A 68,818-nucleotide genomic window follows, 5' to 3' on the forward strand; every position below is an offset into this window, starting at 1 on the left:
TTCATACAGAGACCAAGAAGAGAAGCCTTTGATGTAATAAATTATGCACGGTGAGTAAGGCTTGATAATATGTTGATTACAAAACAGTAGTGGGATGGGTAATGTTATGTAATCAAAAAGTGTTTGCCTTCATTGTTCATCTTAGCTTACCAAAGTAATATATGCGCAATGTAAAAAAGCCAAACATTGAGCATGTTTACAAAAAGTAGTTACTTGCTATTGCAAAAAATTCAGAATGAAGAAATGCATAAACCAACAGTAAACATATCTCCCCAAAACATGCTCCAGTGGTAACCATTTTTAGTGGCCTGATGTATACTTTCATATTCTATTCGTATGCAATCATTTCTATGTAGTGTGTGGTGTGGTGTGTGTGTGTGTGTGTGTGTGTGTGTGGGTGTGTGTATGTGTAAAGCTTTTTCAGTCAACATATTGTTGAAATTGTCAGGGCCCAGGGCAGGCTGACCTAAGTTATCCCAGAATGGCATATTGATTATTGTGGTGTACGTGACAATGCTCCAACCAACTGAGCCACCTGCCAAGGGCTGGCATATTGATTATTTTGAACCAAAATTACCTGAGAAGCAGCAAGAGCAGGAAGAACTCTATGTTACCCTCTGTCCCCCTGAAAAGCAGGAAATAAATATCCATGATACCTATGTTTCCCCAAACATAAGACATCCTTTGAAAATAAGACCTCGCGCATGGAAAGATAAGACATCCCCTGAAAATAAGACCTAGAGCAACTTTGGGAGAAAAAATTAATATAAGACACTGTCTTATTTTCGGGGAAACAGGGTAGGTGTCCTCCCCACTCCTGAAGGTCTGAGAGACAACTTTATCAGAGAAATCATAAAACCAGAGGCAAAAGCATGTGCAAGCAAGCCTCATGCTGCCTTTACTAATTTACAGCTCAAGCCCAAACTTTGTTTAGACTCCTCACTAAGGAATACCCATCTGCTTAGATTCCTTTCTAATGAGCACTTTCTTTGTCCTGTTTATTTCTCACAGGTTTATTGTTTCTTCATCTAAAAGGTATAAAAAGATGCCCTCATTTGAGCCTCATTTTTGATTTGAGAATTATTTCGAGATTCTTGTGAGCATGTATTAAATTGTTCTTCTCTCCTGTTAATCTAGACTTGTGTCTATTATATTATTTTATAACTAGAGGCCTGGTGCATGAAATCCATGCGGGGGGGGGGGGTGTCCTTCAGCCCAGTCTGCACCCTCTCCAATCTGTGACCCCTCAAGGAATGTCTGACTCTCCCAATCCCGCCACGCAGTCGACATTCCTGTAACAATCCAGGACTGCAGGCTCTCAATTGCTTGCCTGCCTGCCTGCCTGATTGCCCCTAACCACTCCTCTGCCAACCTGATTAATGCCTAAATGCTCCCCTGTGGGCCTGATTGCCTCTAACTGCCCTCCCCTACCTACCTGGTCACCCCTAACTGCCCTCTCCTACTGGTCTGGTCACCCCCAACTGCCCTCCCCTGGAGACCTGGTTCCCCCCAAACTGCCCTCCCATATAGGCCTGGTTACCCCAACTGCCCTCCCCTGCAGGCCTAGTCACCCCCAACTGCCCTCCTCTGCCAGCCCAGTCACCCCTAACTGCCCTCCCCTACCAGCCATCTTGTGTCCACATGGGGGCAGCTATCTTGTGTGTTGGAGTGATGGTTAATTTGCATATCACCCTTTTATTCGATAGGACTAGTCAGATAGAAGCACTAAAGAAGGGAAGATGGAGAATTCACTCCACTCCCCAACTGCATGGTTGTACATATAATAATTCACTTTTTCCTTTTTAGGATTTGGGTAGTGATTTACTGTATTCATATACCACACACTATTCAATCTATGTCCTATTGATGAAAATTTAGTTTGTTTACACATGTGTGTTTTTTTGTTTTTTTGTTTTTTTTTACAAACAATGCAAAAATAATCACCTTTATACATACATCCTCTATACTTCTGGAAATATTTCTGTTTGGTAAATCCTTCATATTATAATATCAACATCAAAGGGTATGCACATTGAAAATATTGAAGGACAATGGCCAGACTGCCCTCCAAAATATAGTAGCATGCAAATCCAACTAGTGTTTTAAAATGCACCAAGCATTAATAATCACTTCACAATTTTTAGCTTTGTGATAGAAGACAGACTGTTTTTACCCCCAACACATAGTATATATTTTAAAAAAGAAACAATTCCTTGCCCTAGCTGATTTGGCTCAGTGCATAGAGCGTCGGCCTGTGGACCAGAGGGTTCCGGGTTCGATTCCAGTCAAGGGTACATGCCTAGGTTTGTGGGCTTGATCCCCAGTGGGGGCGTGCAAGGGGCCAGCCAATCAATGATTCCCTCTCATCATTGATGTTTCTATCTCTCTCTTCCTCTCCCTCCCTCTCTGAAATCAATAAAAATATATTTAAAATAAAAATTAAAAAGAAAAAGGAAAAAGAAACAGTCCCAGAGAAATGGAGTTATTTGCCTGAGTTTATAAGGATAGTAAGTGGCAGAGCTGAATAGTAATCCCAGACTGTTTGGTTCCCAAATTCATGCTTTCCTCCTTCTCCAGTGATTCCCCAGCCAGGCCAAGCATCTGGAACACCCGTGGAAATCTGAGAAGATACAGAGGAGCTCCCCCATAGGTGGGTCTGTATGTGTTAATTCTCCAGCTGATTCAGATGGTCAGTTGTGGAGAGTACCGGTATTCTAAACCTGACATTCTAAGTGGAGCAGACTGACCCCTGGGAGCTTAACCTCCATTTGCTAGTCTTTTCTGTATGTGCCCATCTCTGAGCCTTATTCATGAAGGGGCTTGAGGAGGCAGCATCGTGCCTCATTAGCAAGGAATGAAAGAAAGATACTTCCTCCTTCTTGTGGGGGTGGAAGAGCTATTCTTTTCTATTTCTAGAGTCTAAACTTTTCCTAATGGGGCAGGAAGAATGAACTAAGCTATCTGTGAGAGCCCCCTAGCCGGCAGAGAGCTGACTATACATGGGGCTACAGGGCCAGCCAGCGTGTGGGAGAGCAGAGGCAATGGGAGGAATGATCCAGCTTTACAGGAGCCACCAGTCCGGACGCCACCCATGCCTCCCACCTCACCACCTGCTGGAGAAACAAGGCAGAAGCCCTCTGAGGTCTTGCAGGGCATGGGGCAAGGGAGTAATACCAGCCTTTTTTGCTGGCCTCGTGGTTGGCAACTGAGCCTGGTTCTAATTTGATTCAGGAAATGAAGAAAGGGGACATTACTTCACTGCTAGATCATAGAGCAGTTTACACTGGCTACCTATACAATAATAAGCTATTATTTTATGCCCTGGTTTATAGTAAGAATAAGTTTAACTTCTCTGCTTTAATCACGTTGAGCACCCCTCCTCTTCCTCCCTCCCCCCCCGCCTCACCCCAACACACATACACACTGTCCTTCATGGGAAGAGAAGGGCGTGGTAATTCTGTGACTTGGTAGGCTATTGAGATCTTTCAGTCTCTTTAACTGTGCAAACAAAAACATCAAAAGCACCACCTCCCCAGGCACTCTCCAGAGGAAGCTCTTGGAAGACATGGGATCGCAGACAATTTTCATCTTTGTGATCTTCCTGTGCCTAACCTTTCTGTTTTCAAGCAGCCCTGGCTAGATGGTAGCTGGACAGCCTCTCCTTCAGGACTCTATTGGGATGCCCAGGAACAAGTAGGCACTGCACAGGAGCCCACCCTGCACACCCGGGCAGAGCCTGCTTGCACAGCCAAGGCTGATGCTTGACAATGGGTCAATAATCCATGATGTTCAGGCCACGGGGGGCATGAGTGTGGGGGAAGGGGGGCAGAGGGGAGGCAAGGACTGCCACTGCAAAGAGTAGGCCCAAGTGCCAAGCAAGAGTTGGCACCCTGACTTTTGTAGGCTCAGATTCAAGGTTAGAGATGGGATATTTTGCATAAGGAATCAGTGGTGATCAACCTGGGTCTGGGCATCTATGTACTGGCCATAGACCTTCTTTTTCTGAAGTTTACCCTCACCAAGACAACTCAGTTAAAAACCACGTTTACATTGGAGGAAAAATGTCATATTTCCCACAGTGTCAAAAGCAGAAAAGAACATAGAGGTCCTCTTATCTTTTCTTTTTTAAAAAATATAGTTTATTGATTTTTTACAGAGAAAGAGAGAGGGATAGAGAGTTAGAAACATCGATGAGAGAGAATCATTGATCAGCTGCCTATTGCACACCCCCTACTGGGGATGTGCCCACAACCAAGGTATATGCCCTTGACCGGAATCGAACCTGGGACCCCTCAGTCCGCAGACCGATGCCCTATCCACTGAGCCAAACCGGTTTCGGCAAGGTCCTCTTATCTTGACTCTCTTTTTACAAATGAGAATACTGAAGCCAAAAAGGTGAACCAGGCTGCCCCATACAACATCCCTAGTCATAAGCAAACACTTACCTATTTTTAATAATAATTGAGTCCATTTTATTCAGTCTCAAAAATTATGGCTTCATTGCCATAGAATGAAGACCATCAAGAAGTACTTGTTAATCTTTAAAATACAGAGCAATCCCCCCCCCCCTACCCGACCCCACTCCTGCTCCCATCTGGTTACAATGCAGGTTCTGACTTAGAAGGTTGGGCTGGGCCTGAGATCTGCATTTCTAACTAGCTAACAGGTAGCACCCCAGATGCTGGCCTTTGCTTTTGAATACCAAGCACTTACAGACAACAACTTGGCCTGATGTGTGGGGACCTGAGGCTCCAGCAGAGAGGTATGCCAGACTTTCCAGAGGAATTCATTCTTTCCTGGTATGGTAAGGAGTTCCATTCAGAGAATTCTGTTGCTGTGCCTAAGGCAAAAGGAATTGGTTGTGGGCGCTTCTTTCAGAAAAAAAGGAAACCCGAGAGGATGGGTAATTTAAATGTCTTCTATTTGTGTAAGTGCACAACTTGTATTCCTGAGTGTCCTTGGCAGAGCAACTTTCTCATAATTAGGAAGGTTCACATCTGTGTCTCCCACTCAGTCTGAGAATGCTTTGCTTCCTCTTAAGTAATAATCAACATTGCAAAATTGCAGATAGGCAACTAGCAAAATGTTCCCAGGAAAAGTAACTGCTAGCTTTTGCTCATAACAAGTTCCCTTCCCAAACCCACATTGTTCTCTACGGCATGTACCAAATCATTCATGGTTTCTCAACCTCAGCACTGCTAATGTTTTTGGGCAAATCATTCTTTGTTGGCGGGGCGGGGGGGGGGGGGGGGGGGGGCGGGGGGGAGCTGTCCTATGCGGTGTAGGATGTTTGGCAGCATCTCTGTGCTCCAGTCTGTCTAGTTGGGGTGCTACAACAGATACCATAGACTGGGAGGCTCACACACTATGCATTTATTTTTCCCAGTCCTAGAAGATTCCAACCAGGGTGCTAGCATGGTTGAGTTTCTGGTCAAGACCCCTTTCCTGGCTTAGACATGTCTGTCTTCTCATGGTAGCCTCACATGGTAGCTCTTTTCATCAGGGCACTAATCTTTTCATAGGGTTTCATGACCACATTACCTCCAAAGGCCCCACCTCCAAATACATATGAAAGACATATGTGAACATGTGGATTTTGGGGAGACATGTTTAGTCCACAGTAACCCACTAGATGCCAGTAGCACCCCACCACCAGTTGTGACAACAGTGTCTCCGGATATTGCCAGATGTCCCCAGGAGGGAAAAATCACTCCCAGTTGGAAACCACTATTTTAAAAAACTAACACTATATTGAAAAAGACAAGTAGTTGAAAACATACAATTAAAGATCTAAAAGGAATCTTAGAGAGCTCAGCTGCATTTTGGGGTCACAGATTGAATTTAGGTTAGAAAGACCATTACTATTATTAGACACAATGGCTTCTGTACAAATAGTGAATTCCAGATATTATCAATGTTACATTTTCAATGGTACAAACTTGAGTTAAGCAAAACCTCAGGTTTATGTCTAGACTGAGTCTATTCTAACGTGGTGAGGAAAGGGGTTGGGAGACAATTAATGCTTTTCCCCATTGTCATCAGTACAAGCTTAGAGAGACTGAAACCACAGTTGCTTGGAGACTCCCACACATCCCTAATCAGGGACCAGGATTGTGAAATGTCTTCAGTCTTATGTAAAGTGCAAATGTACAAACATCTCTTCAAGATAAATTCCCCAACCCCTACTCACAGTGGCTTGGGCATCTAATTAGCCAGCTGAATTGGGAGCAGCTTGTGTTGACATTCAGTGACAGTAGATCAGCTTACCACATGGCTCTACCTGATTTGGGGAGAGGCTGACCGATGGCAGTGTTAGTGAGGAGCCTTTTCCTAGCACTCCTTTGACAATAGCAGAGAGTGGGGAGAGCAATTAATCAGCTATTTGCCTTTTGGCAAATGCTGAGCAACAATGATCTACTAGAACAACCATTTGTTCTTAGATTTATTGTCTCATAGTTCAGAGAACTTGGAGAACTCGAAGTACATATGCTGTACTTAAAAACGCATTGCATGTTCACAGATTCTCTGACATTAGTAAAACTTGATGGTCTAGAGCAGGGGTCGACAACCTTTAAGACATAAAGAGCCACTTGGACCTGTTTTCAAAGGAAAAAAAAAACCTGGGAGCCGCAAAACCATTGCGACATTTAAAACAAATATAACACTGCATATATTGTTTCTTACCTTTATGCTATATACCGGATCGTGCAGAAAAAGGATTTTTTCACTTAACAAAAAGAGCTGCATGCAGCTCCGGAGCCGCAGGTTGCCGACACCTGGTCTAGAGTATGTCAGTATTGACACAAACTATTTATGGTAGCTGATATTAATAGTTTGGGGTCCTGGCACCGGACCAGGTGAAGGACCCTATCCTTTACTAGGAAAAAAAAGGAAAAGCTGGTCTCTCTCAACTAAGGTAGGGGTGACATCCATTGGTTTCCAATAAACACAGCTCAATCACCACCGCTATTCACACTCAACTAATATTTCTTGTACTCCTACCATGTGCCAGACACAAATCCAGGCACTTCCACATGACTTAACTTTTACAACTCAATCTTGTTGGGCACTATTGAAATATAAGGCAAAGCATTCAGGCTAATAATACCAAGCCTATTTTAGGGTTCTCTGGGCTCAATTAAAATTACTTTCATTCTTATTTTTTATTCTATCTATCCCTTATCAATCACTTATCTCCTTGTTTGATTTCTTTATGCAATAGATATAATGTCAAAATTTGGAAGTAATCTGTAATTTTCTCAGTTGACTCGCTTTTGAAATGTCTTAGTGTGGCTCAATATTTAAGACTCATTAGCCTTCAATAAACAAAACATCTTTTGATAACATGACTAACCACCTTTCTATCTGACTTTTTTAATTTTTAATTTTACTTAGAAGTTGTTGTGTTTGTTTTTTAAAGACGGACATATATAACATTTTCTCAAGTCATCAATGAAATCTAAACCAACAACTTAGATACTTGGTGTAGCAATCAAGTATTAACAACATCAATGTAATTTTAACTTGTTCCATGGAAATAAAATGAAAGCTAAAAACTATCCAGAAAACCCAGACCTTCACTCTATTCATCAGAAATGTTGATAATTAAATACCACAGAACATTGGCTTTGAGGTGAACAATGGTTCTAAGAAAATTGTTTCTAGATGTTGACAGTGCCTACAAAAAGAAGACTGAACCAACTTCAGTTGTCTTGCCCGATCATCTGTGTGTGTGTGTGGGGGGGGGGGGGGTGACAGTTAGGGGTAATAGGGGTAGGAGTGGTGGTGGAAAGGAGAGAAAGATTATGTCACATCCTGTGATGACAGTAAGCCCAGAAGATGAGAAATAGGACATTAATTTTGCACAAGCATCATTTATCACCAAGAATAAAGAAGATAAAGAAGTCCTTGCCTCACCTCCAGGTTCTCAACCTAGGAGTATTTTTTTTTAAATGCTGATGCCAAGTTCCTTTCCAGACCAATGAATCAGAATCTCTGGGATGGGAGGAAGGGGAGGTGAAAAAAATTGTTTTAACTGCCCAGCTGCTTTGATTATAGCTACAAGCAAAAGCAGCTCAAAGAAACTGTCCAGGGATGAAGATCAGTGATATGAACTAAAAATGCTTGAGGAGGTAAATTTCAGCCTGGCGGAGAATATGGCATCATGGGGCTGGTCTTCAGCTGGCTAGTCCTACAACCTTCACCTCTGGGACAGAGATTCCTGTTATGATGGCATTAGTGATACCACCTACCCTCTGTGTTGCAGAGAGGAATACTTAGGTCATGCCCAGCAGCTGTGAGCTGTTCCTGGTAATAGGTAAGTGCTCAAAAAAGGAGGTGCTATTAGAATAAAGTTATCTTGGAAATTTACATTAAAATACTGCCAGGGGATAAAATCCTTTTATTTTTTTAAGCACTTTGTACATGTATTTTATGTCAGCTATATTTTAGTACCCAAACAACCATATCAGATAGCCCTGCTATTTATCAGATGATTTTTCTCAATAAGAGAAGCTGTGCTTTGCCTGAGCATCTAGTCTGCTTTCATGTTACTTTTATTTTAACTTGGATGCTAAGGATCTTGTGGTCAATTTCTCTCTTTGCAGGTCTTGTGGTCAATTTCTCTTTGCTTTGGCGTAAACCTCAGAACTAAATACAACTGACTTGATTATTCTTTCCCCTTCCTTCCCCCCATTTCTCTTAAAATCTTAGCTTTGACTTTATAGTTGTTTTTTTTTTATAAAATCTATGTACATTTTACATACATTTTACATATTCTTATAAAATGTGTTTTTGTAAGGTGACACATGAACTTTGTGGAAAGGGACCAGCATAAATTAATTACATTAGAAGCAATTTTTTTTGTGATAAAATCCAGACTATTAGGTAATTGGTTAATTGGGGAAAAATGCAGTTAAGTGTAGGGAGTCTTGAAAACATAATGCATACACCTTAAAATTGTTATTTTAACTTAAAACATACAAATGTGCATCTTTTCATTGATCTTTGATGTACAGCCAAGCCTTGCCTTTAGATATAGAGCTACCCATGGAGCTTGTCCCTGTCATTTTGTATCTGTCATATTTGTAATTAGCCACTAAAACCATTTTTTCATGGAATGAGAACTCAGAGACACGCAGAAGCTTATAGGTTGATATTTTCCTCCCTAAACTGTTCCAACTTGCTTGCACAAACTTAAAAGCTTTTTAAAATGACTTCTTTGCTCAAAACATCTTAAAACTTTTAACTGAATTTTCAAAGGCAGGGAAATTTTCTTCCTTGTGGTGCTTATTTCATTTGTAATTCCTATAATTACAAGTTTGGAGTACATAAAACTGAATTTCAGTCAAGAAACACTGTTGGAAACAAAAGTGCACATGGCCTATGAACTATGAACTGTCTGGTGTGTTCTAGGGCTTGTAAGTTTTAGAGTGGAGAGCTCTGTATAAGTTGTTGACATAGAAAAAATAGCTAAATGAATAGGTCCTATGAAATGTGTAGCTAGCCTGGCTGTTGTGGCTCAGTAGTTGAGCATTGACCTATGAACCAGGAGGTCATGGTTCAATTCCCAAACAGGTGACATGCCTGGGTGCGGACTCAATCCCCAGGAAGGGGTGTATAGGAGGCAGCTGATCTATGATTCTCATCATTGACATTTCTATCTTTCTCCCCCTCTCCCTTCCTCTCTATGAAATAAAAATCTATTTAAAAAAAAAAGAAGTATAGAGCTAAATTTAGCAATGAGAACAATCAGAGGTGTTCAGACACACACATATGTGGAGGAACCTGAGTGGATTATGAAGGGTTTGTGTGTGTGTGGCTGTCTGTGAACGTGTGGGTGTGCACATGTCTTCCCACTGGAGATCATTTCCCTTCTCTCCCTCTTGTGGGCTTGCTCTTGCAAGGACCTAGCAATACCTTTCATTTGGTTGCCACTTCCAGAATTGATCGTTAAGTTTTTATATTGGTGCCTAAGAGTTCAAAAGATGCTTCCTAAGGTGATAGTCACTGTTCATTAATATGTCTAGGAGAACTACAGATGATTTTTTCCCCCCCAAAAGTAAAATACATATACTTTACATGGCATGCTTAGTAGAGCACATACTTCCTCTTGGTGGCCTTTTTAAAACAAATTTCTAGATCATTGTGCCTCGAATTATAAAGTAAATAATTCTCCACTTAGGGGATTAAAGGCATAAAATAACAGATCCCCTTAAACTGGCAGGTAGATTTAACATTGACCGAGCAATGAAAACTACTAAATATGGAAGTTTTACCCCTTCTGAGGCCTATCTACTACCTTAACCCCATGTTGTCTGAGACTTCCTATGACTCTCAAGGAAAAGTAAATTTATGGGAGGGGTGGAGGAATGATTCTGATGGTGGGTATGGAACTCTCTGAGGTGCTGCAAAATGAAAATTGTCTAATTGGAAAGCGTTTAAGGCAATAAATATGTTATCTAATGGCCATTAAATGAATCAGGTGCATCTGAAGAAACATAATTTTTTGGTTTACTTAAAATATCATGGCATTTGGACCAGGAATAGGCCTCTATAGGACCTTGGAACACAGACTGTCAAAGCTGAAAATGTAATTTAAAAGGAAATTACCCAAGGTTAACAAATAGTGAAGCTTCTCTCTATCAAACATTAAGGCACATAAACTTTCTAGATCTCTACCTGCCTATCTTAATGGCCAGCCTGGCAGCCTGAAAGGGAAGTGTAGAAGTCTAATTTATTTAACCATATCAAGGGGAATCACAAAGTTCACCTGGATAAGTGTCAGTCTCTCAGCTCCAGCACTCACTACGTCCTATTGTGCATTATATTCGGTTCTGAAAGCTGGTGGGCAGCATGCCTAACAGGCTGTGTTTTACTATTCTAACAGCACAGCCCTTAGGTTGCAGGTTCGATGACAAATCCCAAGATTTATCCCAAAGCACTCTCTCCCAATGCAGCTAATCAAAGTGTTAATATTCTATGGGAAGTACAGTTTATTAATGATGTCTTCCTATTAATTATAAATTAACATATATGCCCCCGAATTCTATCAACTTAGGGAGAGTGTTTGTGGCAAATTACGTACAAAAACAGTCAGTCCAACATCTTGATTTTTTTTCTCCAGGGACCAAAGCAAAAATATATGTAAGCTAAATGGCTAGCATAATCATATTAAGGCAGAGTTGACCATTATTCACAGAAAGAATATTAGATGAATAATTAAGATTATTTGAATTGGAGCCCAATGAGTCAGTCATGGACTGAAGAGTTACAGTAACCTATCTTAGATCTTGGGGTTTTAACACACTAAAACACCTAAGAGCATTAGTCTCTAAAGTCCTATTCATGCCTCTCAGAAAATGCACTGAAGAATCCAGTGGGGTCAGGAAGTTATTACCAGAATTTAGATTAAACTTACTTTTTACATGAATAGAAACCAAGCTATAATACACTCTACTAATATGTGGTCCACAGCTTGACACCGATGCCATGGTTCTTAGAGCATTTCAAAAGACACAAGTCCGGACAGCATGTGACTGTCCTAGGTCTTGGCAGGGCTCGCCACAAACCCAGTTGTGTTCTTAGTCATTTACTGCCTATTAGAATTTAGAGATTATTGCAGTTTACCTAGAGAAAAATGTTGTTAAAATATTATTCCAGATGTCAGAATCACTTATGTTGATTTTACTAATACTTTATTGCTTTTGTTTATAGTCTAATAATTTTATGTACATTTTCTCTCAGCTCCTTAATAAATAAGTCCCTCTCTCCATTCCCCTCATTCTAAAAAGTAATGACAAAAATATGTAGTTTTGCATTTGTTTTACTGAAAGTTTTCAAAATACGTTTACAATTTGCAGTTTAGTTTAAAATCATACATTTGAGCTTTATCAACTTTTAAAGTAAATGGTATATCTTGAGTTTGAGATTTTCTTCTGTGTCTTTAAAAATATATTTAAAAGTTCTCATCAGGAAAAGAAAAATTGTAACTGTTGGAGAGCAACTAGACTTGGTATAGTGGTCATTTTGCATCCTATACATATATGAAATCATTATGTTGTACTCCTGAAACTAATATGTTCTACATTAATTATGTCACAAAAAAAGAAAAATATATTTTATTGTACCATCTACCAAGGCCTAAACACCTATTCAATGGGCAGAGCATCTTGTTATAGATTCTCTAAAGGAAAATCCAATTTGGCATCTGTGTTTAAAATACTCAGTTTTTAAGACCAACTTGAAAAGAATATATAGATATGTAACTGCTGTAAAAATATGTAACTGGTCTATAATGTCAAGTTATCCAGGAGTGGCTCTTCCTCTCCTGAAACTTACAGAATGAGCTGCTCATGGACATATTCTACTCATAAATGAATTTAAGAGAATACCATCTGCACCTTTCATTACAGCCAAACAATCAAGACTAATTATGACTGTCACCGGTTGTTCAATGGCAGGGTACAGCTGTCCAAAGCCTCTTTGATGAGTAAAGTCACAGATAGAAGGCTTTTAGCTGGGTGGGAAAGAAGTTAAAAATCACTCATAGGTTGTTTTAATAACTATGCAAAAGAATCATCAATTGACTGATGCTTGTTATATCCAGGGCAGAATCTGCACTCAAGGACCTGTATTTGATGTTTAATTAATCTATTCTAATTACTACTCTTTATTTTGTTCATACTTTCCAATTATTTTAATAAATTGTTATATATTTTTTGATAACTGACAACTGATTTTGAATCTTTTCCCCAGAAACCTTTGTAAAATTAGATCTGAGTCATCAATGTATTTAATGGTTTTTCTATTTCTATAAAATTTCCCTTATTGGAAGAACACCATAGTTGTATCATGCTCTCTGAAGGGCAAACCTTTTTCATTTATAAATGTAATAACTGAACTGACCCCTATTAGCACTTCAAAATAATACAAATGCTTTGTCTCTCCTAATATTCAAGATGTTAGTCAGGTGCACGTTTATTTGATTTACATGTAACCCATGCGAACAGTAGTCTTTGTTATCTGTCCTACCGGACTTTGGGAGGTCCTCTGGTGTACAGAAAGCACACAGACTTGCTGCTTCATAAACTGCTTTACATCACAGATTCAGAATCTTCAGAGCAGTTCAAAACTTTATTTTGTAACAATAGACGCATCCGAGAGAAAGTCGAGGAGGCTGAAATGTTTAATATAAATGTTCTTACAAACCCTCAGTTTTCAGTGAAGTTTCAGCCAAATGGGCCCCTGATGACTCTAAATCCACCCTGCTTTTCATTAAGAGGTAAGTTTTGATAGAACTGCAGAGATCAGATAAATCTTAAAAACCCCTTCGGCAAAGCCCAATGAAAGCAACATTTTACAGAAAGTGATTTTCCCCGCTGGTCTTCCTCCAAAGCATTCAACCATCCTCCTTCTATATACCCCGAAGGTATACTTAATCCAGATCCCACACATACTTAATTTCAATTTTGTGGTGCAACTGCTCATAAAAATTTAGCCCGGTGGAGTTCAAAGTCTCTCCCTTCTTTTGCCAAAGAAAGTTTGAATTGTTCACTTTTCATCATTTGCAAAGGACTATAGCTCCTTTTTCCATAGACCTTCTGCATCTTTAGTGAATTAACCAGCTGTGTGGTTCTAATCACATTTCTCTCTGCTGCCACAGCAAACAGCCAGTCTTTGGAGATTAAATCAAGTTGATTTGAATAAAAAGAAACTGAGAACAGCAACATAGCGTGATTTCAAATATATGTTTTCCCTTGGATCATTTATTAACCTCTTATCAGAAAATGGACCAGAGACCAAAGTTCTTATTTCACTGGGAAGAAATGTGATGATTCAGTGAGTTGCTCCCTGCAGAATCAATAGAAGGCAGATGGTTTCTTTTCCCTGCCTGGCAGTCAGTGCTGCCTGTAGATCCTGTTCTAGGATCATACAGCATGTATGCATCTAAATTTAGATTTGTGTAATTGGAAGTCATGTTCAGGATTGCCATACCACTCCCATTTGATTTTAACAGAAAATGGGCTGCATTTCATTTATCATAACTTTGAACCCAAATAAATCTGCCCCAACATGCACAGGGCCATCATGTTAGTCTAGACCCGTGGTTGGCAAACTGTGGCTTGTGAGCCACATGTGGCTCTTTGGACCCTTGAGTAAGGCTCTTCCACAAAATACCAAGGCCTGGGTGAGTCTATTTTGAAGAAGTGGCGTTAGGAAAAGTTTAAGTTTAAAAAATTTGGCTCTCAAAAGAAATTTCAATCATTGTACTGTTAATATTTGGCTCTGCTGACTCATGAGTTTGCCGACCACTGGTCCAGACTTAGTTTCTTTAGCAAATGTGCAACTTTAATTTCTTAAAATTAATCCCCTCCTCATGCTTCCATAGACTGTTCCACCCAGGTTAAATGAGTTACTTCCCAATCATAGAAAACACCATGGCGAGGTGGGAATGCTCTATAAAAGGGGCTGTTCCAAGCATACAGTTGGCAAAGCACACCCTACCTGCTTTCAGATTAAGGCTTTATCTTTGTTACTGTAAGCAATCATTTTGGGCAATTGCCATTTAAAGCTGTAGAATGTCGAACTCAATCAGAGAAGGGACCAAAATCTAAAATCCAGCCTAAATCGCGGGCCGAATGGTTTACTGAACTGTCATAAACTGACAATGTCATAAACTGACAGCGGAGTGCAGTGATGACAGCGCGGTGCGGGCCACATTGCAAGGCCTGGCGGGCTGGATTTGGCCCACGGGCCTTGTGTTTGACACATGTGCTGTAGATGAAAGTGTATTTTATTATTATATTACTTTCTCTTTTTCCTTTTTTTTTCTTTTGAATCTTCACCTGATGATATTTTCTTCATTGATTTACAGAGAATGGGAGGGAGGGAGGAGGGGAGAAGGAGAGAGAAACATCAATGTGAGAGAGATACATCAACTGATTGCCTCCCATACCTGCCCCCACCAGGGCTGGCAGACCTACAACCGAGGTACCTGCCCTTAACTAGGGAATCGAATCCACTACCCTTGGTCTACAGGTCAATGCTCTAACCATTGAGTTAATCAGCCAGGGCACTTTTTTTTTTTTCCTTAAAATTAATCCCTGTCAATTATAGAATAAGAATATTACGGGTAAGCAAACAAAGTAAAATAAAAACTGATCTGTAACCTCACCAATAGCATTCTGTTCCACTTATTTCCAGACATTATTAAAAGCTCACCTTTCTCCTAAGGTTTTTAATTATTGTCCCTTCAGCTTAGAATGCTCTTCCACAGTTCTGCACATGCCTGCCTCATTCAGGTCTCAATTCAAATGTCACCTCTGTAGAGAGGCCTTCCTAGACCACTCTAGACAAAGCAGTCCTCCCTAGCTTCCCAGTCCCTCTCTATCACATCCCACTCCTTTACTTTCTCTATTGTCCTCAGCAGTACCTGGAATCCATTGGTTAGTGGTTGTATTGTGTTTCTATGTCTGTGTCAACTGTCATCTCCAGAGCCTCTAGCCAGTGTCAGGCACAGTTTTGTTTTTCAGGAAGTAGTTGTTGGTCTGCTAACTGGAACTGACCATACCATGAACATTTTTTTCACGTCAGGAAAGATTTTCCCAGGATACCATGGGGATGGCTATAGCTAGTAGCTCTGCATGTCATAAATTATGTTTACCAATCCTTCTAAAACTGCAGGACATGCTGGTGTTTTCCAATTTTTCACTATGCTAATCATGCAGTGATAAGCGTCTCAATAGCTACATTTGTGTGCACATCCAGGATTATTTCCTTAGGAAAAATTCCTAGAAGGAGGATGGCTATATTAAACAGTGCACATTTTTAAGGCCTCTGACAATATGTATTAAATTATACTGCAGAAATATGGAACCAATCAACACTCTCTCTAGCCAAATTAGGAGAGTGCTCATTTACTGCATCCTTGCCAATCTCTGAGCACTGACAATTAAAAATCTTTCCCAGTACTATTTTTTAAATAAAAACTGAGTTGAAATTATAATATTTAATGTACATGCTGGTAGTCAAGGTAGCACTAAAGAAATGTGATGAGGCAGAAGTCTCAATGTTGCTCCTTGGGACATTCATCATGACATACCTTTAGTTGAGCATCTTTCTACTGAAAACTGGACCACTCCTTGGTTTTATTCATCCTTCTAAATTAGTTAAATTTAGCTTCAGATTTACAACCATCTCCAAATGAACTGCTTTAAATTGTAAATATTACCCAATGCATTTAAATCCAGTAATGTTCTAAATATAGATCTCGTTATTTTATTTACATCAAAAAATCACATAAGGAGAAATAAATCTTAGGCCAAATTTAAAAAAAAATGGTTTGGCTACAATACTTGGAGTTCATTGCTAAATCTTAAACTCTTCATAAGAATTGCAGGAACACTAATAACATCTGAAAATCACATGGGATAAATGAGAAAATTAAGTCTATTTTCTGAATGACCTGAGCAGAAATAGAATGGGATGGATTAACTGAGCTCCTCTTGTGGGTCCAGAGTGTTGCTCAGTCATTCATTGACTTGGTTAAAAAAAATAAGCCCTGCAAAATGTACTGATCACTGACTCCTGTAAAAGATGGTGTGTGGAACATAACAAGGAACATCACAATTGGATCCTAACCCCAAACATACTATTAACTGCTATGAATAATACCAGGTCCCCAAAACAAGTTTTAAGGCAAGAATACTGATAGAACTCAAGGAAATATACAAAACCTGAGTTTATGTGTCTAGGAATAAAGCAAGCACAGAGGGTATGACTGCGCTTGCAGAGGTGGAACCAGGACCTGAGCTGAATGGAGTTAGCATTTAGTCAAAAAGGTAAAGAGGCGGGAGAGGGCCAAGAGTTTCTTGGAAAAGTAGGAGGGAGTCTGTGTTCAGGAGATGGACAGATGGGCGGTAGACCTTCAGGTGTGGATAAATACAGATAAAGGTTTGGGGAAGTTTGGTGCAGGCAGACCCTCAAGGACCTTGTGAGCAAGTTTACTGATAATCAAAGGGTTAAGTAATAGTATTTGGTTTAATATCTTTAGGTAGAAGACAACCCTATATAATAAAAAGATAATATACAAATTGACCCTCACGCCCTCAAACAAGATGGCCACCCCCATGTGATCAAAGATGGCTGCCACAAGATGGTCAGCAGGGGAGGGCAGTTAGGGGCGACCAGGCCTGCAGGGGAGGGCAGTTGGGGTTGACCAAGCTGGCAGGGGAGGACAGTTAGGGGCAACTAGGTCAGCAGGGGAGGACAGTTGGAGGTTACTGGGCTAAAAGGGGAGGGCAGTTGGGGGCGATTGGGCTGGCAGGGGAGCAGTTATATGTTGATTAGGCTGGCAGGGGAGTAGTTAGGGGGTGATCAGGTTGGCAGACAGGCGAGTGGTTGGGAGCCAGCAGTCCCAGATTGTGAGAGGGATGCCGACTGCCGGTTTAGGCCCAATCCCTGTGGGACACCACCCCACCCAGTGTATGAATTTAGTGCACCAGGCTTCTAGTATTGCAATAAGAGTTAAACCTCATCTGTATTATAGAGAGGTGTTGGACAATAACTTGCCATTTAAGACCTTCCACTACGGATTCCTTTAAGTATCATATGACCCAATAGATCCAGTGATTGGGCATTTGTTCCTTTCATGGTCTTGCCTTTCCCTTCATTGTTTTCTCAGTCTGAAAAGTATATATTCTTCTATGTGCTTAAATCTCCTTCGGGCAGGCCTTAATCAAATACTTCTTTCCCTGTCAAGTATCTCTTCTGTCCTCTGGTGGATCAGTTCCTTACTTTCTCTGTGCTGGTACTTAACACATTCTGCCCTGTAAGATAGTTTTTCCTATTCTTGACTTTGGTCTGAATTCTTAGCTTCATGAGAGCAGCTATCATGACCTTCTTTCTTAAATTAATGTTTCAATAAAGTAACAATTATTATGAAATGTTAGAAACATAAACGTTGTTCTACCAATAAAAGACATCCTGTTTAAATTGGCAGATATTTATTTTTAGCATTTTATACAATGCATTTATATTACGATTTTCCCAAATATGTATAATAGTTTTATATTAATATAACAACAATAGCTAATATTTCTAAAATGCTTACTATAAGTCAAGTATTGATTTAGGTTATTTATATATTAATTAAATATCTTCACAAGAACTATATGCAATAGTTGGAATTTTTATCCTCCTTACCTGCCCTAGGGCACACATCTAATAAGTGGGGATATGAAAAATAGCAGGCTAGAGATAATACTGTTTTCTAAAAGACTCAAATATTTTAACTAGGAGCAAATTGTTCTCTCATGTTGATATACCACAATTCAGTTAACTTTTTTTCTTGATATTAACATGTAAGTTGTTTCTACTTTTGTCATTTAAAATTGCATTGCAACTATCATTTTAGTGCCCAAGACTTATTTTTTTAAGATAAAGTAATAATCCAAATGAAGTGTTAAATCAAAAGATAGATTCAGAGTCACAGAAGCATATACAGACTTCAGAATCTCAGAGGAAAGTCTGGGGGTGTGTAGGGGAGAGGATGGGTGGAAAGAGATCAACCAAAGAACTTGTATGCATGTATACATAACCCATGAACGTAAGACAATAGAGTTCTAAAACCCATAGTTCCTAGAGTAGTCACTGGAGTACTCTAGTGACCACATATCCTTAACACTGACTTACTAAAATAACTTTAATTGATTACATGGGTAAACGTATTATTATGTATATACTAGAGGCCTGATGCATGAAATTCGTGCAAGGATCTTGGCCCCCTCCAACATGGTGGCCGCCTCTGCCTCAGCTCCTGCCCCAGCCTCCACAGTTTTGTCCAGAAGGTTGTCTGGAAGGATGTTCCATCTAATTGGCATATTAGCCTTTTACTATTATATATTTGTATTTATCCCATTGCTAGTGAGGATAAATACTTTTATGCAGTTGCCTTTTTATATTTTCTCTTTTTTGAAGGCGATTCTAATTCTTTGCACCTTAATTTATTGAACATCTTAGTCTTCTTTTATCAGCTTGGATAAAGAACTATATAATAGAAGTATAATATAATAGCTGTTGGAATTACTACATATTCTGTTTGATAATTTGACTATTTCAGTTGTCTAGAAATTTGAAAGTTAAATTTTTATCTTTTGATTTTTGAATTATGATTTCTTCTATCCCTTTTAAATCTACAAAGCCCTTGCCTCTGCTAAAATTGAAAGTTCTCTTACATCATTGATGGGGATATAAAATGATAAAGACACTTTGGAGGCTATTTTGTCAGCTTCTTATATAAAGTTGAGTACTTATCATGTGAACCAGCAATTCCCCTTACTTATTAAACCAAGAGAACTGAAAGCATTATTTATACACAAAGACCTATATGTGAATGTTCAAAGCAGCTTTGTTTCATAATCATAAAAAAAATGTTTGTCAACCAGCAAATGGATAAAGAAGTACAAAGTACACCATACAATGACATACTACTCAGCATTAAAGAGAACGCACTGACATACTCAACAGCTTGGGCTGATATCCAAAGCATTATGCTGGAGAAAAAGCCCAAGCAAACAAACAAACTAATAAAAAGAAGTACTCTAAGATTTCATTTATATAACATTTAAGTAAAAACTGTAAGGGCAGAAATCATATCAGTGATTGACCAGGACTGGGAGAGAGAAGGCTGTAAAGGGGCAAGAGAAAACTTTTTGTTGTAGCAGAAGTGACATATAACTTGACAGTGGTGATTACAGAACAACATAAATTTGTTAAGACTCACTGAAATGTACATTTAAGTATAGAAATGTGTTGTTATGTACATTATAACTCAGTAACCCTGAAATGAAAGTTACCCTGAATGAAAATAAGTGTAATAAAATATTTTTAAAAGATTCTCAGCCTAATGAAGAAGAGAAATTATAAATTGGATGACAGCTTTAAGTTTTAATATTTCAATACCTGGCATTTAATATTTGGACAAGGAGACTACTTATCTATTACCTGCATAAGTTATCAGATCTACCTATGATTCCAACGGGAATAGGAGAATGAAGTCCATACCGGATATTCAAAGGGACAGAAGAAAAAAAAAAAAAAGAAAAAGAAAGAAAGAAAGAAAAAAGACATCTCCCTGTAGGTCTGAAAAGCATCTTGGTCATGTGTTCAAGCAGAAATGTTGGGGACACATTACATTTATACACCTTTTTCATCCTGGCTTTCACTATGACCATAACCTCTTTTCCAGCATTCTCTCTCTGAAATACTTTCATCTTTTTTTTTCAGCTCTACAATCACTAACCACACCTGCCTCTTTCTTCTGCACACCTGTATATGCACAATTTCCTCTTTCTAGAATGTTCCTCTTATTTCTGCCACTTGAAATCTTTTGTGATTTTCAAGGTTAACTTCAAAAGCTCTTACACAAAGCTTATAAAGAAGAAACAGCTGGGATGCCAAATCCTAAAATCCTTTATGAGTTGCCAGTGGTATATAATACCATCTCTGCTTGATTTTTGAAGGTTATTTGCATGAGTTTCAGTACAAAAAAAAAGATATCCTCCTGATTTCCAGGTAGGGATTAGTAACAAACCTTGAGCTGTCTCCTGCTCTAGCACAAAGAGCTGGGCCATTTGTACACCACCCACTGCCTGTATATTTCTTTATTACATAATCAAGAGGAAGAGGGGCCCCCATTTCCAAAAGGGCTCGTCATGGGTGCTGCTCCAGAACATTGGACATCCCATAATGACCACGTCAGCCATATGAGATGGAAGGGAATGACACCAACAGGAGATTGAAACTCTTCTGCTCTCTCGTGGAATGAATAAATGCTTCTCTAATGGTTGTCGTATCTTAAATAAGTGTATTTCAAGACGTCCTTTTCTCTGTCCTACTTTTCTCTGTCCTATAATCATTATTATCATATTACTCTCCCATTTATGGAGAAGGTGGTTGTATCAGGAGAACGGGAGTAGTTAGCTCTTTCCTAGAGGTTCGCGACTGACACCAACAAAGCTTTTTCTTAACCTGCTACCTGGAACATAACGTTTTACTTCTCTTATAAAACATATGTTGCCTATAGAATTGTTGTGGAGAAATGCCTACCTTGGAGACCACAGGAACATAAATTCTACAAAAGCAGGGTTTGTGTTTTCTTGCTAAGAGTTGTAACTTCTGTAGATGCCAGCTCATAGGAAGTATTCACTAGATGTTTATCAATACTAAAGTAATTAAAATATTGCTATATTGCAATTCCTCTTGAATATAACTTAAGATAAAGTGTGACTCTTTTGAATACATCCAAGAGGTTCATTTATGGATGTTTTGGGGATCCTCCTCTATGAAACAATCTCTCTTTAGATATGAACCCTTAAAAGGTTACAGTAGAATTAACGTAGTAAGTTGCTTATCATCGAATTATGTATGATACTTAGAAAGTCTGTTATCCATTGTGAAAGTTCTTGTGAAAATGCATGGGCCAATTTCATTCTACAACTCTTTTGCCAAGTTCAAAACCACAATCTCTTAGCAGCTTTTGTTTTTCTTCCAAACACCATAAGTTATTACACTATATGATGCATTACATACTTGCCAAAGCATTTCAGCCAGATTTTTTTATTGCATAAGCACAAAAGCATCCAACACTAATAAACTATTTTCTTTCCACTTTTATATAAATTCAAAGAACAAATGCATATATCTATGACCTTGAGTTAAAAAGAAAAAAGCAATTACTAACATTTGAAAAGTACTGTGCCAAGCCAAAATTTTGAGATATGCTCCTCAACTAACATAATTTTTTTCCTAAGTGTAATTTATCTGGTATTAGACAAGTTTTGTGACAATTTCTATTGGTACTATATCTGTAATGTGCTGCTTATGGATCCAACACAGTGACTATTGGTTGTTCTTTTGTTCGTTTTTCAAAATGCAGTTATGTTTAAGTCAGCACCTTGCTTTTTGCTTTATTAACCCAGCTACAAGGCTAATCCTATGTGTCTTTATTTACAAATTGAAATGTACACATAAACACTAGTTGAACAATAATTGGGGAATTTTCTCAACCATCTAAATAATATGTAAAATCTATCAACAAATGTAGCTTACTAAGCAGTGGTCAAAATCTTATCTAAAGATTCTGGGTACGTTTCTCTAAGGTTTGTATATTATCTGAATCAATTTATTCGACACATTTTTATAAGAAAATACTAGTTTATTTTTAAGGCTTACATACTGGTCTGAAAAGTAGGTTTAACTACAAGAAAATAATCAAAGACTACTGAACTAGTAACTGCAGGAGAGATAGCAATAGCAAAAGCTCTACGGGGAGGAAGTGTGAGAAGACAACGTGAAGGAAAGAGAAGCCATTTCTGAGGAATGGATCTGCGGTACATCAAGAGTTATTTCTTATTTTCCAAAAGCTCACTCAGAAAATGTTTGCAACACAGTGAGGAATGCTACTCTGTTTATGAATCAATAAGGCAATTGAAAATATGTAAAATAATCTAACATTTTTCATTGAAATGATGAAAACCTTCTCTAAGATTCTTCAGAGATGTAGTAAGTGACAGATGAGTAGCAGCCATCACCAATGTGAACATTTTGTAATATGATCACTTTGCAGAGTATCTAAAACTAAAGGCAGAGTCAATAATGACACCAAAATAGTGAAAAATGAAGAATTTGGCCAACTTGTCTCTTGATCTACACAACAAAAAAAACCACCAATTTAACTAGTTTTGTTACTTGCCTGTCACCAGACTAAGCTGGAGAGCCAATCTGGTTGACAGCTGTGCTTAAAGTGGACATTATGGTGAAATAAAACCTGAGTTTTTAAGATCTGGGCTGACCCTGTCCACAATAATATCTCAGATAATTTCAATGGTGAGACTGACCAACATTTAGGGTTGGAATTCTTTTGGGAAAATTACATGGATGGTTTATAGGTTAGTTAACTGTTTAACTACTACCTTGTTTCCCCCAAAATAAGACAGTATCTTATATTAATTTTTTCTCCCAAAGTTGCGCTAGGTCTTATTTTCGGAGCATGTCATATTTTCGGGGAAACACGGTAGTATCCTTAGTTAACTGCTGTTTTTCTGTCTTATAGTTAGACCAACAGATAAGCTGGGTGTCTCATATTGCCTCACTGCATCGCCAATTTCACTATGACTTCAGAGTTTCTTGTGAGCTATCTGGAGGCAATGTGAAGTGGAGACAGAGGAAAATTAGAAGCCAGAACATTTTTATTTGAAAGGAGCTTAAATAAGATTATCGCACACACACATAAGCACCGGTATCAAATGAAGTGCTAGGTTCTGAGCATATGATGGAAAATAAAGCAGATACTGATCCTGCCTTTTTTAAACTGATATTCTAGCAGAAGAGACTGACCTTAAACAAGTAGATGCAAAAACACATACTTAAACAAGAGTCATACAGAAAGAGGACAGGGTACTATTATTATAGTGAGAGACTCACTTTAATTTGAATGAATATGGCTGGCCTTTCTGAGAAAGTAACAAGGAAAAATGAGGGGAAGCCAGTCATTTTAAGAAAAATGACATTTTAGGCTAACCAAAGGCCCAGAGACAAACAAGTTTGGCAATGAAACCACAATGGTTGAAGCTAATGAGCCGAGGGTTGGGTAGAACAACATTCGCTGAAGATGTAAATGGAGCCCAGTCACACCAGACCTTAAAGACCACAGTGAAGGATTAGACTTGACCCTGAGCAAAGCTGGAAGCCAAGGAGGGCATGGGGTAGGCAAGATGCAATTTATATTTTTGAAGAAATTACTCTGGCTGTTGAGTGATATATAGTAGAGGCAGGAGACAGAGTCAAAGCTGGAAGATGTGTGTGTATACATGAATGTAACATGTATTTTCTGCGGTCAGGATATTAAAACACTTCCCAAGTCCTTAAAAAAGTCATTTTTGTCTTTGAACATAAATGGCAAATCAACCATGTCAAAAAGTACTTAGAAGAGAGGAAAGCAAGACATAAGAATTTCAGAGGTTAGGGTCGGCTGACTTTTACACCTTATGTATATTGTGTGTTATAATCTTAGATATCTAATTTTAGCTGCAATTATTTATTTCCTCTCAGTATTATTTCCATAAAGGAATACACATTGCTTGTTTTGCATGAGGTGAATTACAGTCTTCTTTCATAGACTGTCCCTTATGGCAGCATTTGCCATTCTTGCTCTCCTAAGGTTAATCGGTTTGAAGTGCTATTTCTTCTCCTTACATGTTGTCAGATAATCCCTGTAAATAATGTGTATGGGGATATTGTTGATAGGCAGTTGCTCACAGTACAGAATTTATCCATGTTGTGGCATTCATTGAGACTTACCAGGACTTCACATTCTTAGTCTGCTAGAAGTTTGCAATTGGAAGTCTTCTGTAGTGTTGCTGTAGGCTTTAGAGTATTAAAAATTAGTGACTTAAATGTGAAATTCATAAAACAGTGTTGTCTTATATGTGTGTGTGTGTGTGTGTGTGTGTGTGTGTGTGTGTATAATATGCATCATTAAGGAAAAATCACAGTACAACTATAAGAATATGTATGTGTATGAGTGCATGGGTGTATGCATGAGTGGAAAGATAGACATTCATTAAAATATCAAGATCTAAAGGAAAGAAACACCTTTTTTCTTTCACACATTCATTCTTTTTTTTTCTTAGCCATTTGGAAGAATGTGATATTGTTTTCTAAGTCCACCTGTAGATCAACATATCCCAAGTTTTGAAACTGTGGGTTGAGAAGCTACAAATAGATGTTCCTGCACCTCGGATAACTGATGTCACACATCATGACACATGCTTTTAAAAAATGATGAATGATAGAGATCCTATTCTGGTGTTTTAGTTGTTCCGCGGTCACTTAGATTTGGGAAGAGAAGCAAATAAGTCAATCTTACAACATAAAATCTTCCCTTTTAATTAGATGGCTGTGTAGAATAACCTTAAGGAAAAGTAAAAATGTTCAATCTTACATCCCTTTCTGGAAACATCTCTTTAAGAGAAAGCTCTAGTAACAGGATCAAAGTATCATCTTTCTCCCAAAAGACAGCAATATAACTTTTCCAGTGGAAAACTAGTCAGTCAATTCAGAGACGCAATTTGGGAATATATTACCAATGATTGTAATTTTAAAATCTAAGTACATGCTTTAAAACTCCACACACAGAATTATGCATAATTCCATTTTTAGATTAATACATGTAAGTCAAGCAGATTTCTTTGAGGCAGAGATTAAAATCCCAGGCTTAGGATCAGGCAGCTTCCATTCAAACCCTGACCTTGCCACTTATTCACTGTATGGCTGGGCAAGTCATGAAATCTGTGTCTCAGTGTCTCCAGCCTTTAAACTGGGATAAAAATAATACCAATCTCACAGAGTTCTTAGAAGGATTAAACTATCTCATGCATTAACACTTAGCACAACTCCTTATACATTAGAATCACCCAATAATAATAAATATTAGAATAACAACTGAGGCAAGAAATTATTTATGTCCAAAGAATTGAATTATTTAACTCTCTACTGGCAGGGCCTAAAATGTTTATGTAACTCCCAAGTATTTTTAATTATTACTAAGGAGAATATAATCCCCATTGAGGTAGGGTGGGTAAAAATTATGTGATCCATATACATCAAACTTTTTACCTCTTCAACACAGCCCGTTTTACTATCTCACAGTCATTAAAGGGGTGTCCAGTCCAACAATGGAAATGCAGTTTCTCTATGGAAGCACTTTGAAAAGTACACAAGGGACATTTGATCATGATGCAAAAAAAATATTTTTTTTTAATTCTCTTTTCCCTTCACTCCTATAATTGTCTGACCAGAAAGGCAGCTGCCTCCTGTTGCTCAGTTAGACTCAAACTCTCCCTTCGTCTAGCCCAGGTTGGTTCCTGTCTTATCTCTCTGCCCTGAGGAGCTATTCCAACTGTTTACTTTGCCATTCAATAATGTTCTGCTTTTTCCAGTCCAAATAAAATCAAACCACAGCGGACTACTTTGAAACTTAATTTCTCTATTTTTTCTCTCATTGTGTTTCTCTCTCATCAATTACTCAACATCTACACAATAAAACTTAGAAGATATAGAAATAATACCCAGTAACCTGGATGTCAAAGTTAGCATCCATCTAAACATCCATCTCAGCTGGTAGAGTACATGGTGAGACTATGCTGCTCACATACACTACTGTGTCCTCCTTGGGTCATCTCTCAAAAGGCAGAGCTTACAAAAATAAATGTGGTCATTTTTCTCTTTTGCTCTCACATGAAGTCAAATAAAGCTACATGGAAAGGTCACGAGATTCTGCCTGCCTTCAGAGAAGGAAAATGACAATCAGTCCTTAAGAGCAGACACAGATTCTTTTCCAATGGGTGCTGATAGGGTTGACCCACTCCCTTCCCATTTCCAGATACTGAAGTTGAAAATATCTAAACCCTTGGAAATCCTGGTGATATTTTCTGAGGGGCTATAAAAAGACTGGTCTTGGCTTCTGCCAAGGTAGCAGTGGACACTTCAATTTTATTTTTATTTTCTCATGAGAGGAAGTTTATTGAGTTGATTTTCACCCACCTCCATGGCACCTCAACTTCTTGCTCTCTCTCCTTTTATTTTTTTTATTTTTTTATATGTATACATTCTTTCTAGTTTTGTCTCTCGGGAGTAGATTTTCAGAGGTTTAGTTATTTTCCGAGCTTTTGCCTAAATGTGGGCAACCTCAGCAGCAGGGGTTCCCAGTAACACCCTCCACCTCATTTTGCTCAGATGTGAAAACCATTGACTGGAATTATTAGGGGGAAGTGGTGGGTGCAGAAAGTTGCCAAAGGGGTGGTGGAAAGTTCTTTGATTTAAAAATAATGTATATTTGTTTTTTTGACCATGGCAATATAGGACTGAAGTCCCCCTGCATTTCTTCACCACAAGCAGGAAGTGAGAGAGATGTTGGTCTCTGGGTTCTGGGAAGCCAAAGGCTTAGGGCCATTTTTCTCCTTGCCTCTCATCTACATGACTTATATATTTAATATTGGATTTTATCTTTATCACTAAATGTATTTTTCAAACTAAGCCATTTTAATGAGGTGATTTATTTTATACATGCATTAATGTTGGAGGAAGCCTTTATCGCTGACTTTATAGCTAGGTAAGGTAAAGAGGAATTTGAAAATTACAACACTTTTTCAACTTCTTTACTGAGGTGAAAATGGAACATCTCATATTTCAGAAACTACTGAAGTTGTAGACAAAATTAGAATTAATTAAGCAGGACTGGTTATTTCTGGCCACTTTAGGCATTTTTTTTTTTTTTTTTTTTTTTTAGTTTTATGTAACACTAGAGGCCCAGTGCACAAATTCATGCACGGGTGGGGTCCAGCTAGCCTCACCCCAATTGGGATGGATCAGGCCTGGGTCTGTTGGAAGGATGAGATGGTGGGAGGCTGGCTGATCTGCCCACCCCACCCTGATCAGGGCCAGATTAGAGCAGGCTAGCTGGGAGTAGGGGCTCTACTGTGATTGGCTGGCAGGTCCCCAACCCTGATTGGGGTTGGCGGGGACTATGATGGGGGAGTGCTGGGTTGGGAGAGGGGCTGTGGGAGGTTGACCTACTAGCCCAGCCCCTTATTGGGGGGGTGACCAGGGGTGGGGCGAGCCAGGGGAAGGGGCTGTGGGCCTATCATGGTGGGGCAGGCTGATCAGGGTGAGGCTGGTGGGCAAGGGGTAAGGAGGGTGGTTGGCAGCCGGCCCCTCCTTTGATGGGGTGGGAGAGTCTAATCAGGGGTGGCTAGCCAGCCCCACACCTGATCAGGCAGTTCCCTGGCCACAGTGTGCATCATAGCAACTGGTCGTTATGGCAATAAGGTCGCTGGCTTTATACAATATATATACATGGATAGATAGATAGATATTTTGAAAGGAGTGGGCTAGTGAGAGATTTTTCCGGTGCTGCTGCAATGAGAACTGACAGCTGAGCTGTAGGGTGGAGAGTTCACTTTCAGGCATATGGAATTTTAGACCATCAGGAAGAAATTGAGATTGGGAATCAGAGCTAATAACACATCTCTGGAGTCACCAGGGTCAGTCATCTGGTGATGGGTGACACAAAAGGAAATGAGTAGTGTGAGAAGAGATGATGACTGACAATATTTGTCCCATTGTCTTGCCAACTGCTAAGGCAAGTCCAGTTCTTGGTATTTGACCTGATTTATGTTCACCGAGATCCCCTGGAGTTTGCTGAAGGAAAGTAATTCTTCCAATTAAATATCACTCAGACATTATTTTTAAACTTTAATTAAAAGTACATTTTACTACAAAACATGGAGAAGTAGGTCCATGAACATTAGGAGAATTCAGGTACCAAGCTGTACTCTTTTTAAAAAATATATATATATATATATATATTTTTATTGATTTCAGAAAGGAAGGGAGAGGAAGAGATAGAAACATCAATGATGAGAGAGAATCATTGTTTGGCTGCCTCCTGCACGCCCCCTACTGGGAATCAAGCCTGAACCCTGGCCATGTGCCCTTGACTGGAATCCAACCTGGGACCCCCTGGTCCACAGGCCAACACTCTATCCACTGAGCCAAACCAGACAAGGCAAGCTGTACTCTTATTATTAGCTAATCCTGAAGGGTTACTGCTGTATTATTAGCTAATCCTGAAGGGTCACTGCTATGCCTGCATCCTGCCTCAAGGATGCAGCTAAAAATCAGACCTTGACCTGATATTCTGGTTGTAAAATGACGTATGGCTCTAGAACCTTCCACCCTAGTCATTCCAACAGCAGCTTTATTGAAGTTGAATTGTATGGCTTCTAGAAAATTGGAAGGTTGCCATTTATTCACCAGTAATTTGAAGCAAATGAATCAACTACGAAGCAAAGGTGCAATAAAATCAGCACGTAATAGTGTTTTAATCAACAAGCATCTTCCAAGGTGGACAGGTGCATTTTTGCAATAGATTGACAGAGTAGCCTTGAGAGACAAGTAGTTCCTACAATAGGTAACAGGTGTTGAGATGTATGTCCCATATCCCCTTAGACAGAAAAGGTGTAGGTAAAGTTTTTTTGTTTGTTTGTTTGTTTGTTTGTTTTTTGGTTTGGTAAGGTTTTTTAGTAGACCTCATTAGGTTAAAAATCAGTGTGAAAATAATATTGTGAGAATTGATAATGGCAGATGCCAAGTTTGTGTGTTTGTGTGCACACATATGTAACATGAGGAAGGTGTCAGGTAATATAAGGGAGAAGAGTCTCATGCAGAAAGCAGACAACGGTTTCAAAGGCCGCAGAGTGAGAGGAGACCTGATGAGCATTCACTTTATTTAGCAATGATGATGTCACTGGTGACCTGAGCAAGGATACATTCTGTGAAAAGCTAAGGGCAAACTTTGGTTACAGGAAGGTGAAGAGTAGACAGAGACTTCCTTTTCCAACAGCATTGGCAGAGCGAATATCCTGAAAGACTATCCTGCTGCAAAGCTCCTAAAAGGAGCAGATACAAAATTAAAAACGTATGTTGATGCAAGCTTGAGTTGCAGAGAGAAAAAGTTCTAGGAAAATCAAATTCAAAGCTGTAACCAATGAAAGCACCTGTGAGTTCCAAAAACCTGGAGCTTCAGTTTTAACCTTAACCAACTCAGATCTGCGGCAATGAAAGAGTTGGATTCTAACTCTGGGACCTATAAAGAATTGTATCTCCAGTAAAAGTGGGAATGAGAAAATATAAAAAAATAAAACAAAATATACCTTGAATAAAAAAAAAAACACAAAATGTTTCCTGGTAATTCATAAGCCAGAGAGAGTAGCATTTCGCTGCCTTCATGGTGTGAAAGAAATTCAAGCAACTCCAGGCTTGATCTTCCCTAAGTGCCTATTCAAAGCAAATAATAATTTCTCTAGATGAATCAAATCAAACCTCAGAGAATTTTCATATATACAGTCCTTAAGCATCTCAGAATTTAATTTTTTTTTAAAGAAACAAGAAATAGGAGTAAAAATCAGCACAAACAATAAATAGAATCAGACCTAAACAGAGTTCAGATATTGCAACTGTCATGGTCACAATAAAAGATTAGTATGTAATCTGTTTAAAGTAAAAAGAAAATCAAATGTATAAAATAAGGAAGAAATGACTGTAAAGATGATTGGGCATTTGAAATAAATATGAAAAATAAATTGCACATACAGAAATGAAAAATACAGCATTTAAAATAAAAATTCATTAGTTGTGCAAATTAGCCTATTAGACATGACTGAAGAGGCTGACCTGGAGTACAGCTGTGAAGCAATTAGCCGAGGAGAGAGGAAAGAAACAGAGGGAATATGAAAGCAGAGTGATAAAATGGAACATAAATCAAATCAGAATTCCAAAAACAAATAACAAAAGAACAGGAGAGAGATGATTTTGAAAAGCAAAACAACCAAGAAATTTCAGAATTCCAGATTACATGAGTCTTCAGGATTAGGAAGCAAAACAATACCAATCTCTCTCTCTCTCTCTCTCTCTCTCTCTCTCTCTCTCTCTCTCTCTCTCTCTGTGTGTGTGTGTGTGTTTTAAATGATTATTTCTAATTTTATTTTTCAATTACAGTTAACATTCAACAATATTTTGTATTAGCTTCAGGTAAACAGCACAGTGGTTAGACAATCATCTAGTGTATAAAGTGTTCCCCCTGATATTTCAAGTACATCCCTGGCACCATACATATTGTAGTTAATGCAATATTATTGACTGTATTCCCTATGCTGTACTTTACATCCCTGTGACTATTCTGTAATATTATTTTACATAATATTAGCCTAACTATAGAATATAAATACAAAGATATTTTAAAAGTATCCAGAGAGAAAAACAAATTACCTCCAAAGAAAAAGTTGAAATGGTAACCTAATTCTAAATGAAACAATGAAAGCCAAAAAACTGTGAGATAATATCAAAGTTATGAAAAAATAGTTATAGCTACATGCTTAGAATTATCTAGTAATACAATGTTCCTTTGAGATAAAAGAAAATCAAGAAATTTCCCACCAGCAATTCTTTCCTATGGGAAACGTCTAAAATACATACTTCAAAAATAAGAAAAAAAATATTTCAGAAAAAAATACTGAGTTCAAGAAGAAAACGTGTGCAAATAAAGTGGAAAATGTGAGGGAATCTAAACAAATGTTAACTGTATAAAACACATGTGTCAAACACAAGGCCCGCGGGCCAAATCCAGCCTGCCAGGCCTTGCAATGTGGCCCGCACCGCGCTGTCATCACTGCACTCCGCTGTCAGTTTATGACATTGTCAGTTTATGACTGTTCAGTAAACCATTCGGCCCGCAATTTAGGCTGGATTTTAGATTTTGGCCCCTTCTCTGATTGAGTTCGACACCCCTAGTATAAAACAAAAACAATGGAGTCTAATTTGGAAGTGTCTTCATTTTCTATTGCTATGTAATGAAGTACCACACATTTAGTGGCTGAAAACCACATATATGTGCTCTCCTGCTTCTGAGGACTATGAGTTTAGACACAGCTTTATGGGTGTTCTGATCTGGGTCTCCCTGGGCTGCATATCACGGCTTAAAGCAGGCATGCCAAACTCACATGCCCCCCACCCCCTCCCTCGGGCCTCATGCAGCCCACAAGGAATATTTTTGTGGCCCAGCCAATATAACAGTGTGAGCAGTTATTTACAATTAGGAAAGGAAGTGAGTCTCCTGTCAGATCCAGAATTACTGACATTCACCGTGAGTCAGTTTTGAAAGTAATCACTGAGAACAAGATTTCCTCCGAAAAGGAATGAGCAGCAGAGAAGAGAAGCCAAGCGTCAGGAAGAACATATTAATTTTATCAGTGCTCCTGTTCTTTTTTTTTTAATACTATACTTTTTGAAATAAACCTATACTTCTATGAAAATTGAAGCTTTCTTTTTTTGCGGCCCACATAAACTTAGGCCTTGCTTACTTGGACCGTGTTAGCCTTTGAGTTTGACATGATTGATTTACTAGTAAACGGCTGTTCTCCTCTGAAGGGGCAACTGAGGAAGGACCCACTGCCAAGCTTGTTCGGTTATTAGCAGCAATGATTGCCTTGAGGGTCTACAGCTGAAGCCCTGACCGTTCCCTGGCTGTCAGCTGCAGGCTGCCCTTTGTTCTCAGAGGCCTCCCCATTCCACAGACCAGTGGTCGTGGTCGGCAAACTCATTAGTCAATGGGGCCAAAATCAACAGTACAACGATTGAAATTTCTTTTGAGAGCCAAATTTTTTAAATTTAAACTTCTTCTAACACCACTTCTTCAAAATAGACTTGCCCAGGCCGTGGTATTTTGTTGGAAAGCCAAAGAGCCGCATGTGGCTTGTGAGCCGCAGTTTGCAAACCACAGCCATAGACCCTTTCCCAATATAACAGCCACGATCTTCAAGCCTACAGAGACTCTCCAACTGTACAACATAACATGGTAACAAATGGCATCACCTTACCTTTGCCATATAATGTAACATCAGGAGGCACATCCCTTACTTCGGCAATATTCTACTGGTTAGAAGCAAGTCACAGTTTTATCCACACTCAAGGAAAGACAATTATGCACAAGTATGACTCATCGGGGGGCCATTTTAAAGTGTATTTTGGCACAGACTGGTTGTGGGGGAGGGAGTAGAAATAAAACGGTAAGTCAGAGCATGATCATAGTTAAATCATGCTAAAGGCCTTGTATGAAGTGCAGAATGATACAGATTAAAACTAAACTGCACTAAGCAAGAACAGAAAGTACAAAATAAGATGGCAAAAATTAATCCAAATGTACCAGGAGTTTAAAATATAAATACGCAAACATGACTAAATGAAAGGGTGAACATAAGTTAATGTGGGTACAGTACTAACAGACAAAATAGACCATAAGGTAAAAATCTTATTTCAGCTAGAAGGTCACTATATAATGATAAAAAACTAAATTTCCCAAGTCAAAATATATATAGTAAAATTAGCAGAAAAGATTCACAAGTTAGTGTTTTGAGACATATTGCTTGGGGATAGATCAAACATACCAAAAAATCAGTAAGATATAAAAGACTGAGAATACAAAGACCACACTTGAATTAACTGCATTATGTAGAATAAAACACTAAACTATTAAAAAAGACATTACTTTCAAGCTCACATGATACTTATGGACTCTCTAAATATATAGAAACCCTCAATAAGCTATAAAACTAACTTATTTGAACCAATATGCAAGATGTGATATGATATAGGCTATGTTCTCTAATCACAACAAAACTAAATATAAAATAATGAAAAAACTCATGTTTATAAATTTGAAATAACACAATCAAAAAGAAGTTTAGAAAATTTTACAACTAAACAATGATGAAAATTTCTATTTATCAGAACTTCTAGGATACAGATAAAATAGTTCATAGAGAAAAAATGTATAGCCTTATATACCCATAATGGAGTAGCTGGACATTAATAAATTAAGTATCTAGATTTTAAAAATACATTGACAAAACAAACCCATAATGTAGACAGTGATAAGATAAAAACAAATTAATAAAGCAGAACAGAAAGCTCTAATAGGGAGAAGAAAAACCAAATTTGTTTTTTGAAAAAAAAACAAAAAAAACAGAAAACAAAAACAAAACAAAAAAAAAACACCTCTGACCAAAATGATAAAAAACAAACAAACAAAACAAACAAACAAACAAACAAACAAAAAACGGGCTGAAACCAGTTTGGCTCAGCCGTAGAGCGTCGGTCTGCGGACTGAAAGGTCTCAGGTTCAATTCCGGTCAGGGGCATGTACATTGGTTGTGGGTACATCCCCAGTAGGGGGTGTGCAAGAGGCAGCTGGTCGATGATTCTCTCTCATCGACGTTTCTAGCTCTCTCTCTCCCTTCCTCTCTGTAAAAAATCAATAAAATATATTTATAAAAAAAAAAAGCAGAAAGATACAAATAATATCAGCAAAAGTAAAAGGAAGCATCGTTTCAGAAGAAACAAACACCAGGAGAGCAGCATGTTGTAGAGAACTTCAGATTACAATGACAACTTAGAGAAAATGGGCACATTTCCAGAGAATTCTTTCTCACAAAAACTGGACTTACAAAATAAACTAAGAAACGTATGTGACCCTATTAACACTGAAGAAATTAAACCTTCCTGCTCATGAAAAAACCCGAGTCCACAGTTTGACAACAAATCCTACCATTTATTTAAGGAGCAAATAATGCCAATATCACATAAATTTGTCCACACCATACAAAATAATGATGCATTCCTCCTTTTACTTGTTTTATGAGGTCATTCTTATAATCTTGATTCCAAAACCAAATAGTGAAAGTTTCAAAAGGAAAATTATAGGGTCTGCCTCAATTATAAACCATAGATTCAAATATTCTATATAACATACTGGCAAACTAAATCCATAAATATATTAAAAATATACAAATACACATAAATTAGTAACTTGGCTTTATCCAATAAATAAAAGGCTAGTTAACATTAAAAACTATTAATATAAGTTAACATAAAAATGATAAAAACCCATAAAGTCATCTCATTTTGTGCAGATAAACAATATTCATCTATATTAAAAACTTTTAGCAAATTGGAATTAAAACAAACACAATATTCATCCATATTAGAAACTGTTAAACTGGTAATTAAAGGGAATATTTCCAACAATAGAGTATATATATATATATATATATATATATATATATATATATATATAAATCTCATAGGAAACAGTCATTGGCAAAACAGTACTTTCTTTTTAAAAGAGAAATAAAAGAAAAATGCCCACTGTTACCACATTTATTTAACCTTAAACAGGATCCCAGAAAGCACATTAAAATAAGAAAATGAAATAAATATCTAAGAATAAGAGAAAAATGGGGAAAATCTCTTTATAGAAGACATAAGTCTTTATAAAAAACCCAAAAGAATGGGTTTTTTTATAAAATTAATAAAAGAGCTTAGTTCAAGTTAATAAAAGAGCTTAGTTCAATAACCATAAGATCAATATACAAAAATTAAACAGAAAGTGTAATTTGTCGAACCAAACATAGATTAGGAATCAATTTAAAAAAATATTTTAAAATAACTAAATTGAAATACACATTCATGAATAACAAGATTCAATATTTTAAATATGTCACTTATCTTTAAATTGATATAGTCAATAAAATTTCTTCTAAAATCTCAGCTAGGTTTTCTTTGAACTTAAAGGACTGAAGGAGTTAGAATCAAGAAGAATAAAAATGGCGGCAGAGACTTGCCCTAACAGATATCCTGGCTTTGGTGCACAAATAGACAAATAGACCAGAGGCAGTGAAGAAAGAGACCTGAATCAAGTTATAAGGCAACCTGACACCTGATGGAGTCCGCAATGAAATGTCTGAGCAAACTATTCAATAGGCACTGCTCTGGAAATTGGTACCCATCATTTTTAAAAAATGAAAATGAGGTCCTACTTCACATCGTACACAAAGCTCGGTTCTATATGGATTTAAAAATTAAGTGTCAAAGTCAAAACTTCATAAGTTTTACATGCAAAACAGGAACTGCTCTTTATGCTGTGGAATAGGAATTTACCACCACCACCACAAACAGCAGCAGCAAAAATGAAACTGGCGAATTTGTCTCTAGTCACTGTAAGAACATTATGGTTTTCATAAAAAAAAAAAATACCACACATATCAAGGAGGAAAAATATGCCACAACTGGAAAGATACCTTTGCAGTAAGTATCATGAAAGCCAATTAGTAACGAGAATTTGGAGATAACTCTCACCAAACAGCTTTTAAATAGAAATACGCACACAAATATCACAAGAAGAAGAAACCCAAACGGCCAAATAAAATAGGAAAGATACTCAATCTTTACTAATCAGGAAAACAAAAATTAAAAACGTAATAAAAGAGTGTTCTACATGTAAGGAGCCTGGAAGACACCACTTCATCCTAACTAGCAAGAGAGAGCTGAACAAACTGAAAAATTAAGGCTTCCTCTTGAACCGGGCAGAGAGGGGCGCACAGAGGGGTGTCATCGCCTACCTGAAAGGGGGAACCCTCGGCGGTACCTGTGCCGCTGCTGGAGGCCCGGTGTGGACACCCCGAGAGTTAGAAGCTCCAGGGGAAGGCAGTCGTGGCGGGGCCTCACTCTATTGTGAGATTTACTTCCAGAAGCTCCCAGGCTCCCACAGTAAGCATCGGAGAAAAAGCCCGTCCTGTTTACGTCAGGGGGAGGAGTAAAGGAGCCACTTGGACCTACCCCAGAGCACCTGTGTTCTTCTTAACAAGCCTGCGCTCAGGAGAAACTAGTTAACCGGAGCCTACCCTGCTGGGGGTGGTAATCGGGGCCTAAAAACCTGGGGTCCAGGAAATATCCAGCTGTACCTTCCACGGGGGACAAGGAGATCGCCAACTCTAGCAGCTCTATTGCACCGAAGCAGGGAGACAAAACAAGGAAGAACAGAAGTACTGGTGAAGTTCACAGTGCAGAGGCATAGGCTCAGTAACAGACTGAGGGTGACTCACTCAACAGCAAGAAAATAAGCAACCCCATTTAACCTGGGCCAAAGAGCCAACAGACTCTCACCAAAGAACTTGTAGAGCTGGCAAAGAAGCATAGGTGCTCCCTATCATATGCCCCTAACGAGAGGCAAGTGAACATGAGACACCCCTGCACACCTATTGGAATGGTCAAAATCTGGAATTTGGAAATACCAAATGTTCACGAGAATGTGGAACAACAGGAACTTTCATTTACTGCTGGTGGGAATGCAAAATAGTACAGCCGCTTTGGAGGACATTTTGAAGGTGTGTTACTAAAATACTCCTAATTATATCATCCAGAAATCACAGGCCTTGGTATTTTACACAAATGAGTTGAAAACTGATTTCCACACAACAATCTTCCTGCAGAAGTTTTATCAGCTTTATTCATAATTGCCGAAACTTACAAGCAAACAAGATGTCTTTCAGTGGGATCTGTGGTACATACAGAGCACTAAGTTAGGTATGCAATTTTACCTATATGTTCTCAAAAATTCTAGTTTAGCACTTCTTAGTTGGGATTCAGGAATCTGTGTTTTAACAACTCCACCAGGTGATTCTCATCATGAGAGAAGTTTGGGAAACACTGATCTAGACAGTGGAATAATTAATATTCAGTGTTAAAAAGAAATGATCAAGCCATAAAAAAAGGGAAATCTTATGTATATATTACTCAGTGAAAGGGGCCAACTAGAAAGGATACATACCATAAGATTCCACCTATATTTTATTCTGGAAAGAGCAAAAATATAGAGACAGTAAAAAGATTGATGATTGTCAGGGATTGGGGGAAGGGAGGGATAAATAGATGGAGCACAAAGGATATTCAGGAAGTGAAAATACTCTGCTGATACAATAATGATGATACGTGTCGTTATACATTTGTACAAACCTCAAAAATTTACAAGACCAAGAAGGAACCATAACGTGAACTATAGATTTTGGGTGATTACGTGGTCAATGAAGGTCCATCAATTGTAACAAAGGTGCCACTCTGGTGGGGGGCATTGATGATGGGAGAGGCTGTGCACGTGTGCAACAGGGGGTATATGGAAAATCTCTGAACCTTCCTCTCAGTCATGCTGTGAATCTGTAAGTGCTCTAAAAATGTAAAAATTATTAAAAAGTGTTGATAGTGAAATATAATTTTACACCTATTATATTTGCAATTACTTTCCTCTTAAGGATGTGAAGAATTATACCCTGACGGTGGTGATACTAATGGGAACAATAATTTAAAAATATAATTTGACATTATGTAGTAAATATGAAGATGCTTAGAACTACTCATTCTACTCTGGCTTAGAGACTTCTCACACAGAGATGGAGTTATGTATGAGAAAGTTCGCAGCAGAGTTTTTGTATAGAATAGACCTTATGAAACCCCGATAACCAAATATATTAAACCTATAAAAGCTGTAATTTCTTGTAGTTCAATATAATAATAGCAATAAATATAAAGTGTTTATTTATGGTAAATTCCCATTAATGATACATTATGAACCACAGTTGCTATGTTTATCAATAAACTGCACAAAGCTAGTATGCAAGCAACAAAAACAAATCACGAAAGAATACTGATGTTATAATGGAACTGACATAAATTCAAACATGTAAAACCAACTTATATATTGTTGAAGTACTGGTATGTATAAATGATAGAGAAACAAATGCACACCAAGCAAACACTCATGACTACCTTTATGGGGAGGAAGATGGGTTGGGAAGGGAAGCACAAGTTTACTTTGAAGGCATTGGTAATATTCTGTATCTAAGATTAGTTGTGGACACATTTTAATGATAATTTATACCATATTATTTTACACATATAAAGCATTTTATATTAAAAATTGATAAAGCCTAAGTGAGAGGTGAGGAAGTGGAGGCTGAATGTGCATGCTAACACCCTTGTGGACACTTAGGTATGAAAGGAAGAGAAGGGTGAGAAGTAGCTGGAGTAGAAAACAGAGTCAGAAAATGGCCTTGGATTTTCAGTTGAGAGAGATTTAAATTCTGTTAAATCAGGGATACTTCAGCGATACGGTGGGTTTGGTCCAGAACATCGCAATAAAGTGAGTATCACAATAAAGTGAGGCATATACTTATTTTCTAGTGGGGAGTCTTGCCTTCACTTTGTAAAAAATGCAACATCTGTGAAGCTCAATAGAGCAAAGTGTAATGAAACAAGGTACACCTGTATATTGAAAGGGAGATGTTGACTATAGAAGAGAGGTGATTGATGAATCAGGTGACTGAGGATATAGGAGGAAATGAGGACCAGATGAAGGTGGTGAGAATAGCTTTTATCAGAGGTGGGTGTCTCTTTTCTACTAAACTTGAAGTTTATGATACATGCAGATGTTGGCTGAAGCAGGTCAAGATGTCAAAGAGGTGCTAGACTGATGGTCAACACTTTGTCGTGAATTAGAATTTCAGTTATCTGTTCAAACTGACAAGTAAAATAGCAACTCAGGGCATGGAGGAGACAGGTAGAAGTTTGAGGTGGTTTCTGTGAGGCTATGAAGGAGAATGATTAGAGAGCACATTAAGGGTTTGCATCAAGGTGGAAACCATGAGTTTGTCATCACATCCATTGTTCCTTCTCTGTACTGTACCAAGTTCTTCAGGTGTAAGAAGAGAAGAATGTTCTGGAATGAGCTAAGCTTTGTGTTGTCCTCAGCAGGGGCTGCAACAGGCATACCTGGGCTCAAGTGGATGAATGGGGTTTTGGCAGATGTGTCAAGAAGAGAAGACAAGAAAAGCTGGGAGGATAAAGGGGAAACGAAGAGTAAATGTTTTAGTAGTCTTAATGTGGTCCAATCACTGGTGAGCTGAAAATAGGGGGTTGAGAGAAATGTGAGGATAAGAAGGGAATAGCCAAGAGTTTAAGAATTCAAAACAGGAAACTAGGAGAGTTGTGATAAAGTCTGGAAGGGGTCAGGTGGGTGGTCTGGCCCCTGGAATGGAAGAGATCAGAGAAATGGGAAGAAAGTTTCTTGGTTGGGGTTATCTGCATTGACTTGAAATTGGCTAGGAAACAGGTAGCAATAAAGTAATCAGAGGGCTAACATACCTGATAAATGAGGTACAAGGGTTTTGGTAAACAAGAGCAAGGAGTATGGTGGAAGGTGGTAACCTGATGGCAGGAGCCCCAAAGAAAGAGAAGCTTTTGTCTGATGAATTTTTGAGAAGGAATGAGTTGTGTTGTGAAGAGAGGAAGCTTTAATAACCATCTTTTGCATGGGGTACAGTGTGGGAGAATAACCTGACTTCCCTTGAGGATACAGAGAACGCCAGGCCCCCGCTCTATAATGCTTTCAAATGTGGTAGCCCGAGCCCCCAGCCTTCACTCTTATTGTCCATTTTTAAATGTTTTTCCTAGCTATCTTCCACCTGTGATTTATCTCTGCACTTTGCACTTACCTCCCCTAGGGCACCTAATCACAGTGCATTGTAATACTGAGTTATATGTATGTCTGCCTTAGCCACTAGCTTGCAGTCTGCTTCAGGACAAAGAGAATGTGATATTTACCTTTATGTCTACAATATGCAGCATAGTGTCCAGTCTATAAAAGTTGCTCAGTAAATGTACATTGAAAATATGAATGGAAGGAATAGAGTAATATTAACAAATGGAAAGGATTATGAAAGCGATGGAAAGACAGCTGTGTGTTGTATTTTTGGATGAGTGATGAATGTGTGTGTGTGTGTGTGTGTGTGTGTGTGTGTGTGTGTGTGTGTGTGTTGCATGAGTTATTAATTTCTTTTAATGTCCCAGGGGGCAGTCACAAAGTCTATTCATCTGAGAGGGTTTTTGGTGAGATCTATTGTTACTCTGAAACTCAGGAAAGCCAGTAGAAAAATTAATAAAGCAAAATGGAAGGGATAAAACCAACATGATTCCTCTGTGAACAGCAATGAAGGGGGAAATGCTTATATAGTTCCCACTGTTACGTTCTGAAATAAATAATAATATAAAAATATCTCCTATGAAGTTTTTCATTTAAAACATACTTCCATAATCCAATCACTATTGACTATGAATTCAACAAAGGAAGACTTGTTTTATAGTGCTGAAAATTAGAGTCTTATGAAATGGAGTTTATCTTTAGAAGAGGGTTTCAGGAAACCTAAAAGGACTGGTAATAGTAAAATAAATACAGAACAGATGTTGCCTCCAGCAGCAGGGTCCTGGATGGAATTGTGTTTTGATATAAAGCTCATGAAGAAGGGTAGTGTCATTGGTTTAATTTTTGCAGGATTTATACATTTGCTTTTCCATCTGTAGTGTGTAACTTCCTTTTAATCTCATAACCAGATGAACTATTATAATAAGTATTAAGTATTTGAATTTAGATTTCACAGCTCATATATTTTACAAAAAAAAATAGTAGATGACATTTGGAAGAACAGATCTAGTTATGGTTCAATAGAAGCATTTTTCATTAGATAATCTGTTCTGGTTCATATACTAAGTCTGCCTAGCAGATATGTCTAAAGAGGAGATAAATAATAATCTAATAGTGTATGTGATATGTGAGCATGAGATTTAAAGATACATAAACAGTAAATAGATTATGCCCTGTTCTCTAATAGATATGAGATTTATGGAATTTTTAGAAATAAACAAAACCTCATAGGTATTTTGCATCACTCTCCTAACAATCTATATATTTAAAAGCCTAAGTTACTGTCTGAGTTTGGTAGCTTTGACACACACTAACCAACTTGGGGCAAAAGCTTAACTCAGGAGCTGCCAAGTGACAGCAACATTGCGGAGTGCCCTCTCATACTCCAGGACCCCTCAGGGGATGTCAGACTGCCAGTTTCCGCAGTTGCAGGTACAGCTGAGGGACCCACTGGTGCATGAATCTGTGCACTGAGCCTCTAGTTTTGTATAAAAAAAACAAAGGGAGTTAAAGAGAGAGTAACAATTGGTTGATGGCAGAATACTTCAGGCCTATATTTTTCTCCCCTTCTCTTTTGCCTTACATTAAAAAACTATTCATTATACTATCATTTGATATCTATATAAAATACTTTGGCTTTTACACACAAACAAGATGATTTTTAATAGTTGAAGTTTAAATTTTATCATAGAGGAATGGACTTTAATGGAATTAAAAAATAAAAAATGAAGGCAATAAAGTTTCATGTGGAAAAGTAATTATGTCATTAGAGTAATAGAATCCCAAACTAGAAATCATATTAGCCGAGACTTAAAACTAAGCAAAGAATTGATGACATTTATAAAGTTTCTCTAATAAAATACTTAACTGATCTCCCCATTTCCCCAAAACAACATTTTCATAATAAATAAGTTTATATATATACAATCATATTCTAATATTATAACTTGTTTAAAGGACTGAATGCTAAAACCTTGGGTCTGAAGTTACAGAAAAGCAGAATTGGTGAATTAGAGGGACTTTTGGGTTAAAAGAGCTGAATGCTTAAATGGAGGCATGGCTAAAGCAAATCTATTGTCTGACTTCCCCTAATGGCACATAAACCTGGAAATATTTTTCTTTCTCCCCAAATTAAAGATCTGGAAGTAGGATTAAAAGCAGAATTTACCATTTCAAACCCACAAAAATGTTATGGTTTTGGGTATATTTAATCTTGGTAAACTGTTAAAAAGATCTGAGTAGGCATTTGGTCTTATTTGGGACTACCAGCAGACTGCAAACCAGAATAACTTGTCAAGAAATTTAACAGCAGCTTTAAGTAAATTTTGATCTAAAATAACAAAATTTTGAACCAGACTTAAAAATATATGAAAATGCATTATATATACAATTATTTTTCTACCACTGAAATTTTGGAAAGCTCAAAAAGTATCCAATTTTGATTCAGAAATAGTAAATTTTATCTATGTATTCCTATCTTCTTTCGAAAGAAGATAAAATTTAATCTTTAAGTTAAAAGAAACTTCCAGTCTAATAGTTGCTCCTCAAATTACCCTTCCTGGTACAGGATCAATTAATTAACCTATTCTAAGCAAAGATATATGGCTTTCCTCTCTCTTGCCTACTAAAAATTTGGCTTCAAGAATATTATCCCCAGGCTCATATCCAATAAGAATGAGTCATTTATTATGTATGTAGAACCTCACTGCAGAGCAAAATGTATTTCATAGCTTGAGAAGTATATAAAATAAAGGCCGAGGTCTTGGTGTCAGAACCATTTTTTATATAGTTTTATATGAATTGGCTCATCAAACCTCCCATAAATGAAGTAATGGGAAAAAACTCAAAGCACATTTTACTGGGGATGTTGAGTTTCTTGAGGTGAGTACTATGCCTTACTCATTTTTTTTTATCCCAGTCAGAAAGAGCCAGCTACAATACATAGTTGTGCTCAATAAACAGAGAATGTGAAAAAAATGAAGCCTTCCTTACTGATTATAATCCTGTGGTGTTATCTCCAGTCAACATCATTGAGTCTTCCCTTCTTTTATCTTCTTCACTAGTATATGCTATAAGCCACATACAAGAAGAAGCTTAATAGCTGCTAAGTTTGCTATTCTGTGATTAGCTTATTGGTCCTAAATGATTGTGTGTGTGTTTTCTTATGGGTAAAATTAAAGGATGACTCTTTTATTTTCTTTGTTTTTAAGAATATACAGAGTAGGCCCGACTTCCATGGCTCAGTGATTGAACATTGACTATGAACCAGGAGGTCATGGTTTGATTCCTGGTCAGGGTTGGGAACTCGATCCCCAATCGGAGGCAGCCAATCAATAACTCTCATTAACGTTTCTCTCTCTTTCTCCCTCTCCTTGCCTCTCTGAAGTCAATAAAAATATATTTAAAAAATGATATACAGAGTATATTTGTAGTTAATAACACCTTGGCCACCTTGTCAATGCTATTGTTATTCACTTCACCCAGGAAGAAATATTATATACCTACTTCAATTTTTTCCTTGAAAGAGAGCTTTTATTACTACATATGGTAGACACTTGGACTGGCTGATCCAATGTGTATTTCAACCCCATTTCTCCTTTGCCCACCACTAGCACAGGACAGAAAGAGTTAAAATGCCATTGCCTAGCAGCTGATTCAGCTGTGAGTGGTCAAGTTACACAATTCTGGCCAATGAGATGCAAAGCTGATTAGCAACAGCTGATGCCTTCATTCCCTTGTCTCCTTCTTCCTGCCTGGAGTGTGGACAGTAGAGTGTCCTTCTCGCGAACATGAATAATAAAAACATATGCTAGGATGGCAAGGCAAAAAAGGTGTAGCAAGACTAAGATACTGACCACATTGTGGGACCACTTAACTAGCCCTAGAGCAGTGTTTTTCAACCGCTGTTCCGCGAGATGTTGCCTGGTGTGCCGTAGGTGCAGACAAGACAAGAATTTTATAATTTTTCACTATTTTGTTTACTTAATATTTCATAATAAAGTAATTATAAAATACTTTCTTTGTGTTTATTTGATTCCTATTCAAGAGAATTACTTTATATATAGTCAATATAGGCACAGAGTTAAATTTTTTAACATTTTCTAATGGTGGTGTGCCTCGTGATTTTTTTCATGAAACAAGTGTGCCTTTGCCCAAAAAAGGTTGAAAAACACTGCCCTAGAGGACTTACCTTAACTTCTTTTTATGTAAGAAAAAAAATATCTATATTGTACACTTACTTATATATTATCTGCTGCTAAACACAACTCTAACTGATAAATTGAAGTAATGTATTGTTGGTGTTAGACTCAGTAACGCTAGGATGATTTCCAAAATACAAAGAGCTACAATTAATATCTTCCTCTCTGATATGTAAGTTAATAAAGGAAATGTTTATTAAGATAATTTTTAAGAAAATGCAGTTTCCCTTGTTTTGTTGAATATAGGTACCAGAAAATTGATGGTAATCTCCATTTATCTAAATAGTAACTGAGGTGCTTCTATATTCAAGGCTTCATAAACCCAATTCAGGACTTTATTGAGAATAACTTAATTGGATTATTATTCTGCTTCTATATTCAACCTGTTGCAATATATTACTCTGGTTGAAATATTAAAGAAAATTCACCTCATGTTCAAATGTGGTTAAAAGGGGAGAAATAATTTAATAATAGTTTTTTTTTTTTAAGTTAGTTGCAATATGGAATCTGAAAACTATCAGTGAACTTTCTACATTGTTACATTAAAGGCCATTGGTCCATCTTGCACATTGAATAGATCCTTTACCCACATACAATTTTGTAATGTTGTGCACTGATTGTTTAGAAAATATTGGTCTCATGAGTTATGTACCTCTTCCAAATGTCAACACATTTCATCATGTAACATAAAAAGATGACATTTAATAATTGTAAATTAATTTTATCAGAAAACTCCTTAAGTATTGGGAAGCTGTTAAACTCATGCTAATAGATACCAGTTTTCTGGTCTGATTTTCACTAGAAACCTCAGATTTTATCAAAGACAACAAATACTGCCCATTGTTTACCTTGGAGTAAGAAGCTCACCATGATCATTTTCAAGCAAATGTCAAATACCTAGAGATGAATAGCCATAGCGTCTGTCAGTCATTCTTTCAAGTAAAAATGATGTTTCATGAAAAAGTGACAGTTCAGCTCAGAACTCAAGTTCTTGTCTTTAAGACATCATCATACTTGGAATTCTTTAGGCTTCCTTCCTTTTGTGTCACAGAAAATATTAAAAACATATGTACTCAAGGACTGTGATTTTATAAAGCATTTTTTACTGTTTCCTCAAGGACATTCTGAAGTTTATATTTTTACTTCTTTTCTTTCTTTTTTTTTTTTTTTTTACAGTGAATATGTGGAGGCACTACCTGTTTCACAGGAAGACACCAGAAGTTTTATCGGCCATTGCAAATGACAACAAAATGAAAAAGGCAAATCATGTTTTAGTATTATTGTGAAAGCCATTTTGAATCCAGGGGCTTCCAGAGATACTGTATACCACATTTTAAGCACCACACCTATATAGAATAACAAATGGACCAATAATTAAACCAAAGTACACAATATAATAAGAAAAGTTATTGCCCAGAAACACACATCATTCACACAGCAGCAGCAAGGTTCACTGGTTCATAAAGAACAAAGTTCCTAGCTGAAGGAATTATATTTGTATTCCAGAAACAAGTTATTGCATAAAATATGCTTGTTTTCTTTTCTTCTAATATAAGTAATATATGCTAACATTTGGGAAAGCATAAAGAAAAAAGTGAGCTATCTCCTGCCAATACCACAGAGTAACTATTGTTGATATTTGACATATTTTCTCACCATTATACTTTAAGTTTTAACCTGTCATTTAAAATTCTCTCAAAACATCACTTGTTGTCTGGCCAATGTTGTTCAGTGGTTTAGTGTTGATCTATGGACCAGGAGGTCACTGTTCAATTCCTAGGGCATATGCCTGGGTTGCAGACTCTATCCTTGGTGTGGGGTATGCAGGAGGCAGTCAATCAATGATTCTCCCTCATTACTGATGTTTCTATCTCTCTCTCTCCCTTCCTCTCTGGAATCAATAAAAACATATTTTTTAAAAATCATAACTTGTTGTCATAAATTATTCTGTTTTGAAGTGATACAATAATTTCTCAAGAATCCCTATAGGATTAGATAGGCAGGTTACTTTCAATTTTTTACTCTTATAGTCATTTCTATTAATATTGAACACAGATACACATATTGGTCATTACTTGGTATTGATTTAGTCACATTCTGATGTGTGCAGTGGTATTTCATTGTGCCTTTAATTTGCATTTCCTTGATAAATAATGACATTTAGGAAGGTGTGCTTTTTTTATCCTCCTACTTGCCATTCATATATCTTCTTTGGTGTATACTACTAACATTTTTGATTCACCATTCTCTTATATTTTTATATTACATGTTTTCTGCAAAGTTTGATTCTTTTATATATGCCATTTTGTATCACAGTTCTTTTTCTTTGTAGAGCATACTTGACTTATTATAGAATAAATAGAGCTCATGGGAAATGTAGAGAAATATGAAGAAGTCATAAAAAGTCCTAATAATATGACCACTAAAAGATAACCACTGCCAACTCCTAGGTTTATTTTTCCATTAATTGAGTCAATATTGTATATTCAATTTAGTGTCTTATTTTTTTGTTGTTTCAACACCATATCATGAGCATTTTGCACATTGTTGAGTGTTCTTTCCAGATCCCTCTCTCTTCTTTCTACACCATCCACAGGAAATTAAAGCTTACTTATGGCAAATGTGTGCACAGTAATAAATAACACAGTTTTATAAAGTGCGTACTAGGAAATATGACTAAGTTTATATAGTTGTTGTGAAGGTCACTGAGAGCTGGAGTTGTCAGGAAAGGGCAGTGAAGATGAAAGATGTTTTGGGTGGGATAGAGCCTGAAACTGGCATGTGCCCTTACCAGGAATCAAACTGTGACCTCTTGGTTCATAGATTGATGCTCAACCACTGAGCCACACCCTCTGGGCTTGACTTTTCTTATGAGTTCAGAGAGAGCATCTCATATTTAAACTCTGATTCAACATTATACATTATTCCTTTATTAACTATTCTAAAAATTTGAATATTCCTACTATATTTAATTCTAAATTCCTAAAATTTTATTATGTGGCAGATCTTGGTTCTCAATTGTATGAATTCCAGCTCCTATTTCAGGGAGTTTATATCATTTTTGATACAATAGGTTGGTTATTTCAAGCAGGAAAATGTTCTTGGGATAGTAGTTACTTTTCCATATTTTGAAATCTATTTTCCCTTATTTCCTCCCCCTCCTTTCTTTATTCTTAATGAAACAAGCTCTAGACTCAATGTTTGTCTACTGATGGATGTATGGATTTCCTTCATGACATTCTGTTGGAATCAGGCTATCAATAAGCTAGTAAGCAGATGAATAAATATACATTCTAGCCTAATTCTTCATTTTTAAGAATCAATCTCCCTTGTAGTGATACTGTTTGTGTCAGGATGATTTGAGATATTATCCTTCCAAAATTTATGTTCTGAGCAAATTTAATAAATGTAAATCTTTAACATCCAGATGGTGTTGTTGCAAGGGCGTCTTGTGTCTTTGTTCAACCCACCACACTCTAATTTGTAGGCTCTGCATCTCCAGGATGTAATGTGGTAATGCTGTTCTCTCTTTCTCCCCTTCCTTGAGTTGCCAGATTAAGTACAGGATACCCGTGAAGTTAGAATTTCAGATAAACAACAAATAAATTTTAGTGTTAAATATGTCCCATATATATTTAGGATATATTTACACTAAAAATAATCTGTAGCCCCCCTACTTGGAACATAATTACAATAAAACAATTTTTGTAGTTTACACAAAATCCAAATTTAACAGGGCATCCTGTGTTGGTAATTGCTAAATCTGGCAACCCCCACGCTCCTCTGTTTTCCGGAAGTACCAGTCTCTCCATAGGAAGTGCTGAGTTAGTGGTATTAAGTATTAAGAGGAGGGTTCACCAAGTATGTTTTCTGAGCCTTTTTCACACTCTACGATCTCATCCCGTTCTTACATACGTAGTCTTTGGAAAAGAGCCCACATTTCCTTATCCCCATTTTACAGATGAGGAAGTCAAGTTCATAGGCTGACTTGCCAAAGAAACAAAACTACAATTTTGCTGCCGGATCTAAGGGTGAACACAGTATTTTAAACTTCATCTGAGTGACTCTCCTGGGAGTGCAGTGAATTACCAACTATTTTCTTTCTTGAAAGTAGATTTTCTCTACTATTTCCAAATGTGCAAAGTGATTATGTAAAAGATTTTGGTTCCTCAGTTAAGAATTGGGCTCTATTTTCACACACTCCCTAAAGATACAGTCAATGGATCACGCAACACTCCTTTGATGGACGCACAAACTCAGTGTTGACCACATTCTTGATTACCCATAAGAATTGATCAAGTTGTGGTTTAGGAACAAATTTCAAAATAAGCAGTCTATGGAAAATATGCAGGTTTACTCTTCCAATTAGCAAAACATACACTTTACAGATCACTTCATTACTGCATTTAGAGGACAAATCTCAGAGTAAAATGACTTTGTTTCTTGGCCTAAACCAAAATATGTTCAAAAATAAATATACAATTCAAATATGTTCTAGGCGAGAATTTAAATACTGTATGTTGGTTTATTTACACTCTTCTCCATGTTATAATGAAGCATATTTTAAGGCTAATGGTGGTTTTATCTAGAAAAAAAAAAAAGGACATGCATACTAAGGAATGTTTTTCAGCTTCTTAGCAAAGCACAAAAGGGAGGGAAAATGACTTAACTTTTTAGTTCCAATTGTTTTCAATGTTTTATGTAAGGCCAAAGTTGTACAGTCTGTTCAGATTTTTATAGAACCTGAGTGAATAAAATGCAGAGGTAAATCAAAAAAAAAAAAAAAAAAGAGGAGGGTTCAGTGGGCACAGAAGGATGTTGGACCACTCAGTAAGGCAGAAACTTGTTCAGGAGAAGGACAGCTGCTCAGTTTTCTTGCTGGTATAGTTCTGGTATTTTTGAGCCAAAGGACAAATGGTTTGGAGATTTCTCTGCCATCTTCCAGCTGGACAGCTTGCTTTATTGCAAAGATTTGGCACCAGTGGGTCTCAATTGCATTTTTCAATCCAATTCTACCCATCTTGCAGTTGGATGTAAGAAGCTCCAAGGTTCTGCAAATTCAAGTTTTCCTTAGTTTTTATATTTTTTGTGTGAGAAATCAGGAGAGGCTGATTCTGGGGATCTCAGCCAGAAGTTACTAGAAATCAGACTTCTGGCACTACTGTGTGTGTGTGTGTGTGTGTGTGTGTGTGTGTACGTGCAATCTTGGACTACAACTTCTGAAGCATTCTCAGAGGCCCAAACTGAAGGAGGCAGTTATTTTTGGCCTAATGAACCCTGCCAAGCTGAAATTGTCTGTGATGTCTAAATCCACCTCTACAACAGCAAGGCAGCCTTTCCTGTGTTGCTGAACACAAGATTATGTTGCCTATGGTATGTATTCCAGGTGGTTCTGGGGTTCCGTTTTTGAGCTCTCGTCCCTTTGAAGTGTCCACAGATGTGTGTTGTAGTCATTCAGAGCTACTTGGTCCAGTGTTGTTTTCATCCTACCAAGGAACAGCCTGTTGAAGTTCTGTTTTTGTAGCTCACCAACACAACAGAGGCATTTTATTTACAATTTTTTTTTTTTGCAAAAATTTCTTCTTCTTTCTCCTCCGGGGAAAGAGTCCATCATCCCATCTCTCACATCACTTAAAATCACACTTAGCTGAAGAAGCATCTGCCTCTGCTGTTTGGCACTCCTCACAGCGCACAACAACAGGCTAAGGATAAGAAAACATCTTCAGAATTGGTCTTGACACTCTTAGTTCAAGTAGTTCCCAGCTACCAGCTCTTCTTAAAGAAGTCATGCATTTAGCTCAGTTCAAAGCCTGACAAAGGCTATAGATCTTGCTTTTGTGTAAATGTGCAATGCCTCGTGCTGTGTTTCATCTTCCCCAACACAGGCCAACGCACCTGCTTCGCCTGTTTGATTTCTTCCAGATGGTTTCCCTTTTGTCTTGATTTACTCTCCAGGTTTTTGCCTGATTGGCTTTGGGGGAGGCCTCGTCACTTATTGCACAAAGATTATCTTTTTAAGGCCGTGCTATTTGGTCAGCAGAGCACAACTTGGTGTTAATTACATTTATTTGGCCTTTGTAGCACAAGATGATAGGTTCTTTTTCTGTAAGGAATAATATACTCCTTAAGGGACAGGGACACATGAGTAGCTCGTGTGGGAAGCGTTCGTTCCCCTGCTGCCGTTTGTCAGAGGTGTTGAGGTAAGTTGGGGTGATGCCACAGAACCTACAACTCTGAAAGCTTAAAAAAAAATTTATTGCAGTGAGGACAGGCTGTTCTGGGAAAGCAAACCTCTTGAAGAGAATTGCTATTTGATACTCAGAAATGGGGAGGGTAAATAGAGTTTGGACTTGCATCTGATAGGAGTTGAGCATTCTCTGGTCCTCAGCCTACTCGGCTTCGAGTCTTATTCTGCTCCCATTCTAGAGGGGCTCACTGAGTTTCAGTGGAAATGTGTTCTGCTGAGTAAGGAGGGGAAACTGGGAAAATCCCAGTACCTCACTGACTTACTTCCATGCACCTCACTTTTCTTAATTTGTACAGTGAGGTCAATGATTTGTTCGTTGAAGTAAGGACTAAGCTACAGAAAGAAGAGATCTTGAAATACAATGCTTTAAAAAGGACAATGACTTAGACCAGCGATGTGTACCTCTCCTCATGAAACAAACAGTTTCAGATGGGCGTTCTAAACTTGGTGAGCGGTTCTGCTCCTCTAAGCCATCTCCAAGGCCTTTTCCACATTTACAAGGGCAAGGCTGGTTCTCGCAAAACCAGCCAGCCTGCACAAAAGGTGCGAAGCAGACGACCAAGAGGAGTAATATTCTTTCAGTAGCACACACAGAGGTTTTGCTCTTCCCATGGGTCATGTGACTAAGTTCTCACCAATGAGATGTGAGGCAAAGAGCATGGGAAACTGAGAAATGTAATCTTAAACAGGAAGACACTGGGCCCAGGAAAAAGGGGAGAATGGGATTTTAAAAACAAAAAGCTTATTAACCAAAAATACTAAGGTCAGTAACTAGATGTAGAGATTAAATAAGCTGATTTTATTGAAGTGCTAAGCACATTCTAACACAGAGTATTATTGAGTGCCTTACTCAATGAACAAAAGCTTTCTCCTGCCTTTATTTCTATCCTTCTTAAGGGATTGATAATTATGGGAAAAGAGGAGCTGAAATTAGAAAACCCTATACAACCCTAAATACAGAAAGGAGCCAGGTCTGGAAACACCTGAAGTTTAATTAACTCTCATTCCTGAATGATTTAACTTATACAGTCACATATAAGGTGGGTATGACGTAATTATCCTAAGGGACCTCTTTGAAAACATAACAGGGGCAAGGAGTCACTCCTTTACAGTTATAGGAACCATGGCTGTACCTTCTGTTTCTAACACAGTTCTTCAGAAATTATAGGTGGTAGATCTTTGCCAGCTTATTATTTGCCGTTTCATCATATTGGTCATTAAAAGTCCAAAGGTAAAGAGCTTATGAGCAGATTCGTCCCTGACTGGGACCTTGTCAGTGGAACAGCTCATGTATGAATTTCTAAGTAAGGCATTGTCCAGACTACTGACTTTTCCTTCAGTAACAATGGAACAATGCAAGGGTTTGGATGATATATGCTGGGTAATCATGTGAAAGGTTTGAGTCATATCAAATTTAAAAAGTTGTGAGGTACGACTGTGCCCTAAGGTCAGGGAAAATGAAAACCAAGGTAGTCATTTGGCAAAAATAGAAAGTTTTGTGGGAAATAAAACCATGATAGACTTCTATTTGAATAGCTAAACTTAATTTTAAAAAAATCAATCTCATTTGTTATAAATTAAAAAAGCAAAACTTAATTCTTATTTATATATATACATGCCCAGGCCGGTTATAAATTAAAAAAGCAAAACTTAATTCTTATTTATATATATACATGCCCAGGCCGGTTTGGCTCAGTGGATAGAGCCTGCAAACTGAAAGGTCCCAGATTTGACTCCTGTCAAAGGCATTTGCCTGGGTTGTGGGCTCAGTCCCCAGTAGGGAGCTTGCAGGAGGCAGCTGATCAATGATTCCCTCTCATCATTGATGTTTCTGTCTCTCTCTCTCTCTCTTTCTTTCTCTCTGAAATCAATAAAAATATATTTTAAAAATCACACACACACACACACACACACATATATATAACTGTAAAGATGTGGTGAGGGCATGAGCGGAGGGCTAAGTTGATGGAGGTGGGCAATGTGGGGTTGGAAATGGAGGCATCTGTAATATGTCAACAATTTTTAAAATATACATATTCAAAGTTATATAGAGGTTATTTCCTGGTGATATGAATACAGAGTTTTGCTATTTTCTTATATATACTCCCCTACTATTCTCAATCTGTAAGAAGCATAAATGCACGTGGGGAATTGGGAGAGGGCAAAATTAAGATTTGATACCATCATGCCTTTTAATAGATCTTCTAACTGCATATGTTTCAAAATGCTTCTCATGTTGTCTGTGATCATAACAATCCAGTATGCCCATCAGGTGACAAGGGGACGTGAGTATGATGCTGGTTGTTTTTTTTCAAGAGTAAATCTACATTTTAGAAGTATTATGTGTGGTGGCCAAGACAGTGGTGAGAACAGGACTGGAACTTGAAACATGTCCATTCAAAGCCCCAAAACTCACGAGATTCATTGTTTGCAGAAACATAATGAGTGCAGAAGACTGGCGTTTCCTTTGCCATTGTTTCCTTCTTTAATGCTCCCCAGTGCCCCATACTCTTCCAGGAAACAGCTCCCCACTCCTTCCTCTTAACGAACATCAAAAGCCTCAGGAGCCCTTGTCTACCTACCATGTGTTCCTTGTCCAGACTGAAATCCAATCTTGTTTCAAATTCTCAAGTGGGAATTCCGGTGGCCATGACAGGGCTAGCTCAGGATATGAGGAAGGGGAAGGCTGTGATACCCATTTTCCATATCCAGAAAAACCCAATAAAACCAGTCTTCAACAAGAGATTTGTCTTTTAACTCTGCCTCTATAGTTTCAGAGTTCATTGTCTTTATGATTTCTTTAAAACCTTCAAACTACAGGTTGGAATCCCCAGCGGTGAATTTTGAGGATAAGTAACTGGGCTGGGCTGTGGTGGGAGGAGTGAAAATTTCTGGGTGCAAATGAAAAGCTTTTATTTAGGAAGTCTTCATTCAAAAATAGTGTTGCTGTTCTGGCCTAGGCTTCTTCCCGCGCTCCTTACTTTAGCGTTTATTTTTAGCCAAATCTCATTTTCTTTTTTTCTATAAGATGGTAACAAAAGTTAATTTTGGCCATATAAGCAGAGGGTGTGTTTGCTTGCCCTATGTATATAACCATGATTCAGTTTCCCTCTTATAGAGGTAGGAAGAACAGAAAAGAAGAGACACTAATAAACCTACAGCTTTACTTACTTTCTGAGTTTTTGTTTTATCTTTAAGATCTTGGGTGAAATGTTTAATTTCCTATTTGTATTTATTAGTCTGTAACTCAGCACTGCAGAACAGGGGGAGAAAGTATAACTGAAATGTTATATATTAAAATAAGGGAAATATGTATTCCTGGTAATTCTTTGTGTGTGGCCCAATTAAAATAAGATTTATGATGGTTCTTTGGTCATGAGAAAGTTTAATCTTAATGATGAAATCAAGTTTGGCTTCAGAAATGGAATCTTTAAGCCAACATAACTGTAGTAAACATATAACATTGTTTTCCAGTGTACTTCATGGAATACCTATTCTGAGACCTATTTTAGATATTACCCATAAACTAACCAATTTCAACTTTTTGTGTATGCAAGGAAAAAAAACACATTTGTAAACATACTTCAGTGAATGAAACATGAATTCAAGAATGAGAGATCAAAATGGAAATAAGAAATAATGTTGAGCAAGGAACCAATAAAACTAATATCTGTCTAAATAATTGCTGAAAATGAGGCTATGCAGTTTAAAGCACAGCCCAATGGTTCTTTTGAAAGGGAGGCACAAAGAACCTATTTCAAAATAGGGGGTAATTAACAGCCTCTATCTAGATCAGGAAATGCACATCGGAAATCTGTGAGTATCCTTAGGTATACGTATGAAAATAATCTTGTGGTACATCTTCCCTAAAAGAAAAAAATGATACTCTGCCGAAACCTGTTCGGCTCAGTGGTAGAGCATCAGTCTACGGACTGAAAGGTCCCAGGTTGGATTCCGGTCAGGAGCATGTACGTTGGTTGCGGGCACATCCCCGGTAGGGGGTGTGCAAGAGGCAGCTGGTCGATGATCCTCTCTCATTGACATTTCTAGCTCTCTATCTCTCTCCCTTCCTCTCTATAAAAAAATCAATAATATATATATATATATATATATATATATATATATATATATATATATATATATATTAAAAAAAAGAAAAAAGAAAAAAATGATACTCAAAACCTGGGACCCAGACCCAATTTAGGAGGGAGAGGCCAAGTCACTGAGGAGTTTATCTACAAATGATGACTATGCAAAACCATGCAGATTGAGTTTGGAAAATTTGAAGTCATTTTATATATCATCTACAGTGTAAAGAGTTAGCTGTTCAGTTTCTAGGAAGGGGATTTTTTCTTCATAGGGTGACAAGAATCATTCCTTTCCTACTTCTGTGGAAGTACAGACTTAGAAGAAGTTAGAGCCATGGCAGTGGATTTTCTAGAATATATTTCTCTATAGGGCAACAGTCTCAGGGAAAAATCAGGAGCCTGAAAAAAGTTCCAAAGACATGCAAACAGCCCTGCAGGAAATATACAAAATCGCTCTCTTTGGATAGTGACTTTGTTTCCTCTAGTACAATTAGTTTGATGGCTATTTATTTTTTACTCCTAGAAAGGTGAAATTAATGCTTGAATTTTTACAATAAGAAATCATGAAATACATATATAAATATATATACGTATATATATATTTTTTTTCTTACATACCTATGAAAAATATACATGTTTTTCTACCAATAATTTTCTACCAATCTGTAAAGGAATGGAACCAGAGAAAGTTTCACCCTAGAAACATCTGAAGAACTTTAGCTAGTTCTCTAGTCATAACTTTGATAAGATGGACAGGCATGGTTCAGGCATGTTAAGATACCTTAAGAAATGTGATGCTAAAAAACAACTTTTATTTGCCTACTATTTCATATCACCAGTGTTTTCATGCTTGACTACATCTTTCTATGGCTATGCTATTTAATAGAAGTTCTCCCCTGGAGAATCTGTGTGATCAAAATCTACTACCTCAACATATTTAAGGTTTATCCTAATTTCAAATGTCTATATTTTCTTTAAAAAAAAATATGTTCAATGCAATGATGAGTGCCCTGAAATCCTTTCAGTAATGTCATGAGAAAAAAAGAGAAAGTTATTACAAGATGATGGTGAAAACTCAGATTGTACTGTTGATGAATAGCCTCCTATAATCTGTAGTTTTCTTGAGAAAAGATGAGGAAGCAATCAATTTCTCTCTGCTAAGCACCTTGACACAGGGCCACTTTTATAAGTTTAACAGAAATAAATGACAAAGCGAAACTAGCAATTCTAAGTTATATTTTTAAAGAAATATATGCATATGTCAGATCAATGACCAAACAAACAATTGTAAAGAATATGCATGCCCTAACTTTGGAAATCCCAAATCTTTGAAACGCCTTGCCCTTCTGGCATGATGACGAAAGGAATAGGGATGTGCTTTATTTGGGGAGTTTTGGAGACCATACCTCCCATTCCCATATCTTAATGGAACGTTCCTTTCCATTCCTGTGGGAACCTTACCTCTGGCACAACCTCAGTTGTATATGCTTCCTTCCATTTCTTTGAAATTATGATTCTAAGAGACCCCTATAATTTCATTCAAAGGAAAAGAAAAGACTTTCTACTTGGCCAACTTTGAATCTATCCATCCTCAGCCTGCCTTGTTTCTCCTTCTTGTCGTTCATCAATATCAGCATACCTTGAACATCTTGGATATGCAAGCTCTGCGCTAGGAGCTCACATCATGTACTCTCCCAATTATCTTCGATTCTCTTATTTCGCCCTATCCATCAAGAGTATTGCCTTTAGTTTCTATGTTCTCAGAAAGCTTTCTTTTATTCATCAAACCACAAATGCCTTTTAGGGTAAGATAGCAGTGGCGGAGAGTGCAGCATCAGAAAGAATATGATCTCTGCCTCAGATAGACTTATACTTGGGCTTAAAGCTTGGCTCCTCCATTTACTAAATGAGTTACCCTCTCTCAACATTAATTTTCTCAGCTACTGCATCTGCCAGTATATCTAATTAACAGAGTTATTAGAATAATCTAATGAAATTTAATGTATTTGCCTTGCAGAGTGCCTAGAACATGGAAAGAAATGGATGGTAGCAATTCTAGTGTCTAAGAGAGAGTCACATGTTCAGAATGGCCAAGTGGATTTTTCATGCCCTCGAACTGGCACATGCATTATATAAAGAGCCTATTCACTAGGCATCTATTGTAATAACGAATAGATTAATGAAGTATAGACAGTGACCATTTCTCTTTATTTTTATACGTTTTTTAAAGAAAGCTCTTTTCCTCCTCTTTTGGAACACAAACAAATTGCAGTTTTTTATTGTTTCCATCCTTTGGCCTGATCATCTGCATTTTCTTAAATTGAAAAACACCAATACATTCAGATTAGCCATAACTCAATCATGGTTTTCCTTCCTTTGGCCATTTCCTTCCTTTCCATCTTCTTGTAATTTAAACTTTCCACATCTGAGAGGGAGAAATGTGAATTCCCAAATTTTTCCACAGCTTCAATAAGTAGCTGGAAATGTTTTAGTGAGCTGCTTGAACCAATGAATTTAATGGTTTCCCCAAGTCCTCCTGAAGATGTTTAAATTTAGCTCCCCTGTCTTCATTATCCTAGTCCCAACACAGAGCTGGAATAAATTGAGCCTCTGGTAGCAATACTGGTTCTCATTTGTAATGATAGCAATGATATTTCACTGCTAAAATTAATTTCACATTATCATGTTCACAGAGTTCTCTCTTATTTTCCTTTGTTTGTTTTCAAATGAAAACTCCTAAAATATTTTTTTACTCCTATTGGTACCCAGATTTAACAGAAGATAGAGAGTTAATCCTTGCCTTACCTGGAAATTCTTTCTATCCCAACAGGTACCCAGTTTTAAAAACTATTTTGCTCTATAAAAAATTTACTCTGTGACTTTCCTAGCAAAGTTGTACCCTGGGCATGCTATGTTTTTGCCAAAGTGTCTAGGCTTTGTTTTTATTGCTTCAGGGATATGATTTGTGAGTTTCCCTTTATCTGTGAGAGAAAGTTGACCTTTTGTGCTAATTCCACTTCCTGGTGAGCCAGCCTTCTTTCTCTGGGGTTTGTCTCCTTGCTCAGTGCTAATAATGCCTCACATCTCAGTGATTCAGCGCCTGCTTATCTATCCAGGTTCTTCAAGCCCATTATATCAACCCCATCTTCAACCCAGTGACTTCCTTGCGTGGTCAGGTACCTAATTTTTTCAAAGCCTCAGTTTCCCCATAAAATAAAAACAACACAATTTATCATCCTACTGGAGCATATTAAGTGTGTGTGTGGGGGGGGGCAAAGAATAGTTACTAACAGTGATAATCTTCTACAAGAAGAAAGTAATGGTAAAATAATGAGAATTTATCTTATCACATAATTCAACTTCCAGGCAGCTACAAATAAGTAGCAATTTCTCTTGAATATATATAATTTTTTTTTCCTGCAGAGAGTTGGTCTAAAATCATCCAGGAGCTAGTTTCCTTTGTGTATTCCCAGTTCAAGATAGGAGAATGAAAAGACTTTGAAGTAAATTTTCTTAAGATCGTTCAAAGCTTACTTGTGGGTGTAGAGTACGAGGAGAAACATTTTAACAGCTGTTGATTCATACATTCAGCAAGTTCTGCCTTCTCAGTGCTGCACTGCTGCGTGAATGTGGCTAAGTCCACCATGTGGATGTCTATGAGGAACGAAACTACCCCTCCGTGACAAGCTCCCCCACTTGAGAGAGGTCAGCAGTCCAAGGAACAGAGCACATATGTTTCCATAAGCTACGCCAAGAGAGAGGATACGCCACGCTTCCTATATCCCTGTTCACAGGTTCCAAGAGCTGAGCTAAGCCTTTTTTAAAAATAGTAAAGAACATAATAAGCCTTTGATGCCAGTAGGAGAAAGTAGTGATTTCACGTTCTCCATACTAAGATATGTTAGTAATAAGATCTACCTTTGAATTAGGTTTCAACATCAGGGCTGATAATTGTTCAGGCTTTTTGCTTCATTCTAGTCTAGAATTACCTAGTTGCTTTTTCTTTTCGTGACTGCAAAATTTTTGAATGAAACATACAGATATCAGGCTTTTTTTTTTTTTTTTTTAGGCATGAATATGTGTGGCACCACTCTACCAGCCTTTTATAAAATGAGAATATATTTAGAATGAAAGAGTTTTCCTGAGGTCTAAATGGGTCTCATTATAATCCCAAAAGAGGAAGAGCAGCAAATAGGTCATGAGGTGGAATCATAATTTTCACCTAGAATCTTTTGGCCCCCAATAACGAGTTTTACCCCAAGTAAGAACCATTTCCTTTACAAACTTGAGTGTGTGCTCCAGCACTTATATCAATACTTTACTTAACATGGTTGGCATTCACTTGACCTGTGAGTCATATTTATCACTTACATGTAATTATACCTCTTCTATAGCTTGATTTTACGGAACAATTAAATGAAAGGACTATATTTGGAAATTTTTAGAGTTGCAAATTACAATACTATTTTGAAAATATAAATAATTAATAGTTAGGGAAGGTTTCATAAGTAAAGTACTGGCTAGAATTAGGGGACCTGGATCGTAGTTCTAGTTTTGCCACTCACGAACAGCCCCTCGAACAAATAATTTTAAATCATGTAAATTCAGTTCCTATTGTAAAGCCATAAGGATGGATCCTTTCATGCTAAACTTTTTAAAAAATATATATTTTATTGATTTTTCACAGAGAGGAAGAGAGAGGGATAGAGAGTTAGAAATATCGATGAGAGAGAATCATCGATCAGCCGCCTTTTGCACACCCCCTACTGGGGATGTGCCCACAACCAAGGTACATGCCCTTGACCGGAATCGAACCCAGGACCTTTCAGTCCGCAGGCCGATGCTCTATCCACTGAGCCAAACCGGTCCCGGCTCATGCTAAACTTTTAAAGTGATCAAGTAAGCACCTTTCCCTTTCCAAATAAAACTAACCAACTCTCTATATCAACTGATTAAACTTGCATGAGAGTTCAAGCACTTTGCATTTTAAAATAACATTTATTTTTGAGATAGAATAATATATGAAAATAAAATGGCCCATAATCTCACTGCTCAGATAACTATTTATAATGCAATACCATGCACAGGGTTGTTTTTTGTTTTTTGTTTTTTAATCTAGACAATAGGGGAAATGAATAAAGCAAAAAGTCAAAGTTTGCATCTGAATCCCCAACAGTCCCCATCCTACTTCCTGAGAGATAAACATTGCTAATATTTTGCTGTATTTTAGAAAATTATAGAACACTAGGAAATATATGTATTACTTATGTATTTCCAATTATTTGTATGTCCTACCACAAAACTGCATGCATATCATATTTTAAGAGAAATCGTTGTTATTGAAAACATTTAAAACATTAGGATGTGGTGAAAGAGCATTTGCTAAAATTCCTTTAAAATGCCTGCATCTGATTGCAAATATTGTCTCTTGTCCTGTGCACAGAGGGCAAGGATAAAGGTACATTTGGAAATGGGCCCATAGCTTTTCTCAGGTAAGCTTTCTCTCTTAAATAGGTGTAGCCCCTGCTTGTGGAATTGGGTTTGGGAGCAGTTTTGAATATTATGTTCAATATTTTTGTCCAAATCAAATAAACTGGAATATAATTATTTTTCTTCGGCAGGAAATTATTGTCCCCAAAGTTTAAATGAAACATTTAAAGAACAACCCAAACAGTTGAAGTGGGAACAAGTTTGCTGAAGTCTCAATACACCACCAATTTAATGGACACTTCTCTTGGAAAGGTCTCTAGTGTTCTCTGAAAGGTCAGTCCCATTTCCAAAAGCCCACAGGAATTCCTTCGAGATAACAATGGAACCATCTGTTCTGGGAAACTGACTCTGAGATGAGTTATACTCAGACAAGAAGATCAAGAAGTCTTCTGTATTTGTGAGTAGCTCAAGACACAAGCTGCAGCTGTTTGGGTACATTTCTAGGGCACCTGGAAGTCGCATTTGCAATTCATGACGACAAGATGGGCTCAATATTTCCTAGAGGAAATTAGATGCACCCATGTTTATCCAGTGAAACCTTCCTTAATGTAAGGGAGCAATGAAAGTATACCAGTAAGAAACTACCATGAGCCACTTCTTCAGTCAAATCAGCATCAGTACTTAAGCATAATAACTACAGTAGAATAACCATCTTTAAATACAAAGGAAACTTCTGTGTATATTAATGGCCACTAAAAAAGAGAAACCTACAAAAGAGTCAGTTCACCTTTTTATATTTATAAACATGTGATAGTAGGTCATGATAAAAACATAGACTCAAGAGCTAGGCTTCTGGTGTTTAAGTCCCAGCTCTCAATCTCCTTTGCTGTGCCATTTTGGGCAAGTCTTTCTTCTCTGTCTCTCAATTTCTTCATTCGAAAATTGGGAAATGACAATAGCACCTGATAATTGGGTTGTTATGGAGATTAAATATGTTAATACTTCAAAAACACCTGCCTGCCACATAGTGGGTGCTATGTAATACTAGTTATTATTATTATTATTTTAATATATTTTTATTGACTTCAGAGAGGAAGAGAGAGGGAGAGAGAGATAGAAATATCAATGATGAGAGAGAATCATTGATCAGCTACCTCCTGTACCCTCTACTGGGGATTGAGCTTGCAACCTGGGCATGGGCCATTGACTGGAATCGAACCCAGGACCTTTCAGTCCACAGAGTCAAGCCGGCTAGGGCCCAAGTATTATTTTAATTTTTAGTTATCGGATCTATACCAAGAGCATAGAAAAAGATCCAAGAAAAGAAAACAAAAATGTTTTTAAGTTGAAAAATAATTTATGCAAAAACAATGTCACAGTCGAGTTAATACACAAAAACAATTATTTTTTAAAGAGTTAAAAAGGCTATTATTGTGCATTTAGATCTAAAAATATGCATAAGATATCTTAAAAAATTGTGCAAAGGTGTATGTTTGTGAGGTTAAAAACCCTCTATTTACTCATCCATGTTTGCATAGAAATTGTGTGCATACAAACAGGAAGACTGACGCTAGAAGGAAAATTGTTGAATTAATTTAAAAGGAAATTTTACAGCTTTTCCTGAGAACTCCTTAATGAAAAGGCAGCAAGAAGATAATGAGGAAAGACCGAGCAGATGTTGGTTTCCCCTGAAATTGGCCAAACTTTTACAGCATCATTATGATAGATTTCCATTTGGGTCTCCGCAGTTTAAAAGTAAGTGGGACATTTGGATCCAGAAGAGAGCAGAGATGATTAAAGAGTTGGAAACCCAGGCTTAAGAGGAAGGAATCACGGAAATAATGTTGGTTGGCCAAAGAGAGGAGAGGGCTGCGGGTTACTTAATTGCAGTCTTGGTGTGTATAATACGCCTTTTAAAGGGGGTGGGGAACAGATGTTGTTCCCCAATGAAAAGAGTACAAGATGGAGTGGAAGCATGCTAGCTCTAACTTGAGGAAATATTTTTAAAGAGTTAAAAAAAATTTTTTTTTGTAAAGCGTTGTTGTTCAATCAATATCTACTCAGTTCCTCCTCTGTCTTGGGTAATGTATCAAGGTCTCAGGATGAACTGATAATTATTCACTTGTAGACACAGAAACCAATATATTGAGTGATATTTCCCCTTTGCCCAATAATTGTCCTTACATTAGGCTTGGTGATGTATGTACACTTGAGATGGGAAAAGAAAAATCAGCCGAAACTGGTTTGGCTCAGTGGATAGAGCATCAGCCTGTGGACCGAAAGGTCCCAGGTTCAATTCTGGTCAAAGGCATGTACCTTGGTTGGAGGCACATCCCCAGTAAGGGGTGAGCAGGAGGCAGCTGATCAATGTTTCTCTCTCATCGATGTTTCTAATCTTCCCGCTCCCTCTCTGTAAAAAAAATCAATAAAATATATTTAAGAAAAGAAAACAGCTAGCTATGTGGGACATGTTTTCCATTCCGTCTTATCCTGCAAAAGAATGCATGAGTTTCCTGAGACCATAGAGGCCTCTAGGTAGGAGAGCTTTTATTGATATCCCCTCAGGCTGAGGCGAACCAACAGCAGGGTGAAAGGAATTAGAAGTACAAATTGCCAGTTATAAAACCTGTCAGGCAGATGTAAAGTCCAGCATAAGGAATATAATCAATAGCATTGTAAAAACTGTGTATGGTGTCAGATGTGTACTAGCATATGGAGTGATGTATATAAATACGTAACCACTATACTGTACACCTGAAACCAATATAATACTGTATGTCAGCCTTAATTGAAAAACGAATTTTCAAAAAGATCCTGTGGAATGTAGCACAGGTGTTGAGAGAGAAGCAGAAGGGATCCTCCAGCTCAGGGAATCTGTCAGTGGCCCGGTCTCCTCCCAAGCCCACCTATCTACCCAAGAACTTTTCTGGGTGCCACCATTGAAATGCCCGCATCACAGAGGCACCAATAACCACTCTTGGATTAACCAGAGAAACAATAGCAACCAAGAGACAAAAACAATCGCACACAGACCAGTGCAGTGATAGAACGAATAACATGTGTATATGTTACGTAAGCAGTTCTCTTATTCATGGGCACCTGTATGCTTCCCCTGCCTAATCACTGTTGTTCCTAAAACTCCAGGAGGGTGGGATTGTTTCTGCCCTCTGACAGCCAGGAAAAAAAAATTAGAACTCACATAACCTTGGCTTTAAGCATATTTGTTGAATTTGAATGATTTGAAATGTGACAATTAAACTTTGAGTTGCTATTACTCAGAATATCTGAGTAAATAAAATATTGTGTTTATGCACAGCATCTCTCACACATGGACCAACATGCACATTCCTAGTGGTTGCAGTGGATGCTATAATGTGTTGTCATTGGCTGTGGGTGCCACCATCTTTGCAACAGTGTGAGGGTCAATTAGCATATTTCCTCTTTACATAGAAAAAAAAATATATATATATATATTAATTAGCCATATGGGGGCATTATTCTAGTGTGTACCTCCCCACAAAGACAGAGACATGACTTTCCCCAGCTACTTGAAGTTTGGCTCAGAGCAGAGTCCTTTTTTGAAATTTCCCTCCATTGAGGGGGCTACTAATGTTGCATCCCTTCACAGGATGCACCTGTATCCCTCAGCTGGTTGATACAGGGTAGAGGACCTGGCCCATGGCCTGGATTCAAGATATCTCTACAGGGCCATCAGCTCCAGAGCTGATTGGCTGTGGCCATTGTTGCAGCTGCATTGCATGCAGTCAGCTTCTCAGGTTCCCTGCACTCCTGGTGGCCCTATTCCCCATTACCCCCCCCCCCCCCCATGCAAATCTCTGTCTCAGAGGCTGTGTTCTGGGGACTTTGACCTAAGACAAAAGAATAGATGTAGTGAGTAAAAGCAAACTAATGATCAATGAAAGATTAATATTTTTGGTTGTCAAAAATTGATAAATGCAAGTTCATCTCCATTTCACTTCAATGCCATTAATGTTAGAGTTAATTATTTTACCTAAATTAGGATGGTAGCAGAGAAATACACACAAATCTGCTACCCACTCCAGCCATTTGCCACTTGCTTCCAAGCAGAAGAAAATGCAATCTTGTTACCATTAGACTAAATAGTATCGTAGACTATAAATACATGAATTGCCACTACCACATATCTTTCTTCTTTCCTAGTGTTCTCCCAGTTGTTTGTGTTAAGCAATTGATGATTCATCAAAAACAGAAGTGGAAGGGAATTGCACACTAACTGAAAGGTACTGACTTCAACAGACATTTTCCTAAAGAGAAGATTCAAGTGGACTACAGGTATCTTAAAAGATGCTCAACATCAGTAATCAGTCCTCAGGGAAATGCAAATCAAAACCCCAATGAAATACCCTCTCACACACATTACAATGGCTTTTATAAAAAAGACTAGAGGCCCGGTGCATGAAATTTGTGCATGGGTAGGGTTCTGAGGCCTGGCTAGTGATCAGGGCCAATTGGGGTCTTCCTTCCTGCTGTCTGCAGGGGCCTTCCTTCGTTATGTGCCGCCCCCTAATGGTCAGTACACATTATGGCAAGTGATCGAACTCCTGATGGACCTCCCTAGAGAACACTTTGCATATTAGCCTTTTATATATATATATATAAGATGAGCAATAACAATTGCTGGAGAGAATGTAGGGGGAAAAAAGGATGCACCTTTTATACTGTTGGTGGGATGCAAATTGCTATAGTCACTATGGAAAACAATATGAAAGTTCCTCAAAAATTTAAAAATAAAGCTACCATATGATCCAGACATTCTGCTTTGGGCTATATATCTGAAGGAAATGAAACCACTATCTCAAGTACCCCCCTGTTCACTGCAGAATTATTTATAATTACTAAGATTTGGAAATAATCTAAGTATTCAACAAGGGATAAATGGGTAAAGAAAATGTGTGTATATATATATATATATATATATATATATATATATATATATATTAAAAGCCTAAGCTACCATCCCAACCAAACAGATGACCGAACAGACTGCATGCTGCGACTAGGCCGGTACGGAGGTTAGTGAGGGGTGACCAGGCCAGCAGAGGGAGGCAGAGATGGGTGATCATGCTGGGGAGGGGGCAGTTGGGGGCAACCAGGCCAGCAAGGGGGGGCAGTTGGGGGTGACCACGCCAATGGGGGGGCAGTTAGGGGCAATCAGGCAGGCAGGCAGGTGAGCAGTTAGGAGCCTGATTGTGAGAGGGATGTCTGACTGCCAGTTTAGGCCTGATCCTGGGCCTAAACTGGCAGTCGGACATCCCCCGAAGGGTCCTGGATTGGTGAGGGTGCTGGCTGGGCTGAGGGGACCCCCCCCATGCACAAATTTTGTGCACTGGGCCTCTAGTGTATACACACACACACTCACACTGAATGTTATTCAGCCATAAAAAGAAAAAAAAAGAATCTATACTATCGTACCATTTGTGATAGTATAGATGAAACTTGAGGACATTATGCTATGTCAAATAAGTCAAGCAAATAAAGACAAATACTATATGATCCTACTTATATGTGAACTCTAAAATTCCAAACTCATAGAAACAGAGAACAGGTTGGTTGTTGCCAGACATAGAAAAGGGAGGGAGGATGGATGAAGGTGGTCAAAATGTATGCTCTACTAGCTGGTTTGGATCAGTGGATAGAGAGCATCGGCCTGTGGACTGACGGGTCCCCAGGTTCGATTCCGATCAAAGGCACATGCCCAGATTGTGGACTCTATTCCCAGTGGGGGGCATGCAGGAGGCAGCCAATTGATCGATGGTTTCTCTATCTCCCTCTACCTTCCTCTCTGAAATCAATAAAAAATTATTTTTGTTAAATGTATGCTCCTCTCTATGGTGCCTTTCTCTAAAAGTCAAGTTTGTTACAGAGGGCCAGAGACAGGAAAGCCTGGAATGAGCCAGGGTAGACTGGGAAGTTTCTGGTTGGCACACACTTGCCTGGCACCTAAGTTAGCAGGCCAGATGTCTCCTTATGGGAGGATCTCTGTATTGTCAAATAGCCATCCTCCAGATGACTCAGTAGATGTGGTCTACTGAGCCAATAACATGTCAGCAACCCTGTTTATAAAGCACCTCCAATTTGGGTGATGTCTTGGTGTTTACAAAGTTCTTTTACACACACTGACTCATTTAATCCTCAAGATATGCAGAGCTTGAACTATGATATCCCTTTTACTGGTGTGGAAACCATGATTTAAAAGAGATTAAATAAATTCCCCATTGATAACCAAAGAGGAAGTGACAGAGCTGGAGCACACTCTCTTCTTTTTCTTTTGCCTCTATTACAGATGTCTCCTATTTACCCCCTTTGCCCATCTCCAACCGCCCCCATCCTGAAGTCTCATTTCTCTCTCTCTCTCTCTCTCTCTCTCTCTCTCTCTCTCTCTCTCTCTCTCTCTCTCTCTCTTTCGTATTGCCATTGTCTATCACATTGCCCTGATAGGCTCCTTATAACTGTTTGTTATATAAATCAAGGAAATCAAGGTAGGCGATTAATCCTTACACAGTTAAGGAACCTTCACTGTTCCCTACCCCAGTTAGAAGGGTCAGTTTTAGACGAGTGAGTAAAGATTGCATGATCTGTTTGCCTTGTTACAACATTTGACCTGAAATTACAACTCCCTTTTATATCATATATTTCTGAGCCTTCCTGGACTTGATGCTAAAAACCCCAAATCTCCTGGCAGGACACCATGGTTTTTGATAATGGACTTAGAACTGCAAATATAAGTAATTGGTGAAATGCTTATCAATAGAATCAGATAGGCATATTGAAGTCCAGTCATTAATATTTAGTTGCATGCGACCTTGTTTAACCACTCTGAACCTCAGTTTCATCCTTTGTAAAACAGGGATAATCCAACTCACTTCTCAGGATAGGATTAGTTACATTAACAAATATAAAGCTTCTGATATGGGGCCTGTACAGGGAGTAGTCAATTAATTTTAAAACCATACTTATTTTCAAGCACCTGACATGTAACAGAATGAACAACAAATATAATGAGTGAGAATAATCTATGGTCAGGTAAATAACGTAGATGTAGGCACTGAAACAATTGTCTAAGTTAGTAATGTTAAAATGCAATGGACAAGTATTCCTATGGAGGATTTATTCTGCTTGGCCTTTAATACAGTTATCTTTATGTATGATTGATTCTTCTTCTTTTAATCCTCACCTGAAGATATGTTTCTTGTTGATATTTTAGAGAGAGGAAGGGAGAGAAAAGAGAAACATTAATGTGAGAGAGAAAATTGATTAGTTGCTTCCCACAGGGAACTGGACAGGGTATTGAACCCACAACCTAGGCATGTGCCATGACGAGGAATCAGACTCACAATGTTTTGGTGTACAGGACCATGCTCCAACCAACTGAGCCAATCGGCCAGGGCTGAATGGTTCATTTTAAGTTTGAATCCATCCTACCTTTTGTTTCCCTACCCACCAAAATATTTCTTTTTATCACAATGACAGAATGTATATCAATTAGACCATGTCTTTTCCTACATATCATTATTTTGGGAACTAATCTGCAGTTTTCTTTTCAGGCACTTTAATTCAATGTGTTCTGTGTAAAACAATCTTCAGTTCCCATTAGCTCTGGATCAACAAGGTTATCGTGCTTTCTCTAAACCTTTCCCATAGGCTTTGCAACTTCCTTTTGAACTTTCTCCAAAAGCTAAAAAAAAAAATCCCTAAATTGCTTAACTATATTTCCCTTTCTCATCTATCATCTTCTTTATGCTGAGAAGTCTCTGGGGAAGCCAACTGAAAAGGCAAGGAGTGTGATGGAGCCCCCTAAAGGGCATTTAGAACAAGAGATGAGGAAGGATGGAGGAAGAGAAAAGAAGAAATTCAGGTGTGGTTAAGGAAAATTGGAGAACAGAAAACAAACAAACAAACAAAAACAAACAAAAAAGAGCAATAATTGTGAAGTTTGTTGCTTTATACAAAGAGATTAAGATCAGATTAAGAAACCATTGGCTGGTTTCCATTTCAAGCAGGTGAAATGGGAGGATAGAGAGTCAGTTTACACAAACAATAAGTTTAAAAGCCAGATAGGAAATACTGAATCTTCTTCATCATTTAAGACCTGCCACACCACTTGGGTAATAAATTCTAGATATCAATACAGGAAGAGGTGAAAATCACTTCGATTCTTTGGTTATCTAGAAATGGAATCCCAGAATAACAAAAATAGACAACTAATTTTATTTTCTGATTTTCTTGTCTCTCTTGCCTGATCTGTGGGAGGCTGATCCTAGTCTCAAAAGTCTATATGAATGGATGCCTGCTTGTCCCAAACTCTGACCAAGTCATATTTTTTTCTACCTTTCTCACAGACACAACTTTCAAAGACTCTCCAAAAGCCAAGAGCTCTGATTAACAGTTTTAAATGCTTTAATCACAAAGTATTTGGATGCAGATTAACTCAAAGGCCCACTTAATGAATCTTGTCCCATCATGTTGTTTTTAGCCAAAGTTGAAAGAAAGCTTTGAAGAATGTGAAGAAATTCAACTATGAAATTTTTGATAGCCTCAGGGCAGAAAGACTTAACACAAAAAAATCATCATTCATTCAAAGAGTATTCATGGCATTGGTGGAAAGATTAATGCCAAATTCTGTGATGAATTACAGTTGTTGAAGAAGCAAGAAAAAGGCACCATGAGTTTTTGGACTAATTAAAGACAGAACAATTCAAGAAAACTGTCTTAGAATCAGGAGTGAATTCTTGGTCCAATTGTTATGAGTTTCATTGTTATGTTGACTTATAACACTTGACCTTCATTCTGAAAAAAAAATTGCCTGAGTGAACATTATTAATTTTCT

At 37.9% G+C, this 68,818-nt stretch overlaps 1 long non-coding RNA gene across 1 annotated transcript; it reads left to right on the forward strand.

The window, feature by feature from the left end:
- Window positions 1-7,898: 7,898 nt before the first annotated feature.
- Window positions 7,899-60,298, forward strand: LOC311629259. The gene is made up of 3 exons (XR_014796176.1): window positions 7,899-8,317; window positions 59,963-60,011; window positions 60,141-60,298. It is a non-coding gene; the product is annotated as an uncharacterized lncRNA (long non-coding RNA).
- Window positions 60,299-68,818: the final 8,520 nt, after the last annotated feature.

This window comes from Pipistrellus hanaki (assembly GCF_964339955.1).
Source record: "Pipistrellus hanaki genome assembly, chromosome: 10".
Lineage (NCBI taxonomy): Eukaryota > Metazoa > Chordata > Mammalia > Chiroptera > Vespertilionidae > Pipistrellus > Pipistrellus hanaki.